General features: G+C 42.0%; 1 protein-coding gene, 1 long non-coding RNA gene and 1 pseudogene across 2 annotated transcripts; 2 read left to right on the forward strand and 1 right to left on the reverse strand.

Moving 5' to 3' along the window:
• Nucleotides 1-9,664: 9,664 nt before the first annotated feature.
• Nucleotides 9,665-21,244, reverse strand: LOC143713993 (interferon-induced protein 44-like; annotated as a pseudogene).
• Nucleotides 21,245-25,613: 4,369 nt separating this feature from the next.
• LOC143714226 (uncharacterized) lies at nt 25,614-27,899 on the forward strand. The gene is made up of 3 exons (XR_013195427.1): nt 25,614-26,021; nt 26,679-26,753; nt 26,831-27,899. It is a non-coding gene; the product is annotated as an uncharacterized LOC143714226 (long non-coding RNA).
• A 4,299-nt stretch (nt 27,900-32,198) lies between these two features.
• On the forward strand, nt 32,199-34,849 carry LOC143714036 (G2/M phase-specific E3 ubiquitin-protein ligase-like). Its single transcript, XM_077204941.1, has 6 exons — nt 32,199-32,224; nt 32,476-32,654; nt 33,298-33,470; nt 33,572-33,786; nt 34,218-34,309; nt 34,582-34,849. Exons 2-6 carry the CDS (start codon nt 32,490-32,492, stop codon nt 34,654-34,656), a joined length of 720 nt encoding a protein of 239 aa, XP_077061056.1. The 5' UTR covers nt 32,199-32,224; nt 32,476-32,489; the 3' UTR covers nt 34,657-34,849.
• The last annotated feature ends 30,237 nt before the right edge of the window (nt 34,850-65,086 follow it).

Consider the following 65,086-nt stretch of genomic DNA (forward strand, 5'->3'; position numbering starts at 1 on the left):
TTATACTGATAAAGACTGATAAAGTATGCTTACGAGCTGTTTAATTCCTTAAATTTAATCAACATTAATATAATATATAAGGGTGATTCTCCAACAAGGAGCACTTTTGGCACTGTGATCTTATGGAAAAGTCACTCTCTTAAAACACTCAATCTTCCTAGCTTCATTCATTTGTCTTCTAACACAATATAACAGTGGGCAGTTTTAGAATTTTATTTTTAACAGTTTTTTCAGGAGAGCGCTTTCAAAGATGTAATTTCCATCACTTTTCAATTTATGTATTTTATTACAATATAATATTGTAAAACTGATTATATAAGATTATGTATCAGTCAACAACATCAGTGGCTACCTAATCATGTAACAAAATAAATCTTAATACTTCATGAACTTAATACATTCTTATTCAAAGTTGCTAAATGCCACGAGTTGGGAATTTTGCCTAAAGCATTTCATTTTTGCTCAGGTCTGTTTATTTTTAAAGTCACTCACACATATATTGTAAGTAATGAACTATTAATACTTGGTTTAAAATACATTTAGATCCACATCATTGGTTATTCTTTTTTTTCCCTTAAAAACTGTGTAGTGGTGTAAAGTGGTGGAAATGACGGTTTATGGTGGAAAGATTGTTTCTGTTTATTTTTGCTTAAATTGCCAGTCCAAAATATTTTTAACCATGTATTTTATTATTTAACATATGAGTTAAACAGTATACCTAATAGAGAGAGAGAAATAGAGAGACTGAATGTAGTGTCATAGTGTCTGTGTGCATGAAACATCAAAATGCATGGAATGCCCCTGCTTATCAATCACGTTGTGTGCATTAATTCATTAAAATGCTACCATCATAAACAGTTAAAAACACACAAGTGTAACATCATAACCATAATCACATAGGCTACTTAAAAACAGGCTAGGCATAACTAACATGTGTTACATAAACGACAACAGTAAAAAAACAGTTATATTATGTTCATCAACCATAACCACAATAACCTTGTGGGAGTGTGGACCGCTCTTTAGCAAAAATATGTAGCAGTTATAAGCTAGGCAGTTGACTGCGGATGCTATGTGGCAACAGAAGATAGATCGTCACGGAGCCTGGGTTGTGAATGAGTACACTGGAGTCATAGATTTTAGATTGTAGTGTGTGTATTCAATATAAAATAACCAAACAAACAACATGAACAAAATGTCGTCAATGACACATACAAAACACAATGCTACTTAAAATTCAGTTCAATGGCAGGATGATATGCTGCCGACGAATCGGGAGAAAAAAAACAGAAAGGAGAGGGGAAAATAAAAATAAAACCGCAATGTGTATCACGGCCGAGACCGAGTCTGGTCAGAAGTCAGTTAATTACTGGTTGAGCAATAATAATCCAGGTAGGGAAAGGTTCAGTCGCGGTGGATGTGTAGTCCGCTTATCCTACCACATATAGATCCGAGTTCTTTTGGCTCGCCATCTCGAATTCCCTGGGACAGTCGAGAATGGGACAGTCAAGAACTGCAATAGTTCTTGAATGTATTTACGAACAGCATCTACATCTTGAGGGTGTATCGGTCTTGGTCGTTGCTTGAAAGCAGTTGGATCGGAAAGCTTGATATCATGCTTAACCTTGTCCGTGCGACCAAAATCGAATTCATGCTTTGCAAACACCTCAGGCATACTGTTGAGCATTGCTGTTACACGTTGCTTCCATTCAGTGGAGAGCGGTGACTCTCAGAATTTGTAATTCAGTTTGGTCGGCATTGGCCCTGTAGAATGGAAAAGTTGACGCACACTTTGAACTTTTTGAAGGATGGTCTGGATGGCACTTAACTCTGCGATTGCTACTCTGGTAGAAATCACAACGTCGTGGTCAGATTCGTTGGGGATTACCACTGGCAGATGGACAGGTTGGACTGGAGGTAGGTCGACAAGACTAGTTTTCACCATCAAACCACCGGGTAGAGAGAAAGAGGTTGGATGTTGGATTAGCACTTCTTTCTCACCTTGGAGAAATGGACAGTTGGCATATGCGTCCAGCACAACAGTCTTACGAGCAGGGATGGTCTGTGGGGTGGTGGACAGCATCTTCAAAATGCCATGATAGTCGTCGGTTGTTAGCTTGCGTCTTACCTCCAGAATCTTCTGCACCACCTTGTATCCAAAAGGCACAGGATGAAACTCAGAGCGTGATAGATAATGCTGGTCGTAGACGACATCTAAAGTATTGGTGCCAATCAGAACAGGGGGCTGTGTTGTTCGCAGGTCCGGTACAACCAAGGCCAGGGTCTCAATGTCCATCTCTTCCCCTATAAACTCAGGTGGAAAAGTCAAACAGAGTTCCACATACCCAATATAAGGCACACATTGTCCATTGGCACCCTCTACCTCCAACAGATCATTCAACGGCTTTATTTCGTGGTCTGAGAGGTAGGTGTTGTAAAAGGAATGTGAAACTGTGGTGACTTGGGACCCCGTGTCAAAAAGACAATGGAAGATAGTCCCTTTAACCTTGACCTCGCCTGTGCTTCTTGTACCCACCAACCCCTTTGGCAATGGGCAACGTGCTGCTGAATGCTTAACATGGGGACATTCATTTATTGCAGCTCCTGCTTGTCCCTTGGCAGAAGCTGCTTCTAGTTTGATGGCTTCCGCTTTTCCAAGGATTGTTGCTTGCCTTTAAGCTGGCAGCGTTTCTCTTCCACCAAACTGGAATTTGGCTGATTGGGACAATTGGGGACTATGTGACCATCCTGCCCGCACTTGAAACAAAACCAAGGCTTTGGCCTATTGGCTCCTTGACCGGGTTTTGAGTTCTTTTTGTTCAACTGGGTGTCTGGTTTAACAGACTTCTGAGCCAACAAGGCGGACATCTGTCTCTGAAGTTGCAACATCTGTTTTTTCAGTACTTCAATAGCCCTCGTGTCTGAGATATGGTCACATGCATATGCAATAGTGGTATGCGTTTGCAGTTTTGCATGGTGCCTCACTGATGGAATGTGCTTCTTCATTAATGTCTCTTTTGCCAACTGCCTGTCCTCTTCAGTTCGAAGCATAAACAACAACTCTGAGAAGGGAGGTGGATGGTCTCTTTTCTGTTCCAGTAGCAACTTGTTTATCACGCCGTTGTCCCAGCACCCTCTACAAAATTGCTTCAGCAAGTATCTGTCAAATTCAGCAGCTGGAATACCACCACGCTTAACCACGCTACCAAGAGCAAGCTGGAGTCTCTGCAGGTATGAAGATGGTTGTTCTCCCTGTTCTTGAAGAGTGTTCAGATATTTAGCAACCAGCTCCTCCCCATCTTCAACTGTAGCATAAGCGGAATCAAGCACATGCAGAAAGGTAGCAGGCAGAACATTAGGTACAAAACTTTTCACTATGTCCACAGCTGGAGGGAGTAAACTTTCCAGTATGCGCCTCGTGATGTGTACCGGAGCTAGACTTGGATCTGCATTCAAAAGTTCAATTTGAGACCTCCAAGACTCGTAATTTGCTTCATGCTGTGGTTTTGGAAGTTTTCCTGAGAAGGTGCGTAGTCGAAAAGAAGACATGGCCTGAAAGTTAACATCGTCTTTGCGCACAATGTGTTCAACTATCACCCTTTGGATCTCAGGAGGATTCAGATGATTGCCAGAGAGTGAGATTCTTGGTCCAACGCCCATAGGGGGGGTTGGTCGAGGTCGTCGAGGTCGACTCCCATGTGCTAAGGGAAAAGTGAATGACTGCGGTTGACCGGTCTCCATAGCAGTTCCAAGCACCTCAACAGTATCTTCTTCCTCCTCCTCCTCCATCCCTACTTCATCATCTTCCTCTCCACCACCAGTGGCTGCCATTCCCAAATGTGAACTAATTTGGTGAAACATTCCTTTCAGAACGTGGTCGAATGACTGGCCACTCTGTCGGGAGATACGTTTCAACTCTTGCAGGTAATCAGGAGACGGGGTGGCCTCCACTGTGGCTGCGTATTCACTTTTGAGTAATTTAATTAAAAAATCGGCAGATTTAGCTGAAAAAGTATAAGGCAGTTTCGATTCTAGCCGTACTACAGCCTCTGCATTAATAAATTCAACGGTGAGGTTTTTGTAAAGTGGACTCTCACGTTCAGTAACGGTAAACGACTGTTTAATTTCACCGTAACTACGTAAGTGATCAATGACTTCGTCATCTGCTTCGGTGTTTGTCACACCACTAATAATAACAGAATTAGCTACATTGATACCAGTTTTCTTATAGAAATCCATATTCTCACTTAATTACTATTGTTCCTATGTAAATAACCGGTAATTACACAATGACACACATTCACAATATCAGGCTCCTGGCTGGCTTGCCAAAGATGTAGCAGTTATAAGCTAGGCAGTTGACTGCGGATGCTATGTGGCAACAGAAGATAGATCGTCACTGAGCCTGGGTTGTGAATGAGTACACTCGAGTCATAGATTTTTGATTGTAGTGTGTGTATTCAATATAAAATAACCAAACAAACAACATGAACAAAATGTCGTCAATGACACATACAAAACACAATGCTACTTAAAGTTCAGTTCAATGGCAGGATGATATGCTGCCGATGAATCGGGAGAAAAAAACAGAAAGGAGAGGGGAAAATAAAAATAAAACCGCAATGTGTATCACGGCCGAGACAGAGTCTGGTCAGAAGTCAGTTAATTACTGGTTGAGCAATAATAATCCAGGTAGGGAAAGGTTCAGTCGCGGTGGATGTGTAGTCCGCTTATCCTACCACATATAGATCCGAGTTCTTTTGGCTCGCCATCTCGATTGGAGTCCTTGAGTTGGGACAGTCGAGAATTCATAAGTCCATAAATGAAGAATGGGGATTGATTGGTCCAGAAAAAAACCCTGACCTTTGAAATCGGAATGATTAACGCGGGGTTAATCCAGGTGCAGCCCAACGTCTAAACAGAGCGGAATCAGACAGGGCTCTGGTTGAGAAGCGGCAACAACGAGTATTCAAAGCTTGAATCGCTAAAGTTGAAGCACTTTGTAGGTTTGTTTAGGGACGCCCAACAGACCATGCCACAGCCACAGTGGAGACAGAGAGAAAGTGAACTCCGTGACGCGCAACTTTGAGGAAGTTGGGAGTTCGGGGAAACCGCAGGAAGTGGGCGGTCCGCCAAAATAAAAGACTTAACTAAATGCGGGTTACAAATACAAAACAGATAACTAGATCATATAAAATCAGAACAGATAACCATATCATACAATCTATATATGGATTGTTTGACTTAATGTGTGTCAAATGGACTCAACTCATTGCAATGTTCTAACCTATGTAATGACTGGAGCAGTTACTTATCAACTATCTGGCAAATTTCCTGCCAGGCAGTAGCATTGATTTGAACAAGGCGTTTAGTCACTGGCTTCGGCTCAGGAATGAGACCAAGATCATTGTCTGGTACGTACCAGATTACGTCATCCCGCATCGGCCAGAAGAACCGATTACTGCCTATACCTCTCGTTGTTTTAACAAGGACACAGCTGTCAGTTGCATCCACCTCCTGGATGATGCCTGGAAATGTATCTCCATCATTTATGATGACACACCAGTTTCCAGTCAGGCTGTCATTGATTTCTTCAATGCGCTGCAGGACATTGGTGGATTTGTTGTGCTGTGCTGGTGGGCCTTGTGAGAGGGCAACTGATCCTTCCTTCTGGAAGGTCACAACTTGCTGAACAAAGCAGCTACAGCCATTAGGATATATAAAGTTCTCAGTCCAAAAGCACAAATATGTCACGAGAACATGCAAATAGCGCACAAAAACAGCATATATATCATGTCCAAAGCTACGCCTTTAATTTCTCAGAGGTGGAAATGACATTTTAGCAGTTTTTATATTTAAGGTGGATCTATTAAGGTGAATTTTTTTGAGGGAGGTGGAAATGACGGAAAACCTGGGGACGGACTTATTTTATTCCAAAAATAGTATAAATTTGTGATATATATGGAATTTCGATGGTAGGATATTATTTTACTTGTCCTTAAAGGGATACTCCAGCTGTGGGAAGATGAATGTGTATTTAATAGTGATCATTTATATAGTAGAAATGTGAAATTATTTTTTAAATTGGAGCATTCTAGACTGAGAAAAGGCAGAAAATCTATTTTTTACTCATGTGGCTGAAAGACAACAACTCCCAGAATGCACTTGCTTTGCTGCCCTTACGAGGCCAGGCCACTCCCTAACCACGCCTACCGGTTACAGGCGGCAGTATCCGAAAAATTTCTCCACACATTCTCTAGGCTAATACATACTCTAGTAACAGTAAAGGTTTAAGGTTTATAAAAAGAACCACAGCCGATGGGATTTATAACTTTTATATTAACGTAAAATTAATATTAACACTTTTACACTCAAAGCTCTTCCAGAGCTTCAGCTCTTTCCTTATATTCATTCACAGTATTGTCAGTCAGGAGCTGGATATCTCCGTCTGATGTCCTGGACAACACAGGTGGGCAAAACGAGACGATAGTCTTTACCAAGTCGCTCGCCTTGCTGGAACCATTCCATAAAGTGACGATAGGCTGTTAGGCGATATTGTCTACAAAACAGTAAGCACAACGTTAGCAATGCGAACTATTTGCACACAGTATACTATCATAGATGTAAATATAACAACAATAGCTCAGCTGACTAACGTTACGAGGGAAGAACATTGTGATAATGCCGGGTGTCCAAACTCTGTACATTACGTCTTGGTAAAAAAAAGAAAAACAAACCAAATAACGTTACTCACTTTACACTAAGCCGTCCGTTTGTCCCTGCGGGCTTTGGCTGGCGTTTCCAATTTATCTCGTCCAGAAGAAAATGGGATCGTTGAAATTCGCGACAGTAATAGGACTCTCTATCTGTTTCCATAGGCGCACAGCGAGAGCACTGACAGCTCCAGTCCGCCCCAGCTGGAGTCTGGCCGGGCTCGAGTCAGGTCTTGCTCCCCTGCTGCAGCAGCTGCTCCGGCCGCATCTTGTTCCTCCATCTCCCGCAACTGTTCATCGCTGTATTGCGGCTCGTACAGGTAGCCGCGAGCATCAGATTCGCGCAACTGATCTTCGAAATCCCCTTCTGTCATTTCAACTTCTAAACTAACGTTACCTTCCGCTATCGTGATTAGCCCACTATACAAACTTTATACACAGAGCAAGAGCCTGTTAGCTTAGCTTCTACAGAAAGATGGCTGACAATATCTTACTTTCTGTGAGTGAGATCCCGCCCCATATGGGCGTAGTGAAAACATGCGGAACTAGCTACTAGTACTGGCTGTAGTTTTAAAGGGGGGGTGAAATGCTGTTTCATGCATAGTGAGTTTTTCACACTGTTAAAGAGTTGGATTCCCATGCTAAACATGGACAAAGTTTAAAAAATGAAGTTGTAAGTTTGATGGAGTAATTCTGTTCCAAAAATACTCCTTCCGGTTTGTCACAAGTTTCGGAAAGTTTTTTTCGAATACGGGCCTGTGTGACGTCAGAGTCGCCGGAATTTCCTTATACGGGTCTTAAGGGCACTTCTCCCGGAAGGGCGCGCGCATCTGTAGCCTAGTGCGTGCGAGAGTACGCCTATGCCCATCAGAGCGCTGGGCTCGGCTGCGCTGCAATTAAAAAAATGGCACCAAAAAAGTGTGTTTTTGGTTGCCAGGGCAAAACAACATTGCACAAATTTCCAAAGAACCCAGCGTTAAGGGACCTGTGGATGGATTTTGTTTTTCCAAAGCAGCAACGGAGTTGTGCAAGTGTTTTTGTTTGTTCCCTTCATTTCGACAGTAATAGTTTTATAAACAAGGCCCAGTTCAACGCCGGATTTGCAGATCGCCTAATACTCAAAGATGGAGCAGTCCCAACGATAAAGGTTCACGGTCGTGCGTTGGAACCGCAGGCGGTGAGTAAAACTGCTTCAAATGTCTGTGAGTTGTTAACTATCGGCGTGTAAGCACAGAAAGTAAACAACATGATCACATACAGTTAATGTATCTATGGAGCATGCGATGTATGGTGTGTGTTTAAATACATTTGTTTAGCTGGCCACTGTAGGTGTCAGTTTGTTTATTGTAAAAATAAATCATGTCCTCATAAACCAGTCTGTCTGTTTACAACACACAAATGTTGTAAAACTCGCGCATGACATGGTGTTCTAAAAACACTGCGCTCAAGTTCAAATCATTTCTATTTTTAAAAAAACGCTCGAGACCTTATGTTTTTCACCCATTTCACTGCCCATCTCACGTTTTTGTGAGCAAAAAACGCGTTCTGTATGAACGAGCCCTTATATTGTTTAGATCCTTGTTCTGCATGGGATTACTATTTGATTGTAGTCTCGCAAGGTTATTATTCTGAAAGTCATGTTGCCAGTAAAGAACCACATGGTATTTATTTATTTAATTATTTCTTTATATAATGTATGGCTGAATCTGATTGTTAGCCATGGTTTATTTTCGGATGTCACTCACAGCTTCCAGACGCTCTCAACGCAAAAGCTTCGCGCGCTCGTGTCGTGATTATTTAGCTCCGCCCACACGGTACGCCTCCACCCGCTCGGGTTTTTCCGGAAAGACTCGGTACAGCCTATCTTTCTTTTATAAATATAATAAAACTAAAGACTTTTTGGAGATATGAAGGATGCAATACTACTTTATAGGTACTCAAGATTAACATGAGATTGAGTGAAACTGAGCATTTCACCCCCCCTTTAAGCCTCTGGCCCAAAAATCCTCCGATGACGCAAAATGACGATTTTTGCGTCATTGGAGGATTTTTTCCACACTAAAAATACATAAATCTCTCATATCAGGGGGAAATGATGGGGGGAAGCAAGGTAATTCGAAAATACTACTGGTTTTATACTGATACAAAGCTTAATGCTAAATCCTGGAGTATCCCTTTAAGACAAACATGTTAAAAAATATTTTTAAATCAATCCTTTAATATAATTTTTTAACATTCAAAGAGGGCCAGTCTGGGTTAGGGACAAGCATAAAACTGCAAAATCTGCTAATAAACAGTCTTGCAAAAGAATTTAAAAGAAATCAGGGGTAGTTACTAGGATGTTGGAGCATGAACTTCATAATGACAATGTATTTGTGCATTTGTTTGTTTATTTATTTACAAAAAAGGCCGTGGACACAAAAGTGCCTGTAGTTAGAGAATCACCCATAAATAATTTAAACTAAATCCATAAAAAGATCCCATGTTGGGAACCCCTAAGCTTCTATGGAGTGCCAGCAGCCAGCCAGAAACCTTTAAGGTTCTATATAGAACCTTTTCTTCTAAGTGTGAATGGTGAAGGATGGTGGTGGCAGCATCATGCAGGTCAGTGTCGGAAGAAAAGCTGAATGCAACAAAATACAGAGATAATCTATATAACTCTATTCAAGAGCACTTTTAGATCATCAGACTGGGCTTAATGTCCACCTTCCAACAGGAAAACAGGGTTTAAAACAAAGTTTTATTTGATATTTATGAACAGTTGTCTACTTCTGATTGCTTGGATGGCAGAATGATAGCCAGTGATTAGTTGGCCGAAAGCACTAGTAAGCACTAGTATCTCATTAATTGTCCATGGATGATTAACATACTGTCCTTACACCAATAAAAAGAGTCTTAATTTTCCTTGTCTTTCAAATAATAACTTGTGTTGATCATATTTTCATTTTCATTTATTGATAAAGGCCATTTTCCTCCAATCTATCATTGGCAACATGAACAATCCGTTCAATTGCCTTTAGTATCAGAGCATCAATGTCATCCTCTGTGTCAATCTCTGCATGGTGGTTCTTCACTGGGAAGATGTTTGACAATGGCAAACCAATTTTGTCACTGCACATCTCCATCTGGACAGGAACAGAATGTTAAGTCAGAAAATTACATGTAGTTATTAGACAAAATCAGATCAACATGGGCAATATGTACTTACAATATGTAAAACTGAAACGATATAACATAACTTCTCTTTGATCTTCATGCTAGTGTAGATCTTCCTTAGATCCTTGTTGACCAGCGAACATCCTTCATCCACTTTGGTCATGACAACCACTTAAGGAATCCCTACAGCAAATGCAGAAGCAATATAAAGGTTCTAAAACAAGTTTTTTCTCTCAATACAATTGAGCACAATTGTGGCAGCTTGTTGAACATATCTACATAACGGACCAACATACATTATCTGGGTCAGATAAATAATTCATTAAGCCTCTCAACATGCCCTTTTTGCACTTGGCATTAAAATGCAGCCTGTATCTGGATCTTGTCCATCTACACAAAACACACACAAACTCAACCCACTTTATGCCCACTGCTCTCTTATATAATGTAATGTATGTGAACTCATGAATAGAAATCATAATCAGAGGTCAAATTCACCCTTATCACTGATTCTCTGGCAGATAATCTACTTGTCAATAAGTTTATCATCTGTGAATTGCATTGTATCTGCGGCTATGACGTACAACAGGCAGGAAGCCTGATCGGAGAGGTTAGGGTCACTGGTGTAATGTTGATCCTTATGAGTGAGTGCCTGCTCCCAGGCCCGGGTTGGGTAACTGGGAGAATCGGGCGAATTCCCGGTGGGCCGCTTCACTTTTGGGCCGGTTGAGGATTATTTTTTTTTTACATTTGTCACGTTAGTCCAGGGGTCTCCAACACGTCGCTCGCGAGCTACCAGTAGCTGCTCGTGGCCTGATTGAAGGTAGCTCACCATAATTGAAGCGACATGCTCATTTTTTCCAGGCGCAGCGAGATGAAAAAATCCATTAGCTACTAAAACTTCTTTGTCATTGTGGAGAGCGCAGTGCATGGTTGTATAGCAACGATAGACGCCACAGGAATATCGGACCTAATTTTACTATTAAAAATAAAAGATAAGTTAATGTGCAATGTAAACGTCAGTAATGTATCTTTTTTTTACTCATTATTTTTATAAAAATAATTTAAAGGCTGAAATATCTTTTTTGTCAAAACTTTATTTGAACTTGTAGGCTACATGTTAGTAGACTCCTTTAAAATCTGGCCATCATTTTTTTCATCATTTGGTCATCATTTTTTATGCTTTTATTTTAGTGTTTATGTAAACAAAAAATGCATATTAATGCTAATTATATTTGTTATTTGCTGGTTTTCGACTTGGTGAATTGATTTTATTGTGTAGTATTAAAAAGTACAATTTTCTTTAAAATAAAAAATAATCTCTGATTAAATTTTTTTCTCTGACATTTAGAGGATACCAGAGTAAACAATATGAATTAAAGTTATTTAATGTAAGAAAGAGCAGTATGCTTTTGTTAATTTATCAACCTATCCTTGTGGAATAGTGGAATATTTTTGTTAACTTCTCAGCTTAAGTTAGTAATTATTATTTAACCTTTACATTATTTGTTGAACCATTGTATTAATAAAAACTACACAATAGTAAGAGCTGAACTGTTGCTTTTATTCCTCCAATTTCCACCACCATGGAAAAAGTGGGCTGGTCTTAGGCCTGAAACTCCCGGACTGAAAAGTGGCGCCACTCCGGCCCTGCCTGCCCCTCATTGAACTAAGATTGGAAATAAGAAATATATGTTAAACGGCAAACCTATTGCACACACATAAACTGTATGTTGATGTCGAAATGTTATTATCACAATATAGGTGTTTATTACTTTTTTAGCCATCCTTCACATGGCCAAATACAGTGACTACGTTTACATGCAGCCAATATTTGGGTTATGGTCGGGTTAAGGTCACTATTCGGATTTCTGAAACATTAGGAATAACCCGTTTACATGCGTGAGCAGAGAGAGTTTCTCCTCTATACATGGAATTGCAATATCCCGATGTAAAAGGCGACGCACGAGTAGCGTCTGGACGTACGGACAACCTTAAGATGCAATATGTGTCATTTCCGATTCTTCTTCCTGTATCCAAAGACAACAACAACAGCAGCAGCACGCGGATAATGAATAGTTCGGGGGAGGTGGCGATCGCCTTTGTTTGCGCTTTGGTGCAGGTACTGACCTCGCTCCAAATGTATGCCGTGCTGCGTCTCGCCATGTTTACTTCCGGTATACTGCACGCGGGTTTTTGTATGCGCCGAGAAGTTCCTCTACTCAAAAGACCAAGATTCCTTGCGAATAGAACATAAGCAGAACACAAATCATTATGGGGATATGCCGATACGCGTTTACATGACCAAAAATTTGGGTTAGAAAAGGGGTACCCCAGTGTGATGGCTATCTTAATGGTTCGCAATTACTGACTTAAACTAAGCTTACTTCTCTTATTATAACCACATAGTATGAACGACATAAGACAGTTTTACGCGTTGAGTTGGCATCGGAGAGAACCAACGACGGTAAAACAACCGTGTTGCTCCGCCGTCCACACTCGTTTAATGATTTCTTTCCTTACAGCTTCAAAATAAGAGTCCCAATACAACTTTGCATCAATATACCAGAATAAACACAAAATATAACAATAACAAATATTAATAACATAAACAAACTTTCTACTAATAAATGGCGCTTACATTCCGGCCCCTAATTGTTAATTCTACAAAATAACAATTACATCTTTAATATTAAAGCGTCATTTCTCTCAAAATTAAGGATTCATCAACTGAACAAGCAAAAACTTGTACTTAACCTTCTTAACCTTAACAGCATATTTCAAATCTGCATTCAATTGAACTCAAAAATGCACTTTTAGCATGTATCAACATCTTGCCTTATACTTAGTTTACTCATCCATCTCAAGCAACACACATAATTTATGTATTGGCCTTTCCAAAATGCTAGACTTAGTTTTGACAAATACACGTCTCACAAATCCCTTTGAATCAAAAAGTGTCCGTTCAACCTTTCCCATCAACCAGGAACTTCTTGGAGCACTGTCATCAACTATAAGGACAACATCTCCTGGTTTCAGATTTCTCCTTGTTACGGTCCACTTTTGCCTCTCTTGCAACAGTGGCAAATACTCTTTAGACCACCGCTTCCAGAAGATATCAGACAGGTACTGCACCTGTTTCCACCTCCTCTTGCCATACAAGTCCGCCCTGTCAAACAGTCCTGGTGGCAGCACAGGTTGGCCTTTAAGGAGAAGCAAATGATTAGGTGAGAGTGCCTCCAAATCATTTGGGTCACTTGACACTCGTGTTATTGGCCTGCCATTAACAATTGCTTCGACTTCACACATCAATGTATGAAGACATTCGTCGTCGAGAGGCTGCTCTTTCAGAATGTGGTTGAGGATTTTTCTCACAGAGCGTATTTGCCTCTCCCAGATGCCGCCAAAATGTGAGCCTGTTGGCGGGTTGAACATCCAGGTAATGCCCTTTTGTATAAACATTTCTGAGATGGCTGAGTGATTCCATATGTGAATTGCTTCACGCATTTCTTTCTCTGCTCCCACCAGATTCGTTCCATTGTCTGATCTCACAACAGACACTTGACCTCTCCTAGCAACAAATCTCCTGAATGCGTTTATGCATGAATCCGTTTCAAGTGTGTTGGCAACTTCAATGTGAATTGCTCGAACAGTGAGACAGGTGAACAATACACCATACCTTTTTACTGTACTTCGCCCACGTTTCACTTCGAAGGGTCCAAAATAGTCTATGCCTACATTAGTGAATGGTGGCTTGTCAGGCGTTAGGCGATCTGGTGGCAAATTTGCCATCCTCTGTTCTCCAGGTTTTGCTGAAATCCTTTTACATGGTACACACTTCAACAATATTTTCCTAACAGCAGAGTTTGCTTGCGGGATCCAGAATCTCTCTCTCAGCCGGGATAGCATGTAATTTCTCCCACAATGTCCTGTTTCTTTGTGAATATGTCTGAGGATCAACGTGGAGACATGGTGATCTTTAGGAAGTATCACAGGATGTTTAGCATCTGTAGGCAGTGCAGACTGAAGCAATCTTCCACCAACACGTAAAATCCCGTCTTGTACAACAGGATCAAGCTTGACAATGTGACTGCTTCCTTTGAGTTTGTCACCTCTCTGAAGAGCCTTAAGTTCATCACTAAAACATTGATTTTGACAAAACCTGATAATCTCAACTTCTGCCATAACAACATCCTCAGTGGTGAGCAAAGACCCCTTGACAGTTAACTTGAACTGTTGCATTTTGTGTGTAACGATTTCAGTTTTCTTCTCAGGACTTAAATGATGACTTAATTGTGACGTGATAAGCTTGCGGTGTACGCTCAAATTTTGAAGCAGTTTTTTAACCTTCATCATCCATGAAACTGCCCTTTTTAAACAATGCCACTTTGAATGATAACAGATTAACTTGTTAAGTGAATTCTCATGCAGGTTGGTGGCAGTTACACACACTGATTTCTTCACTTCAGCATCATCTTTCTGTATGTCTTTCATGTCTGGTGAAACTGGCCAGTGCTTCCTGTCTTTTGTCAAAAACTCTGGCCCACCAATCCAATTTTGACACATTTTGAATGTTTCTGCAGGCATTCCTCGTGACGCATGGTCAGCGGGATTCAACTCTGTATTAACATACATCCACTGACTTGGCTCTGTGTTGTCTCTAATGAGTGACACTCGGTTTGCAACAAATGTTTTAAATCTCAGATTTTCACTGGCGATGTACTTCAAAACTGTAGTGCTATCACACCAAACCACAGATTCTTCAAGCTGCATGTGCAGCTCCTTTCTCATGAGTCGATCCATTTTCACAGCAACAGCAGCCGCTGTTAGCTCCAGCCTCGGAATTGTTGTTTGTTTCAACGGTGCCACTCTGGACTTGCCGATGATGAACGAACAGTGAACTTCTCCGTCTTCATTTGTCATACGAAGGTAGGAAACAACTCCATAACCTTTCTCACTCGCGTCTGTGAAATGATGCAACTGAGCAGATGTCACAGCTCCAAAGCCAGTCGGTTTCAGACATCTACTCACAGTGAAACCATGAAGCTTTGTTAGGTCAGAAAGCCACAACAATATCCTTTGAGCCAGTTCTGCAGGGATGTCTTCATCCCAGGTGATTTTCATGCTACACAGCTTCTGCAAGATCATCTTTGCTGGAAGAATGACAGGAGACAGAAACCCTAAAGGATCATATATCGCACTTACAAATGAGAGGATACCTCGTCTTGTCTGTGGTGTTGGTTTTGCATTTATCCTGATCTTAAATACGTCTGACTCACTACACCAGGTCACTCCTAGTACTCGCTCCTCAGGTAATGCATCATGACTAAGATCCAAGTCTTTGACCTCTTTAGCCCTTTCTGGTTCAGGAATAGAAGCAAGAACAACTCTGCTGTTACTCATCCACTTAGTTAAGTGAAATCCTCCGCTCTCACACAGTGCTATCAAGTCCCTGACCATAGCACATGCTTGGATTTCATCTGACACTGACAACAGACAATCGTCTACATAGAAATTGTTCAACACTGCTGCAACTGCAGCGGGAGCCATGTTTCCCTTAGCATCTTCAGCCGTCTTCCTCAGCGCGAAGTTTGCACAGCTGGGGGAGGATGTGGCCCCAAATAAATGAACCATCATTTTGTATTCTTGCAGAGGTTTCGTCAAGTTTCCTTCCGGCCACCAGAGGAAGCGCAGCAGGTCACTATCCTCAGATGGTACACGTACTTGATGGTACATAGCTTCTATGTCTGACATTAAAGCTACATGATCTTGCCTGAATCGTGTTAAAACCCCGATTAGTGAGTTAGTTAAATCTGGACCCTGAAGAAGCTCTCCATTTAGTGACTTGCCTTGATATGATGCTGCACAGTCAAAAACTACACGGAGCTTTCCTTTTTGGGGATGGTAAACCCCATGATGGGGTATATACCAGACCCTCCCATTGTCAGACTGGGTCTCTTCATCTGGTACCGGGACTGCATAGCCTTTGTTCAACAGGTCAGACATGAAGCTTTGATATTCACTGTGAAACTCTTTGTTTTTAACAAGTTTTCTTTTCAGGTTTTCTGCTCTCTGCACAACTACACTGCGGTTGTTAGGCATCTTGACGTATCTGTTTTTCAAGGGAAGTCCTATGGTATGGTGACCATCAACTCTCTTTGCTGTTTCACTAACACAGTCCATAAACTGAACATCTTCTCTTGACATTTCCTGTTTTTCCTCACTGGCCTTCTCAGGGAAATCATGATTAAACTGCTGTACCAACAGGTTCTCCACATCAGCAATAGAAATGCGATTCACAGAAACACTGGGAAAACTTTCAGATGCAGTGTTGCAACTGTCTCTCCTGAGAGGACCATTGATGACCCAACCCAGGATTGTTCGAACTGCATATGGACCATTATCCTCACTGTGAATTACTTCCCATGGTTCCATAGCCTTGTATACATCACATCCTATTAAAAGTCCAATGTCTGCATCTATGTGTGGAAGCTGGATTCCTTGCAAATGTGGCCAGTTTTCCAAATCTTCTGGCACTGGAATGCTCTCTTTGGACACAGGAATATCTTTGTGGGTGTAGATCTCAGGTATGTCAATGTAAATGTTCTCTTTCAAACCACACACCTCTAGTCCTTTAATATGGTAGCTTGACTCCAACTTTTCTTGTCCCATTGTGCGAAGCAGGATTTGAGTTTTCTTGCCTTCCATGTTGAGCTGTCTCATCAAGCTCTCCGTGCAGAAAGTGGCTTGACTTCCACTATCCATGAATGCATAAGTCTTAATGATCTTACTGCTCTTCTTTGATTTGACACACACAGGTACAATCGACAGCACACAACTGTCTTTTCCGGCCCCAGTAGCTCCACAAACTCCACCTGAAGTGTGCGCTATTGCACCAGTCTCTGTTTTTTCAGCAGTGCCTTTCTGCCTGCTTTCTGCAGCTTCATCATCCTTTTCTTTTGAGAAGTGGAGCATGCTTGGATGTTTCTTAGAACAATATTCACATGTGGCTCTTTTCTTACAGTCTTTACTCAGGTGTCCTTGTGTCAAGCATTCAAAACACAAACCTTTTCCTTTAAGAAACTCTAACCTTTCTTTGTATGGCTGGTTTCTGATTTTGTGACATTCTGCTAGTGTGTGTTGTTTTTCACAAAATACACAAGGCTTCTGGCAGGCACTGATGTTTCCACGAAATGAGTTTCTTCCATTATCTGGCGGCCTTTCGATTTCTGTGTGTGCAACACTTGTAGCAAACGCACTCCCCTTTGGCCTTGATGATTTTGTCGCTTTCACATTTACATAATATTTTCCCTTATCTTCAGCATCCTTTATGTCACCGAAAACAGGATCCACAGCTATTCTAGCTTGTCTGTTTATGAACATGACTAAATCTGAAAACTTTGCTCTTGTGCCACGTTTCTCTTGAATGTCAAATGCAGAAACTCTCCACATTTCTCTCATTTTGTACGGTAACTTGGAAACAATGTTTCTGAGGTTATTGGGACTGTCCATTTCTGTAAGTTGAGTAATGTCTTGCATGGCGTTGTTACATCCAGTGAGGAACAAAGAGTAACTCTGGAGGGCCTTACCGTCATCTGATTTTATTTGTGGCCAGCTGAATGCTCTATTCATATAGGCAGTTGCAATTTTTAGTTCATTGCCATAGTGATAAGTGAGCAACTTCCTCGCCTCACTATAACCTTGATGCTGACTCATATGCTGGCAACTTCTGACTAAATCCCTGGGTTCCCCTCTGGTAAACTGCTCTAAGTAATATAACCTGTCACTGTCATTATCAGCTTTGTCATGAATGGTATGATCAAAGGCTCTTATGAAAGCTTTGAACTCAAGTGGGTCACCACTGAAAAGAGGCACGTCTCTCTGTGCCAAATGTGACAGTCTTTGCTGTTTGACTAACATCTCAGTTATGTTGTTTTGTTTCAACATTACTTCACACAGATCTACTGGACTTCTGTTACCATGAGAGTGTGTGTCAGTTTCATGCTTCACTTGAAGATCATTTACCATAGGTCGTGGCTGATGTAGCTGTGGCATTCCTGATAAGACAGTCTCAGGATGAATACGTGCATCACCTTTGCAGTTGTCATACTCACTGTTTTCCAAAACTTGTATTTTTGCTGTAGAAGCAGCTATAGCTGTCTCAAGTTCAAGCTGTTCCTTCTTTGCCTTTAATTTGCATTCTTCGATGTCTAACGCCTGCCTCTGTGTTAGTGATGCTGCACGTGCAAGTAAGGCAGCACGTTCTGCTTGTTCTTTCTGTCGCACCGATGATATCGATGATGCTTTGGATGATCTAGAAGAGCGGCTACTGGCTGAGCTCGTTGTGCTTTTGACTGAAGACTTCTTCTCCGCTGGTGTGGCAGCCACAGACACGCTGTCATCCGGACTTACATCCTCCTGATGTTGTTGCCTTGATGTAGCTGTCCAAGTTTTAACATCAGCTATGAAAACGTTGAACTGTTCCATTTTTGGCTTGAACCAGTACATCTGATCAGCATCATGTTCATCATCAGGTAACAGCAACAGTACATCATCATTTGAATGAGCAAACTCTTCTAGCAGTTTTGAAAATTCATTTAAATGTTCATCAACAATGTCTGGATTTTCATTATCTTTCATTAGTCTTTCAATCTTGTTCCTTTTTGATGTTAACTGTGACAACTTTGATCGTCTTGCACCTAAAAGCCTGCTCACCTTTTCTGACAGACCTTTTTCGGTGTACTTTGGCACCCTCTTGTGGCTGCTCTGGCTGCAGCAGCTCTGAGCTCTTGACTCTGCATCGTGTGAATCATCCGCCATTATGGTCGTAAAAAACAACTTCTTGTTCGACAAATGTTCATAAATGATGGTCTATGACATAAAGCTCACAGTCTTTCGTAATGAATGTCATCTCATGAAGACCAAAACATTCTAATCGTATTATTCTCACAAGAAGTTGAGCAGCACCCTCATTTTGGCACACGTCTGAGTCATAACAGCATTCTTTACTTTTTCACGACTCTTGTCTTCATGTTTAATTCTTGACTTCATTCTTGCAGTTCTTTTAGGCACTTATCTGCAGCTTTACTCTTGTTCAGGATCTCTCTGTTCTTGGGAAGTCGGGTGGCTCTCGCGACGCGTTGTCATCGCCGTCGTCTTGTTGTAGAGCCTGGTTGTTTTACTTATGTAATGGCTATCTTAATGGTTCGCAATTACTGACTTAAACTAAGCTTACTTCTCTTATTATAACCACATAGTATGAACGACATAAGACAGTTTTACGCGTTGAGTTGGCATCGGAGAGAACCAACGACGGTAAAACAACCGTGTTGCTCCGCCGTCCACACTCGTTTAATGATTTCTTTCCTTACAGCTTCAAAATAAGAGTCCCAATACAACTTTGCATCAATATACCAGAATAAACACAAAATATAACAATAACAAATATTAATAACATAAACAAACTTTCTACTAATAAATGGCGCTTACACCCAGGTATCACATCTGGGTTTTTAAAATCCGGGATATGAGCATATTCGTGTTTTTGCGGTGTTTACATGGCCGTGCGTGACCGGGTTATTGCTAATATCCCGGTTTTGAACGGGTTATTGGCTGCATGTAAACGTAGTCAGTGTTGATGATGTCCTCTGTTTGTGACCCAGCCAACACATTAGATTCTAAGCACATTATGTCCTTGAAGACGCAAAGATTGAAGGGCAAAGATTGTTTCCCACTTTTGATGGTGAATCCTTTGAGGTACAAATGAATACCAAATATATCAGCCGGATCTCATGAAAGTGCGTATCTATACCATGAATTGTATTTCTCGTGCCATTTATACACCAAAACAAATTTTTTTGCGTGCATATGATACGCACTTTATGGCGTGTAATACGCACACACTCCACATCCGTAATCCTAACCAAGGGGTTTACAGTGCGTACAGGGCACGTATGCACTTTTTTTAAAAGAAAAAAAAAAGTTCATTTAATAAAATAAAGTTTATATGCAGGTTTCACACCCGGTTTGAGGTGGAATTGTCTGCTTTTTTATTTTCTATTGTTTCTTGCATATAGATCATTAGCAATAGTACATTGAAATTCATGGAAATGTAAGGCCTATATATATACTGTATATATATGGAGAAACCATTGAGAAAATATGGTGATATATATACAAACACAGGTGATATATATAGACACACACACACACACACACTCGCACTCGCACACACACACACACACACACACACACACACACACACACACACACACACACACACACACACACACACACACACACACAGTGGTGGAAAGAGTACTGAAAAAACATACTCAAGTAAAAGTACCATTACATTCCAAAAAATGTAGTGTGAGTAGAGTAAAAAGTACTTCTCCAAAAAACTACTTGAGTAAGAGTAAAAAAGTAGCTTATTTAAAAGTACTCATGAGTAGCGAGTAGTGAGTACTGAGCTGGGGATTCTACCCCTTATAATAAACACTGTGCACTACAATTTATAAATTAAAGAAAATTTGCACATACACATTATATTTTGTTCTTTGTCAGAAAGATTGAAGAATATCTATCATCCATCTTTTTAAAATGCACCAAATCAGTACGCTCATCACCATTTAAATCATATTATTTGGGGGGGGGGGGGGGGGGGGGGGGGTGTAAGGCATTTAAAATTAGGCGAAAGGCCACTAGGCCTGAGCATGCTATTGAATAAAATATCAATATTCATAACTTTGCAGAGAATTCAAAAACCTTTAGAAACTCATATGATAGTTCAGCATCACACACCATGGGATGGGTTAAATAGAGAGATTAAAAAAATACCCAATTTCTCTCCAAAACGGTACTAATGTTAGTGTTTTGATAAATGAGAATCACTAATATTATCCGATTACCACACATAATGCACTGAAAAAGGCTAAGATAGAGAGCTAACACTAATTACACACTTTAATTCCATGCTATTAAATATGTTACAATTTAAACGTAAATGCACATTGTTCTAGAAGGGTGGCATCATCCCTTACAGAGCTCAAGCTCAGTCATATTCCCACTACAAACACAACACAACTATGAAGTACCTTATTGGTATTACACCACAGGGCTCAATTTCATTCATTTCCAAGGGATGGGGGGGGGGGGGGGGGTGCATCAGTGATAAGCACATAACTGATAACTGTGGGATTCTGGACAAACTGTTACCTGGGGATTTGGTGTTGGCTGATCGCGGCTTTGACATACAGGACAGTGTGGGACTTATGTGTGCCGAGGTAAAGATCCCTGCTTTCACAAAAGGACGCTGTCAGCTGGATGCAAGAGATGTGGAGAGCACAAGAAAAATTGCCCACCTCCGAATTCATGTGGAAAGGGTGATTGGAACCGTCCGCAACAAGTACACTATTTTGTCACAAAAAGTATTTCACATGGTTTTCAAGTATTTCACCGATTCACATGGTGTTGCCATGCAAGGATGAAGACATGACATTCCTTGATAAGATTGTGTCTGTATGTTGTGTTCTCACAAACATGAGCCCTAGTGTTGTGCTGAAATAAATGTGCATTAAATACAGCCATAAGTGTCTGTTTCATCCATACCCACAATCTTCACAATAAACATACTAAGATGCATGTGTCTTATAAACCAGAAGCAATAACAGTATGATGTGCAAAAGCAAGAAGTGTCACAATCAGATGTTTTTCAGTGTTTATTTGCAAGTAGTGCAACCTGAGAACACAGAACGGTGCAGTGTAGTTGGAATGCTTCAAGATAAAAGGTTACAAATAAAAAATGGACACCGATTTCTTATTTTATAATTTCTTATATAACAATAATAAATACACATTTTTTATAAATTCTTTCAATACTATAAATACTACTCAAAAAAGTACAATTTCTGAAAAAAACTACTTAATTACAGTAACGTGAGTATTTGTAATTCGTTACTTCACACCCCTGCACGCACGCACACACACACACACACACACACACACGTACGTACACGTACACACACACATACACACACGTGCGTACACTCACACGTACGTACACTCACACACACACGTACACTCACACGTACGTACACTCACACACGTACACTATCGAAAGCCAAATGGTTCAGAATTCGTGTGCATTTGATCGGCGTATAAATATTAAAACGCCGTCTTCATAACGCCGCCAGGCGTTAAATAAGCGCCGTCAGGCGATAAGTTAACGTCACACGCCGCCACGCGTTAAAATAACGCCACTCGCCGATAGATGTTAAATTGACGCCACACGCCACTCAAAATGCAGATTTATGAGCTCATCTACATGGCCCCTCCTCTTCTGAGTTTGAGGACCCTACGGCAAGTCGGAGAGGACAATCCAGTGTGGAAGAGCGCGAAAATGGCAAGGAGAGAATTTGTTTCGCGGTGTAAACACACTGTAAATGAATGTGAAGTGTAAATGTAAATTAATTTTGTTAAAGAAAAAAATAATAAAATAAAAAAAAGGTCTAGTTTAAGATCCGGCGCAGCACCGGATGTAGTCTGGCTCGTACCCCCGTTATCTGAGCCCAGAAAAATGTCTGATCCAAATCATTTTAGAAGACGTCTAACTACGATTAGGGATCGCATAAATGCCCAGCTCGATAGTTTGCTGGAAACATCGCCACAAGGGCATGGGGAACACAGTCTCGTAGACAGGTAAGGAACAGAGTGTCCTGCAGAGTTTACCTCCAACCCCACTGAAACACACCTGGACCAGCTAGACACCACTTCCAGGCAGGTGTCTTGACAGGTTGGAGCTAAACTCTGCAGGACAGTGACCCTCCAGGACTGACTCGTATGCAGGTAAAAGAGTAGTAAACTCGAGAGCATGTAGAGGTGAATTTGAGAACTTGTAAGTTATGCTAAAATTTATTCGTAGCCTACTGCTCAGATGTGAAAACCTTTAAAATCAAAATCTGAAATTGAATGTTGAGATTTGCACTCGCAGACAATTGTCACAGACATGCATTTCTGTTCTGAATTTTAAATTATTATAAGACGTACAGTATAAACTGCTAATTCCAAAACAGGTCATTGTGCTATAAAATAAACCAATAAGCCCTACGAAGCCGTGATTTACAGTGAATTTAGAACAGGGGCGTTGTTCTAAATTTGGAACGGTGCAGATTTATGGAGCCCATCCCCTAGAAATATTTTGCATGGTTCTTTATAACTTCACAAAACCGTTATACACTTTCTTTTTAAAAGCCAAATACCACTTTCTTTTCTAAAGTATTAATTGAATTACATGTTTGTATTTTAATTATAATGTATTTCATTTGTAATGATCTCAGCTTGAGCACCCGTCCCGCTTTGCGTTGTAGCCTACCGCACAGCATTTTCACCGCTTGTCCCGCACTTCGCATATTGAGAAAATGACCCGCATTTTCATCAGTCTGTTGGTTTTTAATGATCATATTAAGAAATCGTACATGCGTTCTTTTTCCTTTTTAAGAAAGCATTTTATTTATTCTTTTTGCGGCTGTACTGAAGATAATGGGTAGACGCTCAGTCTAGGTGCTAGTTCTGGGTTTATCACCAAGTTCACTCAGGTGTGTCGGCCAGAACACCACTTAAGGCCAAATGTTCCAGAGTATGAAATAAAGAGCGGAGAAATAGTTCTGATTCTGTTTCTTTATTCCTCTTTCTTGTGTGAGTGAGTTTGAGGGTGAGTGTAATTATGAGTGTGGTTTCTATAAAGAGAGAAACATATTACAAATGAATAAATCAAACATATGCATACACTCATTCCTCTCTAAGCACTAATATACATTACTAAACAAAGCAAACAATAGTCAGTATATATAACTATACAGTATATCTCTTAAACTCTAATACTGTAAGCATAATGTAAAGATTCAAACACTTATTATAAAGGATCCTCAGATTTTCTATCATAGGTTACATTCCCACATAGAAAGCACTTACTGTCATCTATGATAATCCACTTTATAGCTTCAACTAACTAAACAGCTGGATGGTTTTATTATGAAAAAACCCCGTACTGAATGCTATAGCAGTTCCGCATCACAATCCGTACACGAAAACTCGCTTCCGGGCACGTAAAAACGTCAGAGCAACCCTTAACGGATTAGACCAATGAACTTTTGATATGTCATTTACTGGGGGAGGGTCTTATCTTCGTTTCTTAGCTTTGATTGGTTCATTTTTGGCCTATGAAATGCTCATAAATGGCGATTTGCTGAGGCGGCGCTGGGTGGGGAACTATGTTACGCGTCACAAGATTCCGTACAGTCATTGTTGGGAGCGTAACATGAAACCGTACAACGGGCCATCATGATTTCGACGACGTGAAGGTATCGTTTATATATAAATTTATGTGAATTACCTTAACTTTTGCTGTTTGTTACTTTATATGCTATGTATATTATCTGTTGTCAGGCCGAAATAACCGATTTGGATGTGTATTTAGTTTCAGTATAAACTTCACGTGTTTTCAACGGTGTGTAGGTAGCAGCTAGCTGCTAATGTTTTATTTGATAAGCTTCTTAGCTTCTGCTGTTCATTATTTGATAGGCTGTGTGTATTATGAAAGCTTGTATCCTCCACCAAAAGTCCTTCATTTAGATCATCATTTAGTTTCAGTATGCTACTTTTTTTTTAATCACTGAGGTCAATAACGGTCACTGTATCAAACATGGCTTTAGGTTTTAGGAAACTGTGTGCTACAAGAAAACACTGATGCACTTTTGATAAATGTTTTAGGAACATAGACATATTTATTAAAACAAATAAACAAAGAATGCAGTAAATATAGCAATATAAAATAGAACATGTAATTGATATATACTAGGGATGCACCGATACCACTTTTTAAGGGTCGAGTACGAGTACCGATATTTTTTTCCTGGTACTCGCCGATACCGATACCGATGCCTGTTGTACTGGGGGGGGTTCTCGTTTTATGTGGCAATTTTCTAAGAACAACACAATGAGACTAATGAACATATCAGCATCTTTATTTTCAACAACTTAAATAAACTTAAAAAAATAAATCATTCTTATTGTGCTTATCACAAATTTTCAAAGCCCAAATTTCACAGTGTCCAATAACCTCCAAAGGGCAAAACCAAGGACATAATGAATGTAATTTTTACCTGGGTGTCACAAAGTTGTCAAAGTGCTAAAGAAATCAGACAACAAGACAAACAAATTTGTCATAAAGTGCCAAAGAAATCACAGAACAAATGTTTAACATAACACTGAGTAACAATGTAATCACAGCCGAAAGTGTAAAGTGAAATATTAGAGTGTACTATTAAATCTAGCAACACTATAACTGCAGGAAGAGTGTTCATAAGAATTAAGAAATATAAGCTAAGGATATAAGTGAGGTATCGGTCTTTGGTATCGGGGTATTTTTACGAGTACGAGTACAAGTACATGAGCTTGGTATCGGGCCCGATACCGATACTGGTATCGGTATCGGTGCATCCCTAATATATACAATAATATATCAATAATAATATATACAATAATAATACCAAAACTATTTATAAGCATATTTGTGGATTGCGACTCATGTCACACTCCCTGCACAGCCATGCCTCCTCTGGTACCACATTAGTGACACACTCAGTGTGGTACCAGAGGGTGCAATTTTCACATTGCACCCACTCCACTGTCTCTGTTGCAGTTCCTGGGGGGCTTGGCTGCTTGCAAGCTGCACAGATATCATTTTGGAGCCACTCCTGCTCCCTCTCTCTCCGTATTCTTTCTCTCTCTTGTTCCCTCTCCCTCTGCTTCTGTCTCTCTCTCTGCTCCTTCACCCTCTCTCTCTGCGCCTTCTCCCTCTCTCTCTGCTCCTTCTCTCTCTGCTTCCTCTTCTTCTCTTCCTCCATCAATGCTTTCCTTTCCTTGACTTCCTCCATCCTCCTTCTCTTCGCCTCCTGCTTCTCCCTCTCTTCCCTCTCCTTCTCAGCTTGGTGAGATGCAAACTCGTCACTGGTAATGCAGCGTGCTCCAGCAGGAACCTGCTGCCGCCGCCTCCTCCGGGCCGATTGGTCAAAGCGTGGCGGGACCAGGATGTGGGCGAGCCCCGCCGGGATAATTCCAGCCGCGATCAAAGGATTTGGTGGCCGATGGCAGGTGGGGCACTCTACACAGCCAGCAACAACTGGCACTGATATGCTGTCGGGAGGAGCCGTGGCGATGGTGGTGGCAGGAGGGGCTGGGTGGATCTGGGCCGTGGTGATGGTGGTGGCAGGAGGGGCTGGGTGGATCTGGGCCCTGGCGATGCTGGTGGCAGGAGGGGCTGTGTGGATCTGGGCCGTGGCGATGGTGGTGGCAGGAGGGGTTGGGTGGATCTGGGCCGTGGTGATGGTGGTGGCAGGAGGGGCTGGGTGGATCTGGGCCGTAGTGATGGTGGTGGCAGGAGGGGCTGGGTGGATCTGGGCCGTGGCGATGGTGGTGGCAGGAGGGGCTGTGTGGATCTGGGCCGTGGCGATGGTGGTGGCAGAAGGGGCTGGGTGGATCTGGGCCGTGGTGATGGTGGTGGCAGGAGGGGCTGCGTGGATCTGGGCCGTGGTGATGGTGGTGGCAGGAGGGGCTGGGTGGACTGCCACTGGAGGGATGATCATCATCTGAAATGTAAATTAGAGGAGATAAAGATATTAGTATATCTGGGCCTATTTTTATAATATAAAGATATATTATCTTATTATTGTTTGCATTGTTTCTATTGTATTTAGCCTATGCAGTGTCTATTTTTTGTTATTTTGTTTGTACCTGATCACTGTCCTCCAGTGCGTGCCTGTTCAGGGGGAACAAACCTGTCAGCCGGAACCCCTTCTTTATGTTCTCCACGGTGGCCGCCTTTGGGTAAGCAAATTTTAATATTGAAGAAAAATGCTTTTTCCCCAGGACAAGGTCTCCTCTAACCAGTCCCATATTTGTAGCCAGCTTGGTGAAGGCCTCTTTCAGTGGCCCGAAGAGGGACACATCGAGGGGCTGAAGGGCATGGGTAGTGTGGCTTGGCAGGCACACCACCTCCACACCATTGCCCCGACAGAGGTCCACCACGTCCTTGGACATATGGGTCTCGTGTTGGTCGCAAGTTAGCAGTAGTGGACGCTCTGCCGGAGCATGCTTCAGAAAATGTTCGATCCACCTCACGAACAGGGGCCCATCCATGTAGCCCTTCTCACTGATGGCATACAGGGCGTTGGGGGGGCCATCTAGCGCATAACTGTTACTGGGCAAGCATTGGCCATATATAATCATGGGGGGGATGCTCACACCTGCCGCGCTAGCACAGCAGTGGACGCTGATGTGCTCCCTTGTGACCACAGTTTGGCGATACACATGTTTTTGTCCCCTCTGTGCATACACCTTCTCCTTCCTGCTTTTTTGTTTATCCCCAAAGCCTGTTTCATCACAATTGAACACCAGGTGAGGACGATCATGCCAGCTCTTCCCGGCAAACATGGGCTCCAATATGTTGAAGAGTGCCTCCACACGAGGCACCGTCACACCGAAAACCCTCTGCCGGTCCAGGGGGTCGGGGGTCCTGGCCGACAGCTCCGGGTGGCGTTCCCGGAAACGGCACCACCACATACGGCTCAGCCCATGTTCAAAGTTCACCATTGTCTGGCGTCCTGAGGCCTTGACAATAGCAGTGGCCATCAACGTCGCTACGGCCCTTGTCACGGGGAAGCCGTGCCTGCCCATCCAAATGATATAAGCAACTAAAGATGCCTCTTCCACCGGGAGGAGGGCACGGCTGGGGTGGGGCTGGTAGGCGTAGCGGCCTCGCCGATGGTCCTGAAGAGTGTTGTGGGGGATGCCGTAGCGGACCCCCACCGTTCTCAGGCTCTGCCCTGCCTCCAGTTCCTCCAGGGCCGCCTTCATGTCCTCTTCGGACCATTTTTTATACGTTTTGTTTTGTTTTGGCATTTTCTGAAAACGCACACAAAAGACTTGAGTTTTCTGTTTTGTTTGATTTTAAAAAATAAAGAATATATGGTTCATTCATTCGCCTGTTCATTAGTTCTTTGAGATCACTATAACTATGTATATAAACTTAATAAAATGGGTATAACACTGTTCATTCATTTATTCATTAGCTAGTTATTTATTTATTAATTAATTATGTATTTATTCATTAGCTAGTTATTTGAGATCACTGGGTTGAAGCAAAATGTTTAAATTTTTCCTGGGGTGGTTTACATTATAACTATGTATATAAACTTAATAAAATGGGTATAACACTGTTCATTCATGTATTCATTAGCTAGATATTTGAGATCACTGGGTTGAAAAAACAAGATGTTTACATTTGTCCTGGGGGACTTACATTAATTACTGCTATGGGCGGTAAAAAAGCGTTTAGCAAAAGCTGTTTCTAGCGCCCGTCAAAGTGCAGTTTCTTCTGCTTAAGCTGCTAGCTTTAACTTTGTTTATGGACACCCTACCTCATCGTGCAGGGTGTCTTATAGTAGTTAGATTTCATTATGACACAATTTACTTCAGATTTGACTCTTTGGTTGACTTTAACGTCCTTATATCGCTGATCTGCAAAATATTGTTCATTACGAAAAATGGCGCGTTCAGTCACCTCAGGTCGTTTCCAAGACCTCGTGAACATAGTTTTTAAACCGCTGTTTAAAATAGGGTTTTATTAACCTTATAACACACATTTTAGGTTAAAAATGTTCAACACCAATAACCATTACGTTTAACTTCAATACTATAGACCACATGACCAAAACTTCATTCATTTCATTCGCTGACTCTCTTCCCTCCTTCACCGGAGTCTACGCGAGATCCCCGCCCACCGCCATTTTTAAACGTCACTCGGGTGTCCTTGTACTTACCGCTGAAATGTCGTCTTCAAAGGGCGTGGACTTCGACAATGAGTGAAGAAGATCAAATATGAAAAAACACAGTTTCCAAAGGTATATATAACTTTATTTGACCTGGAAGTGATTCATTGTACATTTGATTCAAAAGGTCACTGTACGGATTCATGTTACGGAAGCGCCGCTGTACGGATTGTGATGCGGAACTGCTATTCCATTCGAGCTAGCAAAGCCTTGACAGAGAAACCTCGATAGCGATCCAAATAACAATATTTACCACCACTTACTTCTTAATTTACTCAACCACAAAGTACTGATCAATCCTAACAACAAATATGAAAGTATGAACACATCTAAACACGATATTACATATCGTTAACTCGACGTACTAAATCAGACGAGTCGAAGCTCGAGCGTGAAATGAACGAACGTGGATATAATTAGCACCACGGTCGCATAGCGACTCCTTAAACTCCTACCTCTTATCCACATCAAATAACAGAAATAACTAGTTTCACAAATAATACAATATCACAGATGTACTTACTCTTCTCATTTACGCACACTCTGAAGAAAGGTGCAGCTCACATCTACAATCCGACCGACCGACTGACTGACTATCTCTATCGTACTGCATACTAACTGTGTGACGTCAGATAGTATACAAACCAGCGCGCGCTACGGCTACCGTTACAAGCACTGAATAAACGGAAGTAAACGTGAAACATAAAGCCTAATATGGTCAACTACACTAAATAATATCAACACTGACATAACTTTGGGGCCTTTTCTACAGCGGCATAGTTTTTCACCTATATTTACCAGCGCTTCGTTAGAAGTGCAAATACAACAGCCGTTTTTAAAATCCTATCCAATGGTTGAAAGCACAGGAGTAAACACGTCACTAGTAGGTTATGACGGCTGTCAATCAAAATGTGGAGCGGTGATTCGTTCCATTTGTTTCTGTCAGAAAACAAATGGATAATTCGGTAAATCAAATTTTAAATTTAACAGAATTTATCAACTTTTGCCTGCTGTGATTGTTTTAATTCACATCCTTTCTAAAAAAATATGAACTTTTTGGTTTAATATATTCTTAATATATAAGACTGTCAATTATCTAAATTCATGTTGGTTTATATTTTATTTGTTCATTATTTATTTTGTTGGATTTTAGTTGGACTTGGTCAGAACTGTTTCAAAAATAGTGATCTGCATGATGTCTGCTGCCTTTGGGCTCAGTGATGTTGAATTAAAATGTCATGTAAAATAAATACATATTATGTTACATTGTGATGTAATGGTGTTTTCTGGAAGGGACTAAAGAACAAATAATTTTTATCAGCTGAAAGGCAGAATACAAATGTTTTTATTAAGTTAGATAAACATTATATAGGCTAACAGTTTCAGGTTATGTTTTAGTGTTGTAACATGTCCCACATTGTCCCACACAAACTTATAATCGTCCCACATTTGGTATGTTTGATGGTGGTCACCCTAATCTCAGGGTATTACTTAATAGCACACTCAAATTTGTAGTATAGCCTAATGTGTAAATGTTTTCTGAAAGGTTTGAGATGTTTCGCAAACAACACTCGTTGCACGGTCCAGCTCGTCCCAGGAGGGCACGGAGGAGAAATGTGACATGTACATTTAGAGTTACACTTCTCAGAACAGGAGTTCAACGCTTAACATCATTGAGAGGTAAGTCATCTGCTAACATACTGTTTAAAATTAACATGACAATTCTGTGAGCAACATAAAAAGCAGAGTTTGGTTATATTAAATTGATGACAGCATTGCACACTGTTGCCCAATAGATGCCATTGCCAGTCAGAGGCTTGTAGTGCAGAGAGAGCAAAGTGAGAGTCAGTTTGCAGAAACTCTACGGAGTGCATTCCCACAGCTTCAAGGAAGGGAGTTTGAGTTGTACAGGGTTGATGCTCAGAGGCAGGTTTCTTGTTTGAGTCTGGAGTTAAAAACCCCAGCAGCAATAAGTGCAAGTGGGCAACTTGGAAGATCAGCACTTTATATACAGGAAAAGGTAATCTAACATAACAACAACAACAACAACAATAATTTCAAATAAAATTAAAATTGTGTCTGCAATTCTCCTTTGTATAGAGATTGTGTTTCCAGTATTTGATCTGTTTCATTACAGTTTTCATTTTCATTTGATATGTAGGTAGCATCTCATTATTTTACTGCTTACATTGTTTTATGTATAAATTATAGTTAATTTAAATGAAAGCAGTTACAGTTGTTCAATTTTACAGAGTACTTCTGCACCAGTGGCCTCCTCTCCATCAGCTCCAGTGGCCTTCTCTCCATCAGCTCCAGTGGCCTCCTCTCCATCAGCTCCAGTGGCCTCCTCTCCATCAGCTCCAGTGGCCTTCTCTCCATCAGTTCCAGTGACCTTCTCTCCATCAGCTCCTGTGGCCTCCTCTCCATCAGCTCCAGTGGCCTTCTCTCCATCAGCTCCAGTGGCCTTCTCTCCATCAGCTCCAGTGGCCTCCTCTCCATCAGCTCCAGTGGCCTTCTCTCCATCAGCTCCAGTGGCCTTCTCTCCATCAGCTCCAGTGGCCTTCTCTCCATCAGCTCCAGTGGCCTTCTCTCCATCAGCTCCAGTGGCCTCCTCTCCATCAGCTCCAGTGGCCTTCTCTCCAGCAGCTCCTGTGGCCTTCTCTCCATCAGCTCCTGTGGCCTCCTCTCCAGCAGCTCCAGTGGCCTTCTCTCCAGCAGCTCCTGTGGCCTCCTCTCCAGCAGCTCCAGTGGCCTTCTCTCCAGCAGCTCCTGTGGCCTCCTCTCCAGCAGCTCCAGTGGCCTTCTATCCAGCAGCTCCTGTGGCCTCCTCTCCAGCAGCTCCAGTGGCCTTCTCTCCAGCAGCTCCAGTGGCCTCCTCTCCATCAGCTCCAGTGGCCTCCTCTCCATCAGCTCCAGTGGCCTTCTCTCCATCAGCTCCAGTGGCCTCCTCTCCAGCAGCTCCAGTGGCCTTCTCTCCATCAGCTCCAGTGGCCTTCTCTCCAGCAGCTCCAGCAGCCTTCTCTTCACTCGATCCAGTTGCAGATATATATATCTCGGACGAAGATGAAGATGAGTAAGTGATTTGATGTTGTTGTTAAATGTATTTATAGTTACAACAAAAGATGAAGTAACAATTTGTATTATTTCTTGTTTTCAGTGTTGGCATCAAAGTGTTATTAACTACAATGCTAAGCAAAGTGGATTTTACATTTGCACCTGCTTCCAACCAAATCAATACCACAAGATGCAACATCCTAGAAAGTGGTATTAGAGCTTTTCGACGTCAACGATTTAACCCTGAGTCGAAATTGGACGTTGTGTTTAGAGACGCTGATGGAATTGGTGAGGGGGCGGCTGATGAGGGTGGTCCTACTCGAGAATATTTAACTTTGCTGATGAGGGAAATTCACTCATGCGAAGTATTTGATGGAGAAAACTGGAATAAAACTCTTGCTTGCAATTCCAAAGGTAACCTAATGTCTAATGTTTATTTTTTGTGTTTTACATTAAACATTGTGGAAAAAGTGTTTACCTCATTGATCATTTTCCTGTAATTCTGCACATTTTTACACTTAAAGTCATTAGGGCTTTAAACAAAACATCTTTAAGTTAACACCTAGTGCCCATGTTAGTCAAAACCAGTTTACACCCCATTAGCAGCACACACTTTCTAAGCACCGTTTATAGACATAATAATGCTTTTTCCATTTGCATTACAGCATTGTACAATGGAATGTACAAACTAGTTGGACAGATGATAGCTGTGTGCCTGGTACATGGTGGTGTGGAGCCACATTTTTTTTCACAAAGACTGCTCTGTCAGGTGTGCAACCTTCAGCCCCCAGTACCAGACATACAACAGATTGTAGACTATGACTTCAGAGAAAAGATGATCAAGGTATGTATTAAACATTTTAATTTAGGCTAGATGTTGCGTTGTTATAGTACTGGTAATTAGGTGACAGTTGTAATATCTTTGAATGCAGGAATTGCAAAATTATACCATGATTAACTCACCCTCAAGCCATCCTAGGTGTGCATTACTATCTTGGCTCTTCCAAGCTTGTAATGTTAGGGAATGGGCACTGTATTTTAAAGCCCAAAAAAAGCACATCCATCAAACATAAAAGTATTCCACATGACTCCAGGGGGTTAATAAAGACTTTCTAAAGTGATATTTCTGTTAGAAAAAATATCCATATTTAAAACTTTATGAACTAAAATAACTTGCTTCCGGCGGGATTTTCGGTTAAGCCGTGCAGCGGATGGCAGTGTGGGAGAACCTCTGGTATATTGGGTCAAAGTGCCTCCTACCGTAGTGCTTCTACCGTAACTCGTCTTACGTAGTATGTGTATGGCCACTTTGCCGGAAGCTAGTTCATAAAGTTATAAATATACTATTTACTATAAATCATGGGATAATTTCCATTTTTGGGTGAACTATCCCCTTAAAAAAACCTGTGTGCATAAAATATTTAACAATATTTTGTTTCTTTCTGAAATTGAATGCTAATTTTGTGTTAAATTCCTTCTCAATTTAGATCCAGTCAGCACATAATGTGAATGATGCCCAGTGTGCTATAATGGAGGCTTCTGACCAGTTGGCGATGCTTGGGTCTCTAAGGCACATCCAAACCTTAGAGGAGAGAGACGACTTGGTGGAATCGGCCACAAAGTTCTTCCTTGATAATAGGCTGAGGGATTCCTTGGATCAGTGAGTATAAGAATGGACAGATATTTTCACCTGATTTAAATTAACAGTGTTAGTTTGATAATGTGTCATATTGTATGCATATTTTTTTTTTTTAAATCTAGATTTAAAGAGGGCCTGAAGTGTCTTGGGCTTTTGCCTTTGATGCAAAAGCACCCTGAGCTCTTCAAAGAGCTATTTATGAATGAGGAGAAGCCCCTTTTGGCCAGAGACATATCTGCTTTGTTCAAAGCAGAGCTTTCTCCAGTTGGCAGCAACAGGAGAGTACTGGAGAGTAGAACAATCTGTTTTTGGAGGGACTGGCTCATAGAAGTGGAAGGTATGACATCATACTGTAGTTATATTGGATCTATCTGTCTGTCTATTCATCTAACTATATATCATATAATATCTATCTTTCTCATCTATATATATATATATATATATATATATATATATATATATATATATATATATATATATATATAATCACTTAGCTAGCTTTTATATATTTATCTGTCTTTCTCATCTGTCGTATCTGTCACACATTTATTTCGTCACCTCTCTGTCGTCTTTGTCATCTGTCTTTCTCATCTATCATCTGCCTGTCTATCATAATCCGTTCTGTCTAAATCTTTTCTATCTATAGTAATCTGTTCTACCCTAATATATTATTAAAATATTTTTTTTATTTTACCCAAAGATGTTAATGTCGTCATCATCATTATATATCTATAAAACTTAACCTTGTGTGTGGAATTTGTTTTTTAGATGTTCATGGTACTCTTTTAAATATTAGGAAGGTCGACAGTTCACATCGTGTAACTTACAGTGTGGCAAATATGAATGAAAGTACAAATAAGGTACTAGAGCTGTGGTGAAGGACATGTTTGTTATTGACTAACAATTGAAATTTTGGTCTGTTCTTGGGCTACTTTTATAAAGCTTTTTGTCCTTTTTTTATCTTGACCGGCATTTTAGCATGACCACTCTCAAATGTAAAAAAATAAATAAAATAATAATAGTAATATATGGGTTTGGAACAACATGAGGGCCAGTAGCTTTGACAACTATTTCATGGCCATTCTATATCTGCAGAATGGTCATTGACTTTTTCCTTGTTCATTTTTACTAGAGGGAACTGCATACCCACTCACCTTGGAGAAGATTCTTGGATTCGTGTCAGGATCCACTTCTATTCCAAGGTTAGGGTTCCCAGTGGAACCAAAATTAGAGTTCCTACACCCTCAAGAGAATGAGGCCATTAGAATTTTCCCCGAAGCAAATACCTGCTGCATTGTCTTGAGGCTGCCAATCCATCAGAGCTATGAATTATTCAGGGAAAGTATGGAAAGTGGCATTTTGCAATCCCCCACTTTTGGAGTAATGTAGACATTGTTTTAAATACGTTTATGTTTTAATGTTATATTTACCTGACTGACCTCCGGTAAATCAGACAGGTCTGTAGAAAAAAAATTTTGCCTCAAAATTTTGTTGAACGGGTCTGGTAGTGTAACGTTATCACATTTAAGTTTGTCCAAGTAACGGCTCTTTTCTTCTATTGGTAGTCCCATATAATACTGACTAGACATACTTGCTAGCTAATGTAATTTGCTTGTGTAGAAAGACCGGCTCTGCTACAGATGAACTCTGTTGTTATCGATTCTACCGGGAGTTAAGTTTAGGCCACAAAAGCGCGCATGCGCAGTAACGTTTGTTTATGTTGTTGCCGTTGAAACCGTCTATATGACGTCATATAGGGGAGATTCAAGATCAGCCCGTCTGAGATCTCATTTTCTCACAGAGAAAGATAGCCAAAACTCGGTTTACACCGACTGAAATTTCTAGACACGAGGGGACCAAATACAGGCTAGGGGAACTAATACTAATGTTAAAAAAACTCAGAAAGTGAAAATTTCATGTCAGGGGACCTTTAATATATTTTTTTCTACATTAGCCCCTCATGTATCTAATCATCCAAGAGCACATGCGTTAAGAGCTGGAAATACCGCCATAACTGGCAACTCCGCAGGGACTGGATATGTTTACATGCACAACTTTTGTTTCAATCGGTCTGAATTCATTGTGATTGATTAATCTGAATGTATTGTAGTTTACATGAATGCTTAACATCGTGATATGATGCATGATCGGGGGGTGATGTGCACGTTTATAAGTCAAAAGATTCAAATTGGGAATAGGTTTTTTGACATTCGCACACTGCACAAATATACAAAATTTCCCGCTGTTGTCGCGTAATAACCATTTTCCTACATTGGTTCTTTATTTATTTTAAACAGCAGACTTAATATCAAATTCTGGTCATAATTTGGAGACTATGATGAACCGTTATGCCGTGCTGTTTGTATTGATCACGCAGTAAAAATGCCCAAAATCAGTCGTCTGGGGATGAGAATCTGAAACAAGGACTGGTGAGCCGTTGTCCTGCTTCACTTCACAGATACTGAGTGAAAGGAGAATTATAGAACGACGTGACACTCGTTTATACGACACTTTATTCATCAGAAGAACAGCGCGTTCAGCGCGACGGACGGCATCCTTTAAGTTTCGGTTTTCAATCGATCAAGTGAACATGTTCTCTCGATAAACCACACTGAAAAAAGTGCATATGGCTTGTCATTATGTTAAATAACTTTTTATACTTGAACTGACTCAATAAATTCACCTTTCTGCCTTGTCATAGGTCTAATGTAATTGAGTTTATTTGTCTTGAAGTAAAACTAAATTTTTTCGGTGTAATTTAAACTTTTGCTTTAAATCAAATTACAATTTTACGTCCACGACCAAACCACGTGACACCATGACGTCATCGAATTTGGTTCGAGAATTTTCTTTTCAGCTGCCATCTTGTATTGCTGTATGAAGACCGCATTGCTGATACTCAATTTCCACAGCATTGGTGAGTAATCCTAAAAATAAGTTTTCATTCAGTTTTATCGCCGTTGATATACACTTGTATACTATTAAAGTAGATTGCACTTGTTTTGTTGAATATTTGTTTTATTTTGCTCATAGTCATCGGGTATTTCAAGTGTAGCTATAACGTTAGGCCTTAACCGTTATTAATGACGTCAAAATCTTTATGTTAAACGATGGATAGCCATTAATAAATACTTTAGAAATAGATAATTTGTGGACTTTAAATTACATTATTTATTTGGATTTTTCCTGCATCGAGAATTACGAGGCGGTCGCCTCCGTCAAATGTCGTGCCCCATCCGGCTGTCCAAAAAACTCAGACTGGCTGTCACGACTCGCATAGGCCTACTCAGATTAGGCCTGACGCAATAATTAAATAATCAGAGGTATATGTTGGAGCCATTATGCTGAAATGTATTTTTTTTGTGACACTAGAGGGCGCACTAGTATTTTGAGTGCATTTAAGCGCGGTGGTAATGAGTAACAGGTGCGCTTATGGAAGGTCAACAAACTTTTTGACCGTGCTGTGTCGAGCCATGTCGTGTCATGTCATGCTGTGCCATATGGACAGTTGGATTATGCTCCTGCTTAACAGTATGTTTGAATCAGAAGTTTGATTTAATCCTTTATTTTGTTTATTTTGTTATTTGCAATGCCAAATGGACAATAAAAGGACTTGGCTTATATGAAATCGATTCTGAAGGCATGGACATTTGTTTATTTGAGTCAAGACATAAGCACGCGTCAGAAACAGACAATGGAGCCATATGCGTCACTATAGTAAGTCAAAAAGTTTGACCAAAGGAATCGGAATGAGGATTTATCGTCATCGACTGGAGCAGATCGAGTTTGAGCGACTACAGGAAAAGTCTGCGGATCTGAAGTTGGATAAGGCTCATTCGTGACAGTTTGTTGGATTATTTTGTGGATTGTTGCGTGGGTTTGATCGCCGCGGATTTGGAAGGACTACAGACCCGCACGAGGAGAACAGAGCACACGATCAACAAAGTCTTCAACGCCTTTGAACTGAGGTATGAAAGCGCTTTCACTTGAACTTGAGTCAAATGGCCATATATAAAACAGTGTGCACACAAACAAACAAAGACAAATCCAATGCATTGGTGGTAAAAAAGGACATGTTTGAAAAGGAACTGAACTGTTTTATCATTATGACATGCTTGTGTTTTCCCATGTTTTCAGTCTTTGAACGGATGTTTATGATGTAAATTATGCAGTTGGTAAAGGTTTAATAATGGCGGATGATGAAAATGAGTTGCCTGCTTCTGAAATCGAGCAAGATGGGGCTTCGATTCAGATAGCAGAGGTTGAAAATGTTGAATTGTCTGTACGAAAACGAGAGGTTAAACTTACTGCAAAGGGTTTAATGGCAAAACTCGATATTTTACAAAAACAAAGAAAGTCAAAGTTTGACAAAGCATCCCAATTGAAAAAGACAATACTAGAGTTAATGGGTAATAAAGAGTATGGAAATGAGATCAAGTGTATGTTTGAAAAGTTTGAAACACAATGCAAAGAAGCAAAGGAAGCGCACGAGTCTTTGATTGTTTTATTGCCTGATGAAGAGAAAGATCAGCATGAAACATGGTTCAAAGCAAAAATGATAGGGGTTGTGGAATTCAGCACTGTGGTATATAAATGGTTGGAAACGCTACAGGAGGAATGTGATTGTGCTGCAAGCGAAATTGAACCTAATGATAGCATTTCGAATGTTGAAACGCGGGTTAGCGGTCGCACTTCTCACAAGAGCAACCGCCACAGTTCCCGCTCCAGCCAATCTAATGCCTCTGTGCAACTGGTATGCATTCAACTTGAAGCAGAAAAAGCCGCTCTTGTTGCTCAAGCAGAGTCTTTAAAAACTAAGCATGATATTGAGCAACAGTTGGAAATGTTACAGAAGCGTAAGGAACGAATAGATATTGATGCAAAAATCGCCGCATCCAATGCAAAGATATCTGTGCTCAGGACGTATGAACAACGAGCAAACAGCATTATATCAGATGGAATGGAATCCTATGTCAGCAAGCAGGCAAAGCAAGCAACTGCATCTCTACATCCAGAAGTTGAGAGACAATCAAGAGCTATATTGCAAAGCAACTCAGGTGCTACCTCACAACCACCAACATCATCTCATTTACAGCAACCTGCATCTTCAAGACCCAGAATTGCCACTTCAGTAGATGATGGAAGGTTTGATTTCACGCAAACTATGCTTCAAAAACATCAAGAAATAACAGAGTTGTTAATAAACCAGCAAAAGTCTCAACATTTACCACCACGTGATATTCCAGTGTTTGAAGGGGATCCATTGCAATTCAGTTTGTTCACTAAAGCTTTTAAACACTGTGTGGAGGACAAAACGAATAACAAAGGTGATTGCTTGTATTTCCTTGAAAGATACACAAGAGGGCGCCCAAGAGAAATTGTTCGAAGCTGTATGAATATGGCACCAGAAAGAGGTTATGATACAGCTAAAGCTATGCTTAAACGGCAGTTTGGAGAGGATTATTTTGTTTCTGCTGCATGTATGGAGAAGGTGCTAGGATGGCCTATGATCAGGTATGAAGATACAACAGCTCTTCAAGATTATGCACTCTTTTTACGTGGATGTTGCAATGCTATGGCAGATCTTCAGTATATGCAAGAACTGGACATGCCAACAAACATGAGAGCAGTAATTTCAAAGCTTCCATTTAAACTCAGAGAAAAATGGAGAACAGCTGCATGTGATATTATGGAAAGACAGAAAAGAAGAGCCCAATTTAGTGATGTTGTCAATTTCATTGAGTACCAGGTTAAAATCATTTCTGATCCAATATTTGGATCTATTCAACATGTAGAGATGAGAACAACTGGTAAACCGAAGGATGTCTACAAATGGAAGTCACCATTCCAATCAAGGCCAAAGTTAAAGGGAGATAGTTTTGCTACCAATGTTACCAATGTTAATAAACCCATTGTTGGTGAAATCCAAAGGGTAAATGCTAAACATCCTAGCAGGGAATTCAAGAGTAACTCCACTTGTTTGTTCTGTTCACAAGGTCATTCTTTGGAGCAATGCAAAGAATTTGAGAAGAAGATGCATAGGGAAAAGGTAAACTTTATAAAGGAAAAAGCTGTCTGTTTTGGTTGCTTACATGTTGGGCACATGAGCAAAGAATGTAAAAGACGCTTAATGTGCAAGGTATGCAACCAGAAACATCCCAGTGTTCTTCACATTCATTTTAAGGAGTTTAAAGTTGATAAAGCTGTCAACACAAATCATGAACAGAATGTAGAACCAACTATCAACAATACCCTTGTATCTGCCCAAACGTGTGGTCATATTGGGGCCGGGAGTAGCAGTGGTATCTTGCCTATTCTTCCAGTCCAAGTAAAGTCTGCAAGGGGCAACAAAGTTATTCAAACATATGCATTTCTGGACACCGGCAGTACCTCTACCTTTTGTTCAGAAAGCTTAATGAGGAAGTTGCACCTGAACGGACGAAAGACAAATATTTGTTTGCTTACCATGAGTCCCAAAACAACAGTCTCAAGCTATGTGGTAAGCAACTTAGAAATTTCAAGTCTTGATGGTAATCATTTTTATGAATTACCGGAAGTGTACACACAGAAACAAATGCCTGTAAATCAAGCCAACATGGTCAATCAGGAAGACCTAACTAAATGGCCATATCTTAATGATATTCACATTCCGCACATTCAGGCTGAGGTGGAGTTGTTGATAGGTACCAACGCCTCCAAATTACTTGAACCTTGGGAAGTGGTAAATAGTCAAGGAGATGGTCCCTATGCCATTCGAACCCTATTGGGGTGGGTTGTCAATGGTTCTCTAGGCAGTGATCAAGATGAACTACACACTGCTAGAGTAAATAGGATCTCTGTGGAATCCTTGGAGTTGCTATTGGAAAAGCAATACCAGCATGATTTTAATGAAAGAATGTCAGAGGACAAGGAAGAAATGTCCAGAGAGGAGGCACAATTCATGGAAATCATGGAGAATTCTGTGAGCTTCAAGAATGGACATTATAGTTTGAAACTGCCTTTCAAAAACAAAGATATTGTTATGTCTAACAATCTTAACATTGCCAAACAGCGTCTTGTGGGAATAAAAAGAAAATTTGAAAGGAATGTTAAGTTTCAGCAAGAATATACAAACTTTGTCAACGATATGGTTATCCAAGGTTATGCTGAGAAAGTGCCAGAGCATCAATTGGATGGATCTGACGGTAAAGTTTGGTACATTCCACATCATGGTGTGTACCACCCTCGTAAAGGCAAGTTACGTGTGGTATTTGACTGTGGAGCAAAATACCAGGGCACGTCTTTAAACGATCAACTACTACAAGGCCCAAACCTCACAAGCTCTTTAATTTGAGATCTTCTGAGGTTCAGACAAGAACTTGTTGCTTTCATGACTGACATCAGAGCAATGTTTTACCAGGTCAAAGTGGCAGAAGAAGGCAAAGACTTTCTTCGCTTCTTGTGGTGGCCAGGTGGAGATGTTACACAAGATGTTGCTGTCTTTCGAATGACTGTTCATATTTTTGGAGCAGTTTCATCCCCGAGTTGTGCGTGTTTCGCTTTGAGGAGAACTGCAAAAGACAGTCAACACGGTTTTAATGAAGAAGTAATTGGCACTGTGTATAATAACTTCTATATGGATGATTGCTTAAAAAGCTTGTCTACAGAATATGAAGCAATCCAGATGGTTAAAGACCTGACCACGCTATATGATGAGATTCCTAAAGTTCTTGAACAAAGGTGGATTAAATGGATTTCTGACTTGGATCAGTTAAGTACTTTTAATGTTGACAGATGTTTGAAACCGTGTGATTTTGGACAGACGGTTAGTGCCCAACTACACCATTTTTCGGATGCCAGTGGAAGTGGATATGGATCTGTGACCTATTTGAGGCTACAGAATTGTGACAATGTTGTTCATGTTTCCTTTTTACTTGGCAAAGCCAGGGTGGCACCTCTAAAACCAGTTACCATTCCGCGTTTGGAGCTTACCGCTGCAGTCTTAGCAGTTCGCATTGACAAAATGCTCCGAGGACAACTTCAGCTTCAACTGGAAACTTCTTGTTTTTGGACTGATAGTACATCTGTCCTGAAGTATATAAAGAATGAAAACAAGAGATTCCGCACCTTCGTGGCAAATAGGATTTCTGCCATCAGAGAAGCTTCAAATGTGACACAGTGGAGGTATATTCATACTTCACTAAACCCTGCAGATGATGCATCCAGGGGAATGACTGTACAACAACTAACAACCAATAAAAGATGGTTAAATGGACCAGAGTTTCTGAGAGAACCAGTTTCGAAGTGGTCAAATGACAACATTGAGTCAAGCATTGTGGATGATGATCCAGAACTAAAGAAAGTGCTTTCAACAAATGTTGTAAATATTGAAGAAGCCAATAATGCAACCCATAGGCTGATCAATTACTTTTCTGATTGGAAAAGACTCAAGACTGCAGTTGCATGGATGCTGAAAATAAAGAAAGTTCTACTTGAAGTAAGTTGGCAAAGAAAACAATTGACAACTTTAAATGATTCCAATGTGTTGGAAAAGAGGTTGCAACAAACCAAAGCTTCTTATGGAGGCATATCCTTATCTCCAGACGACCTTGCGGAGTCGGAAAAAGCTATTATCCAGTTCTGTCAGTGGGAAAGATTCGGTGTAGAAATTTCATCACTGAAATCTGGACGATCTGAAATCAGAAAAGACAGTTCTATTCACAAGTTAAGCCCCATTTTAGAAGATGGATTGTTGAGAATCGGTGGCAGGTTATGCAAAGCTGCTATGCCTGAAGAAAAGAAACATCCAGTTATTTTATCTAAAGACCAGCATATTTCCAAGCTGATTCTTAGGCATATTCATGTGCAGAGTGGCCATAGTGGAAGAAATCATATGCTGTCTATATTAAGAGAAAAGTACTGGATTACTCAAGCCAATGCAACAGCCAGAAAAATTCTTTCAAGCTGTACTTTCTGCAAACGAAACCTAGGAAAATTAGGTGAGCAAAAGATGTCAGACTTACCTGAAGAAAGAATAACTGCAGATCTACCTCCATTTTCTAATGTAGGTGTGGATTACTTCGGTCCTATTGATGTGAAAAGAGGTCGAACTTCTGTGAAACGCTATGGCGTAATTTTTACATGTATGGCCAGTAGAGCAGTCCACTTGGAGGTGGCATACTCATTGGACACTGATTCTTGCATAAATGCATTACGACGATTCATATGCAGAAGAGGTCAAGTATGTCAAATGAGGTCCGACAATGGAACAAATTTTACTAGCTCAGAAAAGGAATTGAAAAGAGCACTGGCAGAGTTTAATCAAAATAAAATCACAAAGGTTTTAGCGCACAAAGGAATCAAATGGAGTTTTAATGCACCCACAGCTTCACATCATGGTGGTGCATGGGAACGCATCATCAGAATGATAAGAAAGGTGTTGTCCTCCGTTTTGAATCAACAAACGCTGGATGATGAAGGATTACACACTGTTCTGTGTGAAGCGGAGGCAATTCTCAATAATCGACCCATCACTAAAGTATCCGAAGATCCAAATGATCTTGAAGCACTTACCCCCAATCATCTGCTTACTATGAAGAGAAACCCAACCTATCCTCCTGGTCTTTTTGAGAAGTCAGATCAGTATGTAAAAAGAAGATGGAAACAAGTACAATACCTTTCAGATCTCTTTTGGAAAAGATGGATAAAGGAGTACTTGCCGTTGCTACAGGAAAGGCAAAAATGGACAAAAGAGAGAAGTAATCTTACAACGGGTGATATTGTACTCATTGCAGATTCTACAGCTCCACGCAATTCTTGGACTCTTGGAAGAGTACTAGAAACTTTCCCAGATAAAAGAGGTTTAGTAAGATCTGTGCGAGTTCAAACCAAAACAAACACAGTAATAAGACCAGTAACAAAACTTTGTCTTTTATTAGAAATGTGATAAAAGGTTATTCGAATGCATGGTTTACTTATGTATAATAATGGTTTGTTTGATGGCTCCTTATGTAAATATATGATTTTGAATTGTTTATGCCTTGTGTCATTAACAGTTCAGGGGCCGGTATGTTGGAGCCATTATGCTGAAATGTATTTTTTTTGTGACACTAGAGGGCGCACTAGTATTTTGAGTGCATTTAAGCGCGGTGGTAATGAGTAACCGGTGCGCTTATGGAAGGTCAACAAACTTTTTGACCGTGCTGTGTCGTGCTGTGTCGAGCCATGTCGTGTCATGTCATGCTGTGCCATATGGACAGTTGGATTATGCTCCTGCTTAACAGTATGTTTGAATCAGAAGTTTGATTTAATCCTTTATTTTGTTTATTTTGTTATTTGCAATGCCAAATGGACAATAAAAGGACTTGGCTTATATGAAATCGATTCTGAAGGCATGGACATTTGTTTATTTGAGTCAAGACATAAGCACGCGTCAGAAACAGACAATGGAGCCATATGCGTCACTATAGTATATATCTGTGTTACTCAATCCCTCAGAAATTCTAATATATTGATTAAAGTGGTCTAAAGCCATTTTATATCATCTTGTGAGGAACAAAATAAATTTTACATCGTTAAATTGAAGTTCACCCAAATTCGTCTTCCCCCCGCTGCAGCTGTCAATCATTCTCCATGCAGCATTCAAACAGCGCGTCAGTACGGTAAGTTAAAACTCCTCGTCTACCAAATTTAATAATCGTGACAGCCCTAGCTCGGGATTTTACCACCTTCACCTCATTTTGAGCCAGGAAAAACCCTAAATAGTATATAATTGTTACTATGGGTAGAGATTGTATACATTGCGTGTATATCTGCATTGCGTTAATTGAGTGGTTGCATAAACTTTCTGACATTTCATTGATGAAGAACATTGGTGAATGAGAAAAATGAAGTAAGAGTGGTTTATACTTAAAAATGAGCCAAGTAACAGTTTAGTTAGTTGGTGTGATGTAACTAAAATTATTATGCTTAAAATCAAATGACAATTTTGCGTTCCATTTAGGCATGTGACCACTGACGCTGGTTTGGCTTGTGAAAAATCTTATCACCCACCATCTTCTTTGTCTGCAGGATAAGGTGGTTATCACAAAATTACATATGGTGAGTAATCTTACAAATTATGTTGAGTTTGTTACAACCGTGCATTTATAATCACGTAAGTATTACTTAACTGTTAACTTAATGCAAGTGTTTTAGCAAATAATTGTATTTTTCAATTTAGAAATTTAATTTGAATTAATATGATTCTGGAATAGATAAAATAGATTTTTAAAACGTCACAAAATTGAGAAAGCTTTGTCAATCGATTTTTTTTTTCTCCCAGTCCAACAAATTACATTATTTTATGAAATCTGCATAAAATAGTTACTGATAAATGTTCAAATTACACCTATTTATTTAATAAATGTATTATTTAAAAATAACAAAACTTGCAAAACTTTAGGTGCAAAAGTGTATCCATGCATTTTTATTTTCTTTATGAAAGTTGGTGATTGCTGTGTTTGTCTTTTTTTTAAAGATAGAGATGTTGAATGACAACAGTTGAGACATTGTAGTCCAGTCACAAGATAACATGAGTAAATTGGTCTTTCTATTGGTAAGAGCAGTTTAATTTATGAATTTGGTCTTGGAGTAAGAATTATTTCTTTTTATTTTGCTAACTGTAGTTTAGATTTTTATAGCAACTATTTTTTTTTCCAGTTCAGCTATTATTGAATGTGGAAATGCAAAGACTGTGGTGTCATCAAATGCAAGAGATCTGAACTTCTCAAGCATTATAAGCTTGACCACAGACATTTTGGACATCATCTTGCTTACCCTTGCACTTATTCAAGCTGTCCTTGTTCATTTAAAAACTGGACTGCCCTTAAGAGCCATTTGTAAAGAAGCCACTCTGAACATGATTCTCAAAAATATAAATTGACAACATTTAAATGTGCACTGTGTGAATACAAACACACATCATCGTTCAAAGATTATCTTCATCACATTGTGCAACATCTGAACAATCATGAAACTGTTACCTGCATTTTTCATGGTTGCATGTACAAGACCAATATTTATGGATCATTCAGAACGCACAAGTCAAGAAAACACAAGTCATTCTCTATAAAAGATTTGAAACCTGGCATTGTTGACGATGAAAGACCAGATGTTGAAGACTCAGTAGACAATGTTGAATCAGATGAAGATGTTTTAGTTGATGAGACAACTACTTTTTACCATGGCACAGAAATAACAGAAGATTTGCCCAAAGCTATAGAGCGTAAAATAGCCTCGGTTTTGTTAAAGTTAGAGCATGTATTCCTTGTACCTGGCGTGGCCATCGATGATCTTCTGCAGGAATTGCAGTATTTAATTAGCAATGTGTCAATCCCAGTCATCAATCAAACCATAATCCACCAACTGCAAGAACGTAATTTGGAGTTTGATCAAGCTCTTGTGCAGGAGTTAGCCTCTGTTATCTGCCAGTCACATCCAATTCAAACTGCGATTGGAAAGCAAGGTTCCCTTTCTTCTACGTGGAAAAGAAAGGCATACTATAAAGCTAATTTTTCAGTTGTAGAGCCTATAGAGAATGTGCTTGACCGAAAAGATGGAAGGACATTTCAGTACGTTCCCATACTCAAGTCTCTGCAGCAGATTTTAAATTGCCAGCCAATACTTAATAATACATTACATTTAAAATCTGTTTACAGAGGTGATAAATGTAAATATACATGATTTTTTTGATTCATGTAACTTCCAACAGAATGCTCTGTTTTCAGACAGTACTATTTCATTGATATTGTATGTTGATGAGTTTGAGATATGTAACCCCATTGGAACATCAAAGAAAAAACATAAAATTTTTGCAGTTTATTGGAAATTAGGTAATTTGCATGCAGGATGTCAGTCTTCCCTGTCTTCTATAAATTTAGCTGCATTGTGTAATAGCATTGATGTTAAGCATTATGGGTACAACAAAGTGCTGGAAACACTCGTAGATGACCTTGTCACATTGGAGCAACACGGACTGTTTATTGCGAATCTGGGAAAGACAATAAAGGGCACAGTTCAGTGTTTTGCTGCTGACAACCTTGGTGCTCATAGCCTTGCAGGATTTGTGGAAAATTTCTCAGGAAGATACGTGTGCATATTTTGTACTGCAGAGAAAGAAGAATTTCAATCTACAGAAGTTGGATCAGGAACATTTTGTCTGAGAACTGAAGAAATTCATGCTGCTCATCTTCAGGTTGTCAGGCACAATGACTTAACACATCATTGTGGAGTGAAACGTGGTTGTGTGTTTTCAGAGAATTTATCACACTTCAAAATTACAACAGGCTTCCCCCCAGATATTGTCCATGACCTCTTTGAAGGCATTGTCCCTGTTGAGATAGCATTGTGCTTGACTGTATTTTTATCTAAAAAATACTTTACTTTGGTATACCTCAATGAATCAATTCAGAAATTTCCTTTTAAATGGAATGACAAAACAAATCGTCCCCATGCTGTTCCTCTCACATTTTCAGCTAGAAAAAAAATCGGTGGAAATGCCCACGAAAACTGGAGCTTGTTGAGGTTTTTACCTCTTTTGATTGGAGACGAAGTGCCTCCCAACGAACCTGCCTGGCAAGTTTTAAATGATTTGAAGGACATTGTAGATATTTGTCTCTCCTTCCCAGACCAAAGAATCCGTATCCTATCTTGCCAGTAAGATATCGGAGCATAGGATAAGATTCCAGGAGGTTTTTCCTGGTGCCAGAATTTTGCCCAAACACCATTATTTGGAGCATTATCCTGAGCTCATTCTGCAGTTTGGACCTCTGGTTGCTCTCTGGACTATGCGCTTTGAGGCAAAGTATAGCTTTTTTAAAAGAGTTGTGCGTCATTCAAAATGCTTCAAAAATGTTCTCCAGTCATTATCACAGAGGCATCAGTACCATATGGCATATCATTTCTACCTGTGCAGCTCCCTTACATCAAAATTGGAAGTAACACATGTTTCTAATCTTCCCATTGATGTCCTGAATGAAGAAATATCACAAGCTATAAGGCAGAACCACCCAAACCTGGATATTGTGTGCCTGGCCAAGGAAGTGACATATGAAGGCTACACCTACAGAGAAAGCATGGTCATTGCTCATGGGGAGCTTTCAGGTCTTCCAGAGTTTGGGGAGATTATTCAGATTATTGTTCTACAAGACAAGCCATTATTTACTGTGAGAAGACTTGATGCATGGTACACTGAACATTATAGAGGCTATATCTTGATCCCATCATCTATCAAGAAAATTGAACTTCTAGAGCATCATAATCTGACGGACCCATACCCACTGGTTCAGTACGCGTTTGGAGGCAGACGCATGGTGATTCCAAAGCGATATATTCATGTGTGAGGTTTGGTTCTTAAACATATTATAAAGTGCCTGAGATGATTTTGTGAAAATTATGCTAAATGTATTGATCTCTATGGAAGCTTGATTCTGCCATTGAATAAGAAACTTCTCACAATTCTGACTTTTTTAAAATAAGAATTGTGAGAAACTTAAACTTAAAATTGTGAGTTATAAAGTCAGAATTGAGAGATGTAAACTTGAAATTGAGAAAAAAAAGTCAGATATGAAAGTCGAAACTATCTTTTATTTTTTTTGTTAGATCTTGGAAATGTATAATTAATAAATTCTATCCATTCCCCTCCCCAGAACCTCTATCAACTATGGCAGGAAAAGCATCTGCTAAGCTGTTGGTAATTCTGAGTCCAGAAGATTCAAGAAAGTTGTTGCTGCCAAATGGGATTCCAGAATCAGTGGAGGAGCTCAATGACAATGTGAGGAAAGCTTGTGGATTAAATGGTAAATTCAGACTCCAGTATCTGGACAGAGACTTTGGTGATGCATTTGTAAATTTGACACAAACTGGAGAACTTGATAATTTTGGCACTCTGAAGGTAATCTCTCAGCCAGATGTAGAGCCATCCACAACTCAAGCAAGTGAAATTATATTTAGTGATGATACTTTGTCCATTGGCTCTGGTAACACAGATACTACAGTCATACTGTCCTTAGCTTCCTCAGAGTCAGTTTCCTTGCGTACTCAACAATGGCCAAAATAATTTAAAATTCCTGGCTTTTGTCTTGATACCGAACTGCAATTAGAAAAGGGAAATGCTGCTTTCAAGGAGAATGGCACAAGACTGTCCATCACTGCAAAATGAAATCTGACATTTTAGAGAAAGTCTGCGATGAGATCTACAAGTATAAACTTACCCCAGCAGTGTAATGATAGAAACTCGGAAGCAAGATGCAAGTAAAAACTCAGTATTTAATATAAAGCAATGATGAAGCAAGAAAGAGTCCAGTGGTAACAGGCTAGCGGCGCAGGGACTCCAATGATCAGATGAATCCGGTGAGTGAGATGACGGAGAGTGCTGAACAAACGAGACGAATCCAGATAACGACCACAGGAACACGAACAGGAACAACGAAGGCACGGGAATGGAACGCAGAGGGATCAACACAACCGGACATCACAAAACAACGATCTGACAATGGAGATGAGAAGTTGATGAGATATATACACAGGAATGGATAGACTGCAGCTGGTGATGAGGTAATGAGTGATTGCTGAACGAGCGCTGATGAGCGGCCACGCCCCTCTGATCAGCGCACACACATACAACAAAGAGACACGAGACAAGAAGACATAGGATTTACCAACCGTGACAGTACCCCCTTCCCTAGGAACGCCTCCTGGCGTTCCCAGACTCCCTTACCTGCCGATTGTAATCATCGATAAGGGAGTGATCCAGGATGTCTCTAGCCGGTACCCAACTTCTCTCCTCCGGACCGTAACCTTCCCAGTCCACCAAGTACTGGAATCCGCACCCCCTCCGCCTCGAGTCCAGAACACGATTGACCGAATAAGTGGGTTCCCCGTCTACGAGACGCGGCGGGGGAGGAACCGGGACTGGCGGATTAATGCGAGCAAAAAAAACGGGCTTAATTTTAGATACATGAAAGACGGGATGAATCCTCCTGTACACTGGAGGAAGATTCAGGCGGACTGTCACCGGACTAATGATTTTGGTGACAGAAAACGGGCCAATGAATTTAGGTGCGAGCTTATTTGAAACGGAGCGGAGAGGAATGTCCTTGGTAGAAAGCCACACTTTAGAACCGACGACGTACACGGGAGGCCTCCGCCGGTGGCGATCGGCTTTGGCCTTGGTGCGCGCCCCCACTTGGAGTAGAGTCTCACGGGCTCTAGTCCAAGTGCGGTGACACCTCTGGACGAATGCGTGGGCGAAGGGGACCGCGACTTCGGATTCCAGACTAGGAAAAATATGTGGCTGGTAACCTACGCTACACTCAAATGGTGATAGGCCCGTGGATGACACTGGCAATGTGTTGTGGGCGTACTCCACCATAGACAGTTGCTGACTCCAAGAGGAAGGATTCTTGGACACTAAACATCGCAACGTTCGCTCCAAATCCTGGTTGGCTCGCTCAGTTTGACCATTGCTCTGGGGATGGAACCCAGAGGACAGACTGACAGTCGCCCCCAGAAGTTTACAAAACTCTCGCCAAAATTTGGACACAAATTGGGGTCCCCTGTCAGAAACCACGTCTGTCGGGAGGCCATGAATCCGAAAGACTTGATCAACGACAATCAACGCTGTCTCCTTGGCTGAAGGTAATTTGGGCAAGGGAATAAAGTGGGCAGCCTTCGAGAACCTGTCCACCACGGTCAAAACTACCGTGTGACCCTGGGAGGGTGGGAGGGCGGTGATAAAATGTAGTGCGATATGGGACCAGGGTCTCGAAGGTACCGGCAGCGGTTGGAGTAACCCATCTGGAGGTCGATTGGAAGTTTTACCCGTGGCACAAAGTGAGTAGGCTAATACAAAATTGTGAACATCACGAGCCATGAGAGGCCACCAGATTTGTTGCTTGACTAAAAACATAGTACGATTAACTCCCGGATGACAAGCCACATTGGAACAGTGTCCCCACTGAATAACGCTGGACCGTAAACTCTCCGGCACAAACAACCGGTTCGGTGGGCAACGAGTCGGAGGCGTTACCCCTTCTAAGGCCTTCTTAAATAGGGTCTCTGGTAAAATGCACTCGGGAGTAGACGGCGATCGGAACGGTCAAAAATGCGCGATAAAGAATCGGGTTTGATGTTTTTAGAACCCGGGCGGTACGAGAGAGTAAAGTCAAAACGTCCGAAAAAAAGAGCCCACCGAGCCTGCCTGGAGATAAGTCTTTTAGTCGTACGAATGTATTCCAAATTTTTGTGATCGGTCCAGACGATAAAAGGTACCCCCGACCCTTCTAACCAGTGGCGCCGCTCCTCCAATGCTAGCTTGACCGCCAACAACTCTCTGTTGCCAATGCCATAATTGCTTTCGGCAGGGGATAAACGATGAGACAAAAACGCGCAAGGGTGCATCTTGTCGTCTGAAGGAGAGCGCTGGGATAACACTGCACCTACCCCCACCTCTGACGCATCGACCTCCACCACGAACTGACGTGATGGATCAGGGGTTATCAGGATGGGGGCTGAAACAAAGCAACCCTTCAGTTTGGCAAACTCAACTTCTGCTGCGTTTGACCACCTGAACATTCGTTCTGGGGGAGGTCAAGGCGGTCAAAGGTGCGGCTAGTCGGCTGAAATTGCGAATAAAACGCCGGTAAAAATTGGCAAACCCCAGAAACCTCAGTAGGGCCTTATGGGAATCTGGACTTGGCCAATTTACCACAGCCTTAACTTTGTCAGGATCCATGCGCATTCCCTCAACCGAGATGATGTGACCTAGAAAAGGAACAGACTGTGCATGAAACACGCATTTCTCCGCCTTGACAAAAAGCCCATTCTCTAGCAACCTCTGAAGCACTTGTCAGACGTGTTGCACGTGTTCCTGGAGAGACGATGAAAAAATCAATATATCATCCAGGTAGACATATATGAATTGATCGACCATGTCTCGCAAAACGTCATTGACAAGTGCTTGGAAGACCGCTGGGGAGTTGGAAAGGCCGAACGGCATAACCAAATATTCAAAGTGCCCCCTAGGGGTGTTAAAAGCGGTTTTCCACTCATCCCCCTCCCTGATGCGGACCAAATGATATGCATTTCTTAAATCCAATTTCGTGAAGATAGATGCTCCTTGCAACCTCTCGAAGGCTTAAGACATCAACGGCAAAGGATAAGTATTCTTTACCGTGATATTGTTCAACCCCCGGTAATCAATACAAGGTCGCAACAATCCATCTTTCTTCCCCACAAAAAAGAACCCCGCCCCCGCTGGAGAAGAGGAAGGGTGGATGAATCCCGTTGCTAGAGAATCAGAAATGTATTTCTCCATGACCTTTCTCTCTGGGACAGAGAGTGAATATAATTTGCCCTTAGGCGGAGACGTACCTGGCAATAACTCTATAGCACAGTCATAGGGACGGTGTGGAGGAAGAGAATCAGCCCGAGACTTACTGAACACCTCCTTCAGGTCCCGATACTCCGTGGGCACGTTAGATAAATCCACTGTCTCCTCCTGCAACACATGAACAGAAACAGACGGACAGGCAGACACAAGACAGGACTTATGACAAAAACTGCTCCACGCCACTACTGATTTGAGCTGCCAGTCTATTTTGGGGTTGTGATGAGTGAGCCATGGGTGGCCAAGAACAATGGGTGCAAGTGGAGTGTCCAGGATATAAAGGAGATGGTTTCTGAGTGGTTGCCTGACGTGATGAGGGTGATGTCTTCAGTGACCAGAGATATAGTGGGGAGTTCTTGGCCATTGAGGGCATGTACTGCAATCTGATGGGTGAGGGGTTTGAGGGGAACTTGGTGGTTGAGTGCAAAGGTGTGGTCCATGAAGTTACCTTCGGCGCCCGAGTCCAGAAGTGCGTGACAGTCGTGACGGTGGTTGGACCATCGGAGTCTAACCGGAAGGAGAGTCGATGTTGATGAGGTCTTCTCGGCGGAGATCCCACCCGACAGTAGCCTCATACTTACTGTCGGGCTGGGCCTTTTAAAGGACAGTTGTAGGCGAAGTGTCCAGCTCCTCCACAGTACATGCAGAGGCCCTGGGATCTCCGCCTTTCCTTCTCCTCCCGGGAAAGCCGGGCTCGACCCACCTGCATGGGCTCAGGATCGTAGACGGGGCTGACCGCGTCCCCGCCTCCAGAACGTTGGCCTTCAAATCCTCCCGAAGGGCGGTTGAGCTGTGCTCGCTGTTCCACTCTGGACAGCCCTGCGTCCACTCGAAGCGCCAAAGCGATTAGGTCGTTGAGCTTGGTGGGAAGGTCCATGGCGTATATCTCCTTCTGGACGCGGTCAGCCAGCCCATGCAGGAACATGTCCCACTGCGCCTCCTCGTTCCATTGGCTCTCCGCCGCCAGGGTCCGGAACTCGATAGAAAAATCCGCTACGGATCTCCTTCCTTGACGCAGGTCGGCTAACACTCTGGCTGCTTCTCTACCGGCCACAGCGCGGTCAAAGACTCGTTTCATTTCGGCGGAGAGCGCTTGGAACGAGGTGCAGCATTTGTCCTGGTTCTCCCACACCGCCGTTCCCCATAGTGCCGCTCTCCCAGTCAGTAACGTCAAGACAAAAGCGACCTTGGTTCGTTCCTCACGGAAGGTTCGGGGCTGGAGAGAAAAATGCATTGAGCATCGTGTTAAGAAGGCTCGACAAAAGTTAGGTTCATCTGAATACGGCTCCGGAGCCGGTAGACGGGACTCCGACTGGGAGAGGTCCGCTGGTGGTGGTTGGGGAATCAGCGGTGCAGGCGGCACAGTGGAAGCTCGCAGAAGTTGGATTTGCTGGGTGAGCCCGGACACCTGCGCCACTAAAGCCTGAACAGCGCGAGCTGTGTCGTTGAGGTTCTTTTCTTGGTTATCCATCCAAAGTCTGCTGTTGTTCAGAAAGTCTTCCAGACTTTCTGACGGGTTACTCGCTGCTTCCATTTGGGTCAGATCGTTCTGTAATGATAGAAACTCGGAAGCAAGATGCAAGTAAAAACTCAGTATTTGATATAAAGCAATGATGAAGCAAGAAAGAGTCCAGTGGTAACAGTCTAGCGGCGCAGGGACTCAAATGGTCAGATGAATCCGGTGAGTGAGGTGACGGAGAGTGCTGAACAAACGAGACGAATCCAGATAACGACCACAGGAACACGAACAGGAACAACGAAGGCACGGGACTGGAACGCAGAGGGATCAACACAACCGGACATCACAAAACAACGATCTGACAATGGAGATGAGAAGTTGATGAGATATATACACAGGAATGGATAGACTGCAGCTGGTGATGAGGTAATGAGTGATTGCTGAACGAGCGCTGATGAGTGGCCACGCCCCTCTGATCAGCGCACACACATTCAACAACAGAGACACGAGACAAGAAGAAGACATAGGATTTACCAACCGTGACAAGCAGTGCAGACTTTAGTGAAGTATCAGAGGCACTGGTAAAAAAACACCCCTGCTTGGCAGAAAGAGGATCTTTCAATGGTTGCTATGGGTGGACACAGAGACTTAAAATGAAGATGGGAAACCTTCGTACACATTTGAAAGTCATTGGATTGGATGCTCTGAATATGCAGTCAATTCCTTGAAAAACAAAGCAACAGGTGATTTGTTACCAGCGAAAAATGTGAAACGGTCTAAACGTGGTGAGGCCAATCACATGCCATCCTTTCCAGCTGGAGAGTCAGCAGAGCAACTAGAAATGGAGCGCCTGATACTTTTGAAAGAGGTGAAAAAAAGAAACAGCCTGGGCACTATCAAAGAAAAAATGGCCCGGACTTTTGCTCTACGAAGACAAGAAGTTGTGGAGAAACAACCAAGTGTGGAGGAATTGCAAAATCGATGGCCAGCATTGTTTCGCGTAGAAGAGGTATTAGCTAAATCATGTCAAAACTAATACTATATAGAAAACGTTTTACTGTATTAGGAGGCTTAAAGGGAAAGTTCACCCAAAAATGAAAATGCTGTCAGTATTTACTCACCCTCATGTTGTTCCAACCCCGTAAGACCTTCGTTCATCTTCAGAACACGAATTAAGATATTTTTGAGCTGGATCACTGGATCACTCCTGCATAGGCTTCTTCAGGGATTGAAACTTGCCAGCCCCGAAAAGTTATTAAAGACATCGTTAAAATAGTCAAAGTGACTACAGTGGCTCAATCTTAAGTTTATCAAGCGATGAAAATACTTTTTGTGCGCAAAAACAAACAAAAATAACGACTTTATTTCAACTATTCATTTCCTTCTCTGTTGGCCTCTAGTCAGTTAACGTAGTGTGATTGCGTAGAGCTACGTCACACGCAGGCTCACTATTGGCTGAGGCTGGTCATGTGTGTGATGCATGTGACGTACAACAACAGAAGCTTACGCTGTTACACTAGCGAACTCACTCGAGGCCCGACAGAGAAGGAAATTAATAGCTGAAATAAAGTCGTTATTTTTGTTTGTTTTTTGCGCACAAAAAGTATTCTCGTCGCTTGATAAACTTAAGATTGAGCCACTGGATGCAGTAATTGGTCGGCTCTCTCTTAACAAAGCCCCCGGTTCTGATGGTATCACAGGTGACTTTTACAGACATTTTTATGTAGATTTAAGAGACCTGCTGCTACAAGTTTTTACTGAAATTTTTGAAACATGCGTGCTTCCACCAACAATGAGACATGGTGTTATCATCTCAATTCCAAAACCTGGGAAAGATCCCAGAATTATAGATAACAGAAGACCCATTACACTTAGAAATTCAGATTACAAACTTCTAACTTACATCTTCACTTATCGTCTTCGAACAGGGATCTCAAAACTTATTGTCATGATTCTGCCCTCGTGTCCTTGATTTTCTCTTGTCTTGAGGCAGGATCATGACAGAATCATGTTTTGTGTGCAAGCACATTGTCTTGTTTTGAGCCATGTGCTTGTGTTGTCTCTTTACGTTACCCCGCCCCCTTTTTTATCCTCGTCTCGTCATTATTGTCTAGTCAGCTTCACCTGTCTTTGTCATTAGTGTCTCCCTATTTTATCCCCTTGTGTTTGCTGTCTTGTGTCGGTTCATTGCCAAACGTTACTTGTGAGTATCCTGTGAAAGTCTTGTCATTGAAGGTCTAGTCATTGTAAGTATCTCTCGAAGTGTTGTTTGTTTTCTAGTATTTTGTCAGTGTCCTTGTCTAGTTAGTCACCCAAGTCCTGTCTTGTTTTGCTCCCTCGTGGGCTTTGTTTTCCCCTTTTTGTCTTCAATAAATTGTGTGAAGAACATTCAGTATGCTTTTGGGTTCGTCAATCTCCATCCTCGTAACAGAATGAACCGACCAGAACTGAACCCAGCAGACAGTATGTCCTCCCTGCTTAAGCGACAGTCAGCTGACCAGGAATTATGGTGGCAGTCAGCTATTCAGTCTGCTTTTGGGTTCGTCAATCTCCATCCTCGTAACAGAATGAACCGACCAGAACTGAACCCAGCAGACAGTATGTCCTCCCTGCTTAAGCGACAGTCAGCTGACCAGGAATTATGGTGGCAGTCAGCTATCACCGACAGCAAGTTGGGCAAGCTTCCTTTCCCTCCCCAGGGAGAGAGGTCTCTGAGGAGATATGCTCAGGCCGTAGAAGCAAGGAGGTTTTTCTTACCTGAGATCCTTGTCAACCGTTACCTCATCGCGGGTCTCAACGCTCCGCCTCCTCTGGCTGAAAGGGAGAGGCTGGTCCACCGCCCGTTCCGGGACATGGTGGACTGTTTGTCTCGTAAGGAGCCGCAGGGTCCCATCGTGTCTTTACCTCCTGCCTGTCTGCCGGTGATCCCGGAGGGTCGTATGTTAGGCGTCGTGACGCTTGGAGACCAGACTCGTCCCACTTCGACACCCGAGGCATCATCTACACCCGCTGATCTCCGTGGCAAACGAGAGAGACGGCTGTCGTGGGAGTCGACTTCGGAGTCCTCTTCCGCTGAGACTGCAGTCCCTGCTGTACAGCCTCAACTGGTTACAAGCCCGGCTACGGCCTCTGCTCCGCGACCCAGGAAGAAGAGGAGGAGGGGAGCCTCTTGCCCTCCGTCAGTCCCAGAGCCCGCTGCAGTCCCAGAGCCCGCTGCAGTCCCAGAGCCCGCTGCAGTCCCAGAGCCCGCTGCAGTCCCAGAGCCCGCTGCAGTCCCAGAGCCCGCTGCAGTCCCAGAGCCCGCTGCAGTCCCAGAGCCCGCTGCAGTCCCAGAGCCCGCTGCAGTCCCAGAGCCTGGGACAGTCAGCGCTTGTTCCGAGTCCGATTTGAGCGCTTCATCCGAGTCTGTTTTCATTTGTGCCGAGTCTGATTCAGTGAGTTCTGTTCCCGCTCCACAGCCGTCTGCTACGTCCCCTGTTATGTGTCCTGTTCCTTTTCCCGCTGTTTCCCCAGTCAGAAGTCTTGTCTCGCCACCCTCAGCTTCCCCTGTCGTGATTCCCTCTCCGTCGTCCACTGTTCCTCCTGTCCCTAATCAACCCCGGACTGTTTCCTCCAAGACTCCTCATGTGTCCCGATCCAAACCTGCCCGGATTCCTCGCCCTAAGCCCTCAGCCCGTTTTCCGAAGACCACCAGCACACCCATCCACCCTGGACCACCCCTCATGAACTCTGTTTTTCCCCCGCCACCTCTACCTTGTTTGTTGTTTTTAATTTTTCATCCGAATCCTGTTATTGTCTTTTCGTGTTTGCCTTTACTGGGTTTTGTCATGTTTTGTTGGTTTGTGTCGATGTCACAGTCTGTCTTGTCCCGTGTTTGATGTCCCCTTGAGGAGCGTCTTGTAGCCGCTCCTTAAGGTGGGGGTTATGTCATGATTCTGCCCTCGTGTCCTTGATTTTCTCTTGTCTTGAGGCAGGATCATGACAGAATCATGTTTTGTGTGCAAGCACATGGTCTTGTTTTGAGCCATGTGCTTGTGTTGTCTCGTTACGTTACCCCGCCCCCTTGTTATCCTCGTCTCGTCATTATTGTCTAGTCAGCTTCACCTGTCTTTGTCATTAGTGTCTCCCTATTTTATCCCCTTGTGTTTGCTGTCTTGTGTCGGTTCATTGCCAAACGTTACTTGTGAGTATCCTGTGAAAGTCTTGTTATTGAAGGTCTAGTCATTGTTAGTATCTCTCGAAGTGTTGTTTGTTTTCTAGTATTTTGTCAGTGTCGTTGTCTAGTTAGTCACCCAAGTCCTGTCTTGTATTGCCCCCTCGTGGGCTTTGTTTTCCCCTTTTTGTCTTCAATAAATTGTGTGAAGAGCATTCAGTCTGCTTTTGGGTTCGTCAATCTCCATCCTCGTAACACTTATTGCAGACACACAGGCAGGGTTCTTAAAAGGGAGGTCAATCCATAACAATATAAGACTGGTAATGGACATAATTAAGTATAGAAGCCAAATAGAGGATGATGGTTTCCTTCTCTTTCTAGACTTCAATAAAGCATTTGACTCTGTGGAGCATCCATTTATTCTTTCGGTGCTAGAACACTTTGGCTTTGGAGTCAAGTTCAGAGAGTTGGTTGGTGGATTATATAGAGATATTAATAGTTGTGTCCTATTACCTAGTGGTACCACCCCAAGCTTCAAGATTAATGTGGGTATTCCTCAAGGCTACCCCATCTCACCATACCTGTTCATTTTAGCCACAGAAATGGTAGCAATCTATATTAAAAACTGTTATGATATTAAAAAACTTAATGTACTTGGCACAGACATAATAATCAGCCAACTAGCAGATGACACAACAATATTCTTAAAAGATAGATACCCAATTTCAACAACTATTGCCAAAATTGAAAAATTTTGGCCTAACATTAAATTTAAAAAAGTGTGAATTGCTGGCAATACATGACACTTTACTGAAAGACATATGTAACATTCCTATTAAATCAGAAATTAAATACCTGGGGATTTACCTATCTAAGGACCAAAAACAAAGCCAACTTCTGAATGTAGAAAGTAAAATTAAAGAATGTAAGTCACGACTAAATATATGGTTAAAGAGGGACCTATCAATTCTAGGACGAATTTACCTAACTGCGATGGAATGTTTATCGAGATGTATTTACCCAGCCTATTCCAATGCCATTCCAAACAAATTGATTAAATCTATCAACCTAAACTTCGTTTGGAGAAATAGACCACATTATATGAAGAAAAGCAATATGGTTAAAGACACAAAGGATGGAGGACTTAAAGTTATTGATTTTGACTGCCATGGAACCTTAAAAATAAATTGGTTAAAATCTTGGATCAAACACAACAACTCCTTTTGGTATTGTATTCCAAATACTTTATTCAAGAAAATAGGAGGTTTAGATTTTCTGCTTAGAGCGGACTTTAATGTTGACAAATTACCTATATCCTTATCAGAGTTTCACCGACAAATACTCTTGTATTGGAAAATGTTGTACGTACATAACTTCTCACCCCACACGTCTGTACTCTGGAACAACAGATATGTTCTCCTCTCCACCGCAACAGATCTCTGTTCTTTGAAGACTGGTATGGGAGAAATATATGGTCCGTAGCTGACTTAATGGATACCAATGGTCATTTCTTAAATTATGAACAATTTTGCATCAAACATAATTTCCAACCCTTAAAATCAGACTTCACTAAATTACACAGAGCGCTACCCATACAATTTGTCTTTCTAATAAGAAACACTTTGGCATATTATCCAATACAACCACAATTGGCCCCACTATCAATTCAAGGGATCTTTATTCTAGATAAAAAATGCACTAACCACTTTATTAGAAATTGTTTTACTGAATACCTTTACCCTGAAAGGCAAAATAAAAATAACATCATACAAAAATTTGATAAAGATTCAATTACTAAACTAAGAACAATGTATCTAACACTCCCTATACCCCCCAAAGTGAAAGAAACTCACTTTAAAGTAATGAACAACATTTATCCCTCTAAAGAATTACTGAGACTTCGCTTTGGTATAGATGATAACACGTGTACATTCTGTGAAAATGATGTTGAAACTGCGGACCATGTGTTTTTCTCATGTAATGTGATACAGATATTTTGGAGTGATGTACATAAATGGGTTAAGCAGCAGATATCTTCACTCCCAACCTTTATATCCAGAGACGACATTACATTTGGTTTGATATTGCAAAGCAAGGATGATGAGCTGTGTATTAATACAATTGTATGTCTAGCTAAATTCTTCATTCACAAGTGTAGAATTGTGAAATCATCTCCCAAATTAGTTGTATTTTTAAATGAATTTAAACTGTATATAAACTCCTTAAAAACTCTGAAAGGTCCTAAAGCACAAAAAATATATGATACCCTAAAACACTTCCCAACTGAGATAAATGGATGAACAAGTCTGAATTCACCCCTTATGTCATGTATGTTTTATCATAATTCCTTACTATTTATGTATTTAAATGTTTATTTTCCTTACAAATATCCTTATTTTTGTACTTTGACTACATTTATATTCTTGTTGTATTAAGAGCTGCTCCCTCTGGCTATATCCTCGTATCCTATTCTGAAGAAAAGGAAGTTATGCAGCCATGTTTGTTTGTAAATCTTGATATTTCAATTTAAAATAAAAAAAAACATAAAGGTGAGTTCATTTTGACAAAAATGGTGAACTATCAAAAATGGTGAACTATTTTGGGTGAACTATCCCTTTAAATTCACTGTATGATTGTCTAATATACTCTGGTAAACTTTTCCATATAAAATGTAATGCTGGATTGTGAATTTTGCAATGCAAGCAGACTTTGTGACACCAAATAAAACAAAACAATTTTTTTTTTTTTTTTAAAGCGTTGAACAGTGAGGGTGAACGTGATTTCACCAAGTACCACATGTTCCTGGATCAACATCGTTGTTGATCCTGGATCAACTTTCCAATTAACCAATCAGATTTGAGGGACAAGTTTACAGTTTATGTCAACTTTAGGCTTAGAACCAAGGTGAAGTACTTAAACATCAGTGTCATTCACCTATCATTACCCTCTGATTTGAGGGAAAAGTTATGAGTAGGGTTAGGTTTAGGGGTAGGGATTGGGTAAGGACTACATTTTGGGACAGGAATGTTGATCCAGGATCAACAAAATATGTTGATCCAGGACCATGTCTTAGTTGGCAAAATCACGGTGACCGAACAGTGAGCATTAAAGCAGCAGTCCTTAACTTTTTTTCTGTTCAAAAGTAACTAAAATTCATATAATGAGCGAGTACATCATGAATCCATTTTCCGAAGCGTGTTTTTGTCTTATCCTGAGTCACTATGGTACACCTATAATAAGTGTTTATATTGGGACTATTTTACACTGGTTGGGGTCGTGCGCGTGACTCCTCATAGACATAAACAGAGAGAAGTAGCTCCGGCTACAATGTTCTTCCGCAAGACGAATTATTCTGTTAATAAACGCATGTTTATTAATTGCTAGAGCGCCAAACGATTATATTACATTATCTAATTTTGTTCACGATCCCCTGGCTGACCAAAAAATGGGTTTTCAACGAGGTCCCAGAAACCAGTCATTTTGTAATGACCTATATTAATTATTTTTTCCCTACACAGTGTGAATACTGATATTTTTGTTATTGCATTTCAAATAGGGCCAATTAATAGGCTACTCCTAGGCTTACGTTTTAAAATTACAACTGGCCTACTTGTTTTTGTTATAGTATTTTCAATATTATACACTATTTATGCATAAACATATCTGGTTATAGTAATAAACATACTATTTGTTTAAAAACAAAACATTTTGTTATCCTTGCTGTAAGCTTACAAGAGCGACAATATCATTAAATGTGAAGGGGGGCCCTAAAATATTTTCTTGGGAAAAAGTGGGTCTCAGACAAAAAAAAGGTTGGGAACCGTCTCCGGTTACTTTCGTAACCTCGGTTCCCTGAAAGGCAGGGAACGAGACATTTACGTCGATGACGTAGTATGGGAACTCCTCCCCTTCTTCACTTCTGCTGAAATCTTATGGGCTAACGCCAGCTGGAGACAGCTGGCCAATTGACGCAAAATATGCAAATACTGACACGCCTGCTGGCAGTATAATTGCATACGCACGTCAATTGCATCAGAATACGACTGAACGCTCGAATGAACAAGCAACACGGCGTTCGACGTAAATGTCTCGTTCCCTGCCTTTCAGGGAACCGAGGTTACGAAAGTAACCGGAGACGTTCCCTTTCAAGGCGGTCACTTCGACATTTACGTTGATGACGTAGTATGGGAACTGTGTCAAATCCCGCCGTGGAGCAGAGAACCCACCCACTCGAGAATGACAGAACCCTCATCCAATAGCTGCGCTACTAGAAATACGAGCCCCTGATAGGGCGAAGCGAGCCAATAGCGCGCTTTCTAAACCTCATCAAAATTTGCATATTCCCAAGCAAATGAATAGAGGGAAGTCTTGCACTGAATCATTCAGGGCAGAACAACACAAGTAATAACAAGTGAATACACGTCAGCAGCGAAGCGGCGACTGTTGCATAAGCATAATACATAAATCAAGCATTCATGCACAACCTGAAGGCTTAGCTCACCGAAAGCACTTGAGACGCAACAGAAGGTACATCCAACTTATAAAATCTGGCGAATGTATTCTGAGAAGACCAGCCAGCAGCGAGACACAAGTCCCTTATAGACATACCTCTGGACCAGGCCCACGAAGAGGCGATCGCCCTTGTCGAATGAGCCTTAATGTTGAGGGGACAGACCACCCCCTGGCAATCATAAGCCAAGGCAATGGCATCCACAATCCAGTGAGCAAGCCTCTGTTTCGAAACTCCATGTCCCTTGTTGCAACCGCCAAAGCATACAAATAGCTGATCCGATTGACGAAAAGCGGCTGAGCGAGTCATATACATCCGTAAAGCCCTGACTGGGCAAACAGCGCTCTGAGCATCGGTATCACGCGAGACTGATAACTCAGAAGACAATGCAGGCAGTAAAACAACCTGCGCTTTGAACGGAGTATTGAGTGACTTCGGAACGTACCCCTGTCTTGGCCGAAGAGTGACATTACAATCTCCTGGTCCAAAACGAATGCAGTCCTCGTGAACCGAGAACGCTTGCAGGTCCCCCACACGTTTCGCTGAAGCAAGCGCGAGAAGCAAAGCAGTTTTCAGGGAAAGCTCCTTGATCGCAATCGAAGCCAGTGGCTCAAACGGTGGAAGAGCCAGAGCCCTCAACACTAGGGCTAAATCCCACGGTGGCACAGAAGGCGGCCGTGACGGACATAATCTCCTAGCTCCCCTGAGAAAACTGATCACCAATGCATGTTTACCGATCGACTGTCCTTCGATCGGGGGGCGAAACGCAGAAATAGCAGCTACATACACCTTCAGAGTGGACGGTAAACTCCCATTATCCATCCTGTGCTGAAGGAAGCGTAGAATATCCGACACGGCGCAATTACCCGGGTCAAGACTGATATCCTGGCACCATTTAGAGAAAACTTCCGATTTCAATCTGTATAAACGCCTAGTGGATGGGGCGCGCGCCTCAGCGATAGTGCTCATCGCTCGAGAGTGCAGAGCGTCCCGCTCATTCAGAGTCCCCGCAGCGGCCATACATGAAGGTTCCACAGCCCGGGGTTGGGGTGCCATACCGTGCCGTTCGCCTGCGATAACAGGTCTCTCCTGAGCGGAATTTCCCACGGGGAGTCCACCAGTAATTCCATCATGTCCGCGAACCAGGGCTGATTCGGCCAGTTCGGGGCTACGAGAATCACAGACGCTTTCTCCTCCCTGATTTTGCATAACACTGTGGGCAGAATCTTCACCGGAGGAAAGGCGTAAAGTCTGGCTCTCGGCCAGCGCGAAGTCAAGGCGTGGTTCGTCCGTCCCAAGGGGGAACGAGACAGCGAGAAGAACGCCTGGCAGTGCGCATTCTCGCTCGAGGCGAACAGATCGACCTCCGCCCTCCCGAACCGATCCCAGATCATCTGCACCGATCCCGGGTGAAGCCTCCACTCTCCATGAGGAATCCCATTCCTCGAGAGCATATCCGCCCCGCGATTCAAAACACCGGGAATATGCGCTGCTCTCACGGATAGAAAGTGCCGGTCTGCCCACAGCAGGAGACTCGCCGCCTGCTCGAATAGGAGTCTGGAGCGCACGCCTCCCTGGCGATTTATGTATGAGACCACCGACGTGTTGTCGGTCCGAATCAGTACATGCTGACGCTCTAACTGTGACCGGAAGGCTTCGAGGGCTAAGGATACCGCCATCAATTCCAAGCGGTTTATATGCCACGTTCGCTGCGACTCCGTCCATAAGCCTGAGGCAGTCGCGCCCATGCACACTGCTCCCCAGCCTGAGGTTGATGCATCCGTCAAGACTGCGGTGCGATGCGCCACGGTGCCCATCGGGACCCCTGAACTGAATAACGCTGGGTTTTTCCACGGTACCAAAGTGCGAATGCAGCTGTGGGTGACCGTGATGCGCCCGAGTCCGGACGACCACGCCCCCCGAGGGACTCGGAGCTTCAACCAGATTTGAAGAGGGCGCATATGCAACAGCCCCAGATGACACACTGGGGAGGCTGCCGCCAACAGACCTAACAGCCTCTGAAATTCCTTTAGTGGCACAGACCTGCCCGGTCTGAAACGGTCCAGAGACAATGTCAGAAACCTTATGCGCTCTTGAGAGAGATGGGCTCGCATCGTTATAGAGTTCAAGCACACTCCCAGAAATGTTGTGGTCTGACTCGGTGTGAACACGCTTTTCTGTTCGTTTACACGCATCCCCAGCGAGTCCAGGTGACGAAGTAGTATTTCCACATGACCGATTAGCACCTCTCGCGAGTGGGCTAGAATCAACCAATCGTCCAGATAATTTAGGATGCGCATTCCGCTCGACCTGAGGGGAGAAAGCGCCGCGTCCACACACTTCAAAAAGGTGCGGGGGGCCAGAGCCAGTCCGAACGGGAGTACTGAGTACTGATAAGCTGTGCCCTCGAACGCGAACCTCAGAAAGCGCCTGTGACGCGCTGCTATCTGGATATGAAAGTACCCGTCCTTTAAATCCACTGAAGCGAACCAATCCCCGGGACGAACCTGCGCCAGAATCTGCTTCAAAGTTGTCATTTTGAACGCGCGCTTGTGAAGTGCTCGGTTTATGGGTCTCAGGTCCAGGATCGGACGGAGACCCCCCCCTCTCTTGGGTACCACAAAGTAGCGGCTGTAGAAACCGCTCTCCCTCTCGATCGGGGGAACCGGTTCTATCGCTCCTTTCTCGAGCAGACTGAGAACTTCCTGTCTCAGAACGGGAACGTTTTGGGGCAAAGTTAATGACGGGATCACGCCGTTGAAACGGGGTGGTCTGCGTCTGAACTGAAGCGAATACCCGTGTCGAATTAAGCCAAACACCCACGGTGAAATGCCTGGAATTGATTCCCACGCACCTAGAAAATGACTCAGAGTGCGAGCTCGAACTGCGGTCATAGCCGCCCCCAGTGTAGTGTTTAGACTGGAGCCGCACTCCCGCGAGGCTGATAGCCCTGGTGGGAGTGCGGCTCGCAGTGGGCTGAGTGTAGTGCTGGCGATCTCGTGCCCATGAGATGCCATTATAGTCATCGAGTGTGACCCTGCGCTGTCTCGTGAAAGGGCGGGTGACACAATGTGAGGTGTAAGAGGAAGAAAAAGCTCTTTTTGTGAAG

The sequence above is a fragment of the Siphateles boraxobius genome, unplaced genomic scaffold (genome assembly GCF_051911475.1).
Source record: "Siphateles boraxobius isolate OS27281-9 unplaced genomic scaffold, OSU_SipBor_1 53, whole genome shotgun sequence".
NCBI classification, from domain to species: domain Eukaryota; kingdom Metazoa; phylum Chordata; class Actinopteri; order Cypriniformes; family Leuciscidae; genus Siphateles; species Siphateles boraxobius.

Coding starts and splice junctions, on each gene's coding strand:
- LOC143714036 (XM_077204941.1), top strand. CDS start 32,490: ATGTACAAACTAGTTGGACAGATGATAGCTGTGTGCCTGGTACATGGT. Junction 33,787..34,217: donor CTGGCTCATAGAAGTGGAAG/GTATGACATCAT, acceptor TTTGTTTTTTAG/ATGTTCATGGTACTCTTTTA. Junction 34,310..34,581: donor TGAATGAAAGTACAAATAAG/GTACTAGAGCTG, acceptor CATTTTTACTAG/AGGGAACTGCATACCCACTC.